Below are 64,778 nucleotides of genomic sequence, written 5' to 3' on the forward strand. Positions count from 1 at the left end.
CACCCCAGACCAGGGTTGTACCTCCCCCATCAGACCAGCATCCCCAAGTCTCATGCCTCCCTCAGTGGTGACGGTAGAGGGTGGTATCGGGGACCACGGGCTGCCCAGAGAAGAGAGATGAAGGAGGTTGCTAGGTCCCCGACCACCTCGGGCTCAACTGGTCCCCTGAGGAATCTCTGTGCCCAGGACAGTTATAAATAGTTCCCGACTCGGGGCAGGAGGCCTCGGCTGGACCGGTCAGGGAGGGGAGGTGTCCCGGGGAGGTGACTCTGGAGAAGGGTCTGTGGGCAGGGAAGGCTGAGAGGGGGCAGCTGGCAGCTGTTTTGCAGCTGATGAGGGGAAGCCCCCCGCCTTGCAGGCTGGGGTGAAAACGCCTCCTCCTGCTTCTCCAGGGCTCAGCGGGGCTGTCCCCGAGCAGTCTTCAGCCCTGACCTGGGGCTCTGAGACACCCTGGGGACAGAGGAGAGGGCTCAAGCTTTGGGTCAGACCCACCTGAATCTAACTCCTGGACCCACTCTTACACGATTCGACCTTTCTGAGGCCAGCTTCGCTCATCTGGAAAACAGAGAGAGTAACCCCTACCCTGGGGGTCCTTGAGATCAGCAGGCAACATTTGTGAAACTCCTGGCAAACACACAGCTGGCCCGAAATCCACCGTGGTTTTTTCCCTCGGCTGGCCACAGGTAACTCCAGGTGACAGTGGGGCCAAGACACAGCAAACAACGGATGCGGGTCCGGCCTGTCCCTCATCCCATGTCCAGCTGCAGGTTCTCCAGGAGGTGGCTGGGACAAAGCAGAGTGGCAGGGCGGGGAGAGAGCTGGCGGGCCTTGGGAGGGACGGCCTCGGTGGCCGAGGGAGAAGACGGGCCCCCTCCAGCAGGAACCGGAATCCCTGGCACCTTGGGGCTTTCTCATGAGTCCGTTCTCTCCCCAGACTCTGGCCAAGTGCCTGGTCAAGGCCTCCCTACACAGGGCAACGCCAGCGTTGACCCAGACATGGTCGTCCCTCCTGGAGCCCTGGGACCCAAGGAGAAGTCAAAGCCCACGGTGCAGCGGGGCAGAACTGGGCAGTGGAGTGTCTGAAAGTCACGCCTGGGAACAAGGGACCCAATACCAGCCCAGGACGGATGAGGGCAGGGCAGGCCATTCCCAGCCTCTGGGGAGAGGCTGGGCCTGTCGGCGATGGGAGGCCCAAAGTTTGGGTGCAAGGCCCCGAGTAGCATATCATGTTGGCCAGAGCCTCTAGGCCTAGGGGACACAGCATGGGGCTCAGGAGTCGTGTGCACAGACGGGCAAGGAGCTACCTGACAATCGGAGGATGGCTGGAATTACCCAAAACTGCAATGAAAAAGGAAAGATCACAGGGGACACAGAAAGGGAGGTGTTACTCTTGCTCTGCCTCATCTTCTGTCCCCCGAGACCGGGAGACAAAGGACTGGGTCTAAATCCTGACTGTGCCATAGACCAGCCGTAAGGCATTGCACAAGATAATGTGTCTGAGCCTCAGTTTTCTCATCTATAAAATGGGAGTGATGATAAAACTAAGGGCCATTGGCTGAGTCAGGAAAGGACCCGGCACTGGGAAATGGTAACTGTGGTCCCCGGCACTGTAACATTCATCATTTCCAGGCCCCTCTGAGAAGAACCCAGAGGCCCCAGCTCAGGGTGGGCGGTCCAAACCAGAGGCCATAAGTTCCAGGCCCGGAGCCCCTGCTAGACAGGGGCAGGGGTCCTCAGCCCTCAGCACCACCCGAGTGGGGACAAAGAAGGGACAGAGACCCAGCTAGAGCCGGCATGTTTCCAGCCCTGGTCCACTCCTGATCTAAGTGCTGAGACCTCTCCCCACCGGGGCACCCGGCCAAGCCCCTCCAAGACGGGATCAGATCCGAGGACAGCTCAGCCAGGCCAGGGACAGAGCTCGCTCCCTGTTTAGTCCTTAAAAGTCCACCAGACTGAGCTCCTCTCCCGCAGCGGAGGGGGCCGGCATGGGCAGGGGCTGCATTCCTCGCATGCCATGGAGGGGGAGGCAGCGGAGGTCTCCCCAGAAAGCGCCTAGCTTCAGGCCAGATCCTGGGAAGAGGCCACAGCACCAGGACCGGGAGCAGCCCGGCTGCTTGCTGCCCGGCAGCTTGGGGCTCCACTGAACATGGCTGGCAAAGCCAGCCCCAGCGTAGGGGGAGGGGGGGAAATGGGGGGAGAGGGTGCAGTTAGGATAGGACTTAATAAGAGGGAGGGGGACAGGGAGGGGAAGGGGGTCAGACAGAGGAGAAGGGACTTAGTGATGGGGGAGGAGGTTCACGTGGGGTGTGCTCAGCAAGAGACCCAGGCCCTCCCTCCCTCCCTCCCTCCACATCACCCTAGTCTTGTCTGGCTCTGCCACACAGCTGTCACTGGGCCACCCACTCTAGGCCGTACCTCTGTCCTCCTGCCTGCCTGGCCCTGACCACCGTGCCGTGTCCCTCTCCATCTGGGCCCTCAATGAAGTCCAGGACAGAACAGCCCAAGGTCTGGGCCCTCTCCGGACACCTCTGCAAAGGCCTGGGGAGTCCAGGCAGGGAAGAATTCAGGCTCCAGGCCCTGCTTAAGCTCTGAGGCCATAGTGCAGAGGCACAGGGACCCCTCCCTGGCATTGCTCTGTGGTTGGAGGGGACATGGGCTGAGAACCAGGTCACCACACACACGGAGACCCGAGCTACTGTGGGTCAGCTCCAGGAGTGAGCTAGCCCATGGAGCAGTGGTTGGCTCTCTCTGGCAGCCCAAGGAAGCCTGCCTGGAGGAGGAGGAATGACCCTCAAGCTGGGCTTGAAGGAGGAGGAAGCCAGGTAAAGAGGCCCGGCCGTGGGGCGTGGAGGGGCTGTGCAAGGGCAGGTATGTGGCAGGTGTGGCAGGGAGAAGGGCAAGTTGGGGCTGCAGAAGTGGACGGGCGCTGCCACGCACAGCCTGGCAAGTGCTGCCATGTGGGTAGGATTTCATCTTAGAAGTCGGGGGGCCATACAGAGGTATATAGTCAGGGCCTTCCTGGGAGAGGGTCCTCTGAGGAGCAGAAGAAAGAAGAGGGGGCCCCTGGGAGCTATTCACCATAGGGTTACCCCTCTGCCTCCTTAGGCCGAGGGGACTGGACTCTGCGCCCCTCCCACAGTCCATCCATGGAGGATGCCCTGTAAAAGGGAGGATGGGTGGTTCACGCACTCATCCTCAGGCTCTGTCCAAGATCAAGGGTGAGACGGGCTCCCAGGGCCCAAGTCCTATAAACCCAGAGGGGCTGTGGGTCACGGGGGGGGTGAGGGTGTCATAGCTGAACCCCTTCCTCCCCTACCCTTCTCACCACACACACACACACACACACACACCCGCCAGGAAGGCAAGTTGCCCTGGAAATACTCCTTAGATACAAACACTTCTTCAGGAGCTACCCTGAGGGGGACAGGGGGAAGGAGCAGGCCAGCTGGGAAGAGGCCAGGAGGTGGGGGGCATGGAGAGACCCCCCTCCTGGTCACCAAGTAGCCCTGGTCCCTGGGGCAGGCGGGGCCAGGGCTGATGCTGCCTTTCCCACAGCCCAGAGGGAAAGCTAGAGGTGGCAGGAAGATTGACAGCAGAGGTAGGAGAGCCCTGGACCAGGGTCCCAAGGCCTGCATTCTACACCCAGCTCTGCTGCTGGCTCTGGACCTCGGTTTCCCTGATCTGTAAAATGGAAGGGTTGTCCTGACGGCTCCTTTGACCCTGGTTTTCCAGCTCCCATATTCTCCGCTGCTGTCAGGGCCTTCCCCAGGGGGAGAGGGGTCCAGAGGCCCTTCCGGTCCAGCCCCTTGCAGAAGCCCCTCTCTGCCACCCGCTGCCCTACTGGGTGTAACGTGAGGAAGAGCAGCTTGTTGGGTACATGGGGGTGCCACCAGGGGGCCAGCGCTGGAGAAACAGCCTGGAAGGACAGGGTGGGGAGGAATTTGGAAATTTTTAGAACCTTGACAGCTGGAGCCCCGTGAGTCAGCAGGGCAGATGGAAGTGATTAGGCGCTGGCGGGAGGTCTAGTGGGGCGGAGACAGGAACCAAGCGTGAGGGCTCGGAGCTCAGACCCCAGCGGGCAGCCTCCTCCCAGCTACACGGTCGCCATGGGCCCGGGGCTGCTGTAAGTGCCTGGAGGCAAGGCTGTGTAGCAGGTTCATGTGCTGGGGACCAGGAGGCCAGAGGCAGGACCCCCAGGGAAGAGAGGGGACCCCAGGACGGGAGAGAGGCGTGGGACACAGGGTTGGGGGGCCTTCTGCTATTAGCTCCATAATACTTGCTGTCCAGAGGAGGGAAGTTTCTTGGTACCTGCCCCTTTTAGCCTCTCCCCACTCCCAGAAGGTCCTAGGTAATGCAAACCCCCCAGTGGTAATGCAACCCCCCCCCACATCCAATCATATACTCCCCCCTTGGAAGGCTACTCTTGTGTCCCTCAAATCATATCTCATCTCTGGGCAAGGGGAAAGCAGAGAATAAGACATTTTCCAAAGAATTCCATTTTAAACCATTGATCGAGCCCCTCCTGGGCCAGACCTGTGCTGGGTTCTGGGGATTCTGAGAAAACTCACAGAGTCCCTGCCCTTAAGAAATGTCCGGGGCTTCCCTGGTGGCGCAGTGGTTGAGAATCCGCCTGCCGATGCAGGGAACACGGGTTCGTGCCCCGGTCCGGGAAGATCCCACATGCCGCGGAGCGGCTGGGCCCGTGAGCCATGGCCGCTGAGCCTGCGCGTCCGGAGCCTGTGCTCCGCAACGGGAGAGGCCACAACGGTGGGAGGCCCGCGTACCACAAAAAAAAAAAAAAAAAAAGAAATGTCCGGTCAAGCAGGGGAGACCCGTGGCCATGGAGATGCAGCAGAGTGCCTGAGAACAGTCCAGCAGGGCTTGCGTGGCAGCACGCGGGACAGGGAGGCTGTGAGCTGGGGGCCACAGAGGGCCAGGCCTGGTCCTGGAGAGATGCTGAGTATGAGGGAAACCAGGAGGAGCCGGGGGCGGGGGGACTCCATCCCACTGGTTCAGGCCCTGAGATTAATGAGCAAATAGGCCCCTGGTCTCCATGGAGCAGCAGGGTGGGGGCCAAATTGGAGCAGGCAGAGGGGTGAGGACAAGGAGAGGAAGTGGAGGTGACCAGAGCCCAGCTGCGGGGGTGGGAGAGGGACATGACTGGCACAGGGGAGTCCTGATCGGGTGGTGCTGGGAAGGTGGGGAACACCCAGGCAGAGGCCCTCTCAGGATGCAGGGCTCAGAGCCCTGCGTGGCAGCTAGAGCCACGTTGGGACTGTCCCTTCCCCCTCTCCAGGCCTGTGGTCTCATGAATCCAAAGGGGGCAAAGAATGCTGGCTCCTGCAGGCCGCTGCCTCCTGGAGACCCAGCAGCGACTCCTCAAATCATCACAGCACTCAAACCTGAGCACGAGGGCTTCCCTGGTGGTACAGTGGTTAGGAATCCGCCTGCCAGTGCGGGGACACAGGTTCGAGCCCTGGTCCGGGAAGATCCCACATGCCTCAGAGCCACTAAGCCCGTGAGCCACAACTACTGAGCCTGCGCTCTAGAGCCCGCGAGCCATAACTACGGAGCCCGTGCACCACAACTACTGAAGCCCACGTGCCTAGAGCCCGTGCTCCACAACAAGAGAAGCCGCCACAGTGAGAAGCCCGCGCACTGCAACGAAGAGTAGCCCCCGCTCGCCACAGCTAGAGAAAGCCTGCGTGCAGCAACGAAGACCGAACACAGCCAAAAATAAGTAAATAATTTTATTTATTTTTTAAAAAAAAAGAAAGAAAGAACTGAGCATGACTGTGGCTCAGTGAACTCAGCCTTTTCCAAAGCGTCTCGTGACTTCATTGTTCAGCAAATATTGGCCGATGGCCGCTCTCTTCCAGGTCCATGCCAGGCTCTGTGGTATGGAAGAAAACCAAGCTTGGTCCTGGCTGAGGGAGAGGGACAGACGGAGTGTCCCGGTTGCCATGGCTGCCATCTGAGAGGAGGGATTCCCTCCACCTGGGAGGTGGGGATGCCGTGTTAAAGAGGCAAGTCTGGCATAAGGGGCGGGAGTTTGCCAGGCAGGCCTGGGTACAGAGCTGTCAAGGGCATGGAGCTGGGGAGGGGGAGGCAGTCAGGGGGTCCACAGGGGGCACCACAGAGGGCGTCAGGCAGGCCTGAGGAGAGGGCAGAGGTGGGCAAGGTCAGAACGTCAGCACCCAGGCTTTGTCCCTGGAGGTCATGGGGGGTTATCAAAGGTTTGAAGGAGGGACGATCAATGTTGTAGAAAGATCATTCTGATGGTCTATGCGCAGGCCAGGATAAAGGCCAAATTTGGTGGCCATGAATAAGAGGGACACAAGGGGAGCTTAGTAGGTGATATCTGTAGGATTTGGTAACAGCATGTAGGGAATCGAGGCGGGGGAGGAAGATGTGTCTAGGAAGTCAGGAGGACGGACCTGCCTCAGGCAGAGATGGGGACAGCAGAGGAACAGCTGATCTGATAGCATCGCTGAGCCTCCCTTGAATGTTGACAGCTTTGCGGCATCTGGGACAACTCAGTAGAGAAGACCCACAAGGGCTATCAGCACAGAGCTGGCAATGAAGGATGAAGGGTCTTAAATAGAAGGCCAAAGAGCTCAAAATTCTCTCATGGATAAGATGGGGAGCCACCAGAGGTTTTAAGCAGGGAAGTGACAGCATCAGATTTAGAAGAATCATTTGGGCAGTGGGGAGGACGCTGGTGTGGGCAAAGAGAGATCAGAGGCAGGGAGACCTAGGATGAGGATGAAATGTCCCCCTAGAGGCCAGGGCCCCAGCAGTGGGTCCTAGAGCAGGCACTGGGAAGCCACTGACCTAGGCTTAAGAGTCGCAGGTTGATCTCACTTTTTACATAAGTTCTTTTTCTTTTTTTAATATTTTTTTATTTATTTGGCTGTGCCGGGTCTTAGTTGCAGCATGTGGGATCTTCATGGCCACGTGCAGGATCTTCGTTGTGGCATGAGGGATCTTTAGTCGTGGCACGTGAACTCTTAGCTGTGGCATGTGGGATCTAGTTCCCTGATCAGAGATCGAACCCAGGCCCCCTGCATTGGGAACACAGAGTCTTAGCCACTGGACCACCAGGGAAGTCCCCATAAGTTCTTGACAAGTTGGGTGGTAAATGATGCTTAGGCTGATGCTTTATATCAAATCCTATTTTAAATGACTCAATTCAAAAATGAAATTAGAAAAACAATTTCATTTACAATAGCACAAAAGAGAATAAAATGCTTAAATATATTTAACAGAAGAAGAACAAGCCTTGTACACCCAAAACTACACAACATCATGGAAAGAAATTAAATATCGAAATAAATAAGCAGACATCCCACGTCTATGGATTAGAAGACTTAACATTGTTAAGATGACAATGTTTCCAAAAATAGACTCAGTGCAATCCCTATCAAAATCCCAATGGTGTTTTTTGCAGAAATGGAAAAACTCATCTTAAATTCAAATGGAAATGCAATGAGTCTCAAATAGTCAAAATAATCTTGAAAAAGAAGAACGAAGTCAGAGGACTCACAATTCCTGATTTCAAAACTGACTACAAAGCTATAGTAATCGAGACCTTGTAGTCCTGCCATAAAGATAGACATAGAGACCAGTAGAATAGAATTGAGAAATAAACCATTATGTTTACAGTTAATTGACTTTTTTTTTATTTATTTATTTATTTATTTATTTGGCTTTGCCGGGTCTTAGTCACAGCACATGGGATCTTCGTTGTCTCGTGCAAGATCATTGTTGTGGCATGTGGGATCTAGTTGCCTGCCCAGGGGTCAAACCCAACCCCCTGCACTGGGAGTGTGGAGTCTTAGCCACTGGACCACCAGGGAAGTCCCTACAGTTAATTGATTTTTGACATGGGTGCCAAGACCATTCAATGAGGAAAGAATAGTCTTTTCAACAAATGGTGCTGGAACAACTGGGTAGCCACAGCAAAAGAATAAAGTTGGAGCCCCTACCTCACACCATATACAAAGATTAACTCAAAATAGATTGAAGACCTAAATGTAAAAGCTAAAACTATCAGACTCTTAGAAGAAAACATAGAGATAAATCTTCATAACCTTGCATTTGGCGATGGTTTCTTGGATATGAAACGAAAAGCACAAGGAAAAAAATAGATAAATTGGATTTCATCATAATTAATAACTTTTGTGCTTCAACGAATACTATCAAGAAAGTGAAAAGACAACTCATAGAATGGGAGAAAATATTTGCAAACCATATTTCAAATGACAAGAGAATATGTTGTATAAAAGACTCCTCCCTGGTGGGGGTGTGGAGGGGGAAAACCCTTCTCCAAAGGTAAGAAGTGCAGGCAACCTGCCCCGCCCTTCAGGGAGTGAGTTTGCCCAGTGGGGATCTGCTCGCCTAGACAGTTAGAGAAATGAGAATTAGGGGAGGGTGGGAAGAAGCAGGGACCCCTGCCCTCAGGGCAGCCACAGTCCTCTGGGGACTTGCTCACAAATTCCCCGAATTCCCCCAAATTAATTTTAGAACAGTCCTCGAAACCCGAGGAGGCCAGGGGACGGCCCGGCGCCAGTGCGGGCAGCTTTCAGGAAAGGGACAGCGTGAGGGAGAGGCGGTCTGGCGTGGCCTCCTCCCCGAGCCAGTCCTCGTCCATGGGAAGGTCACGAGAGGCACTAACCGAGGCCAAGCCCTGCGCAGGGCGCGGGTCCAGGCAACAGGCCAGAAGGTCCCGGGCCCGAGGCCTCGGTTCCCACTGACATCAGTGCAAGGTGTCAGGGGGCCTGAATCATTGGCGCCGGGGCCAGCGCCGCCCCCCAGCCCCCCGGGGAGGTAGAGCATAGCAGAGGTATGAGGCAGCCGGGCTAGGCAAGCGGCCCCCGGCTGGGCTGGACGCGGTGACTGTTTTATAGAATTAGTGAGTGAGACCCGCCGCAGGAGGAGGTGGAGATGTCATCGTCCTGGATTCCAACAGGCTGCCTCTCCACCCCCCGCCCCTTCTGATTCACAAAATTCATTCCAACAGCGAAGAGAGAGAGGAGCCTATCGGCAGGGCCAGGGGCGTCATAAACGCGGGGAATATTAATAGCTCCAGCCAGCCTGCCGGGGGGCTAGGGGGCCTGCCAGAGGCGCTGACTTATTTAGTCTCCTCGTTAACGATGTGGAAAGAAGAGCGTTTACCCGAGCCTGGGGCGGGTGCTGACCTACATCAGGGCAGGGACTGCCTGAGCTGAGGACAGACCACAGGGTCCCTCCAGGGATCTGGGCCCCCAGAGAGGATTCCCTTTTGTACTGCCAGGATGCCCAGGCCCCACGACCCAGCCAGGTGTGAGCTCCGTACACCAGGAGTGTCCCGTAGCTAGGCGAGGATGAATCAATCTCCTTCCTGACCTGGGGGCTCAGGAATGACTCGTGTGTGTGTGTGTGCGGGTGTGTGCGCACACACGCGCACCCATTTGCACATTGCTGACAACAGGATTAGCCGCACCATCCCTCTCTCCAGCCGGGTGGGCCCAAGTCGGGGTACGGAGCCTTCAGCCACCCAGGGGCAAGTGCTGTCCAGGAGAGGATGGGCTCTTTCCTGAACCAACCCCCTGACCTCCCTAGCCCTTCCCCCCAACCTCTTCCTGCAATGAATCAAGTCTAGGGATCCTAAAAACTAGGAACTCAAAAAGACGCCATGCACGTGCAAACGCACGCACACGCACACACACACACACGTGTCTTTTCACTCTGTGCACAGACCGTCCGTCTAAGGAGACCAGCCATCCGAGCAGTTAGCCCACTCTGCCCCTCCCAAGTCCCTTAGGTCCTGAGAACGTCGTTTCAAACAGACCCCCAGTACCAGGGGGTCACGGGCAAAGGAGTTTGTGAACAAGAGCAGCAGGAAAGGGTCTGTAGAGAGCCCGTTCAAGGCATGCCCGGGGCCCACGGCAGATGGCCTGGGAGAACTGCTCCCCACACCTTCCAGGAAGCCCCCCAGCTCCCAGCTGCATGGCTGCTGGCTGCCAGCGCCGGGACAGACACAGACGGAGTGGGATTGGCAGCAGCTGGGGCTGGGAGCCTGCCGAGTCCCAAGCTGCAATGAGGGGGAAACCTGTCCAGCAATGAGATCAAGGAGATGGCACCAGTGTCCCCCCAGGGAGCCTGGCTCCGCGTCCCAGGACATTCCAAACTCTGCGAACAAAACATGGGGTGGGAGGCCAGCCAGGCTGGGCCAGTGCCAGGTGCCCCCCCCCATTCCCTCCCATCAGTGTTGGGGGGGGCGCTGCCCAGCAGTGGGACCAGCTGGGAACAGAGCATGCACTGCCGGGAATGCTGCCCGCACAAGTCGCCTGGGGACGCAGCGTCCAGTCACCTGCCACGTTCCCTCGGCAGGGTGCCACGCGGGGATCATCCTCCCAGTCTCTCTGAGCCGGGCCCCGGGGGGAGCGCTGTGGGCCGCGGAGCCGGCGCGTCCACCTGCACGGTGCCGTTCAACTCAGCAAACACCTTCAAAGCCACGGTCGCGCTTAATTACCCTTGGAGGAAGCCAAGCCTGGCAGGTTTCCCCGTTTCTTCGGAAATGAAGGCCCAGAGAGGAATTTGCTTGAGACCACACAGTTACTGAGAGGGTGATGCAGATTCTCACCCAGGACTGCTGACTCCCACTCCGAGTTCTTCCAATTACACTTTGTCCTGACAGCAGGAAGCCGCCAGGACCCTGGGCTCTGCGTGCCTGACCAACCCCTAGTTCCAAAGCAGAGCCTCAGAAATCAGCCAGTTCAATGCCTTCGTTCTATAAAAAAGGTACGTTGGGGTTTAAAAAAAAAAAGACAAGGGCTTGCCCATGGTCAGAGGGCAACAGAGGTGAAGGTGAGATTCTGATGAGAATGCTCACGGGTACCGCGCCAGGCGGCTGTTGCCAAGGCATCCGGTCAGCTGCCTGTGTCCGTGGCTTGGAAGGTTGGGGGGGTCGGGGGAAGGCCTCCTGGAAGAGGTGTTTTCCCCAACAGTCCAGTCTTCTGTGAAGCCCATTCAGGGGAGCCCAGGTAGAGACAACAATAGATCGACAAAAGGAAAATTGCAAAGCTGAATCAGAGGGTGAGCTATACCGCCCGTGTGACCTTGGGATGGTCACTTCCCCTCTCCAGGTCTCATGAATACAAGGGGGCAAAGGATGCCGGCTCCTGCCAGATGACACAGTGACTCGGCAGCTCAGACACTCATGGCACAGAGTTCTGAGGACAAGCCCAGGGCTCCCAGATACCGACCACACTTAGGGGCCCTCAAGTTCTAGTGGGGCACCTGGGGAGGCAGGGCTGCAGGTTATCCCTGCCTTAGCTGAGACATGAGGCCTGAGGAGGGACCAGGTAAAGCCTCAGAGATATGAACAGTCCAGGCAGGAGCCAGAGGAGCAATGAACGGACAGGGAATAGAAACTATGGGTGTGGGTGGCTGACGTCAGCAGCTTGGACCATATTCCATAAATGACAGGAAACCAAGGGGATTAAGTAAGGCAAGGTCATGGCCAGGTTGACCATGGTGTGGGGGACCCTGGCCCACAGGAGTCATCGTACAGCCTGGCAGTGGCCATGAGGCTACAGCAGAAATCGAGAGGCTTGGAGCAAGAATCAGAGATGGAGGATTTTTCCTCTCCACATGCATCCTGGACTGTGGGCCCCCTGATGTCAAGGGAGGGGCTCTAGTGCCCAGGGCAGGCATCAGGAAGCAGGACTGGCCTGATGACCATGTGCTGCCTGGAGGGGCCACCCCTGGGCTGGACCAGGTCATTCTGACCGAGGGCACGGTGGCCATCTGGCTCCCTGGGCTCCTCCCAGCAGCCCCTGCTCGCGGCACAGGATGGTTCCCAGAAATCGGTGGTTCAGATGTCCGCATCGAAGCCGGGCAAAGCATGAGCAAAGGGCAGACTCGAGGAGGAATTTATCCATCCTGAGCCAGCAAAGGCTCACTGAGCACCTTCTGTGTCCAGGCTCAGGGCTGGTGTGGCGGGGGTCTCAGCGGGGAGGGGCACCCAGAGATCCATGAACAAGGTAGCCCCCAGGGGGACTGGGCAACGGGCCTCATCATGGGGAGGGCCCAGAAGATCAGGGCCTTAGCCGTGGAGAGGAGCTGGGAGGAAGGAGATGGGGCAGGAGGGTCGGGGACAGGAGCTGCTAGGGACAGCGGGAGAACGTGGGATGCTGGGGTCTGCAGGTGAGCTGGAACAGGGGAGAGGGGTCGGGGGGACCTCAGAGAGGGGAAGGGGCTCCCCAGTCCAGCCCAACTCTGGTCTAGGACCAGGATCCTGGAGCCCACCTTCCCCCAAGCTACGCATCTTGCCAGGTTTTGGTGGAGACACAGAAGCAGGGTTATGGGCCATTTTCACCTTTTAAAAACCACAGACATCCACGCTGGGCACCGGAGTCAAATTTCTGGGAGAGGGGCTTCCCTGGTGGCTCAGTGGTTGAGAGTCCGCCTGCCGATGCGGGGGACGCGGGTTCGTGCCCCGGTCTGCCCCGCAACGGGAGAGGCCACGGCAGTGAGAGGCCCGCGTACCGCAACAAAAAAAAAAAAAAAAAAAAAAAATTTCTGGGAGAGACAGAGGCCCTGTGGATGCTTCGCCTGACGTCAGTTTGGGCTTCTCTCTGTGTCTGCGGCTTTGACAGGAGGAGGCCAGGTTAGGGGGCCGGGCTAAGAGAGCAAGAGAAGGATCAGAGGCCAAGCGCGGCCCCGGTCTCCTGAGCTGCCCTCCTGCGTGCAGAGGGCTTGTTGGGGTGTTCTGGGGCCCTGCTGATGAGCAGGGCAGGTGTCACTTTCTGGGCAGGTGTCAGGGCATCTGGAGTCCAGCGCCAGGATTGGGACCTCTTACCGACCCCAGTCCTGAGCCCTAACCTTTAAGCCACGTTTGTCACATGGGAGGCTCCACACCAGAGAAGGAGTCCCTTTGCTTACGGAGGTGGCACCATCGGCCACTAAGGGGCAATAGATGCCTCCTTGGCTACAGACCTTCCCCCGGTGGGCTCCCAGGAAGGTCTGTCCTGCCTGCCCCTCCTCCCTCCCCTGCCCAAGGCAGCCCCTCCCTCCAGGCCAGAGCTCTAGAAGCGGCCGCCACCCGCCGTCCCCCTTGCAATCCTCTTGCAGATCCACGTTTCTGCAGGGCAGCCCAGCTCGCCAGCACTGAGCTTCTGCGACAGGGAAACTGAGGCCCAGAGAGGGCCAAGGGACTGTGTGGTACCCGCTGTGTCCCTGGGCCCAGCCCAGGCATCAGGACACATTTTGCTGAAGAAAGAGCTGAAGCGGACACCCTCTCCAGCCGCCAAGCCCAGCCCCAGGCCTTATTCTGCCTCTGGCCCTGTTACGAGGCTTCAGGAGTCAGGGAACAGCTTGAGGGGTGGGGGGGGCGCGGTCACACGCGGTCCAGTCCACACCCTGAGGACCTAGTCTGATGCCAGTCCAAGCCTTGACCCCAAACCCGGAGTGCCCAACACCCGCGCTAGGCGAAGCCCCACCATGAGCCCAGACTGAGCCTGACACCAAACTGAACCCCAACTCCACTCTCAGACTGAACTCCAACCTGAAATATAGGCTGACACCTGAGCCCAGCCCAGGCTGAACTCTGACGTTAATCCCAATCCCAAATTAAACCTTGAACCTGACCCCAAGACAGAGACCCGGCCCGGCATACACAGCTCAGAAGACTCCAGGGGGACCAGGACATGAGCCCCCAACCTCTCTGCTGCCAGGCTGGACAGCAGGTCCCTCTGAATGTCGGGGCCATGCAGGTATGGGGAAGAGAGAGGCAGTACAGGCTTTCAGGAATGGTGGCCTGACCCAGGGGGAGGTCTTGTTCCAGAAGGGACCATTCCTCTGTGGCATTGAGCCTTCCTCCAAGGGGGGCAGATCCATGCCCAGCGCCAACTGGACCAGGGCCACACTCTACAGCGGGGGCTGTGCATGGGGCCCGCAATGTCTGGTCCTCACCTAACAGCAGGAAACACAAGGTTGGGCAGGAAGCGGTCCAAGTTCCCAGGGCTGGCTGGATACTACGGAACCCCTTCCTCCTCCCGGGTGCCCTCTGGTCTCTGAATGAGGGTCCAGGGCCCCAGGGAGGCCTGCCTGAGCCCCCGTCCGCATCGCCGCGGCCCCTGGCCTCTCTTCTAGCCTCACTGTGAGAACGTGTGCTTGCAGCCGCCGGGAAAAGATCAGCACGAAGGAATGTGCTGTCCAGGGTCCAGCGGACAGGATGGGCCTGCCAGAGAGAGAGTGAGCGAGGAGAGGTCGGGGAGATGGGAGCCGGGAAAGAAAACAGAGATGTGCCAGGCAGCAGGCCAGGCAGCACTGGCCCAGCCATTGTTCCCAGACCTACGGGTCAGGTGCATTGGGCCTGAGGCCGAATCCCAGCCTCCGCTCTGCATGGCCCCAGACTTCCTAGGCCTGCCTGCCTCCCTCCTGCCCCAGACCTTGACCTCCAGGGCTGGTCCAGCCAAGGAATCAGACAGACTTGTCCTCGGCATCCCCAACCAGCCTTCTGGGTCTCTGTCTGTCTTTCGGCTCGTCTCCCCTCTCCCTGCTCAGGTCCAGGTCCTTCCACAGCCTCACTCCATCCAGACCTCTCGTGTGAAAGCTTCTGGTTTCAATGGCCTGGTAAGATAGTCCATAGGTGGGCTTTTATTACTGATAATAGCTTTTATTTATTTATTTATTTATTTATTTAATTTTTTTTTTTTTTTTTGCGGCACACGGGCCTCTCACTGTCGCGGCCTCTCCCGCCGCGGAGCACAGGCTCCGGACGCGCAGGCTCAGCGGCCATGGCTCACGGGCCCAGCCGCTCCGCGGCACGTGGGATCCTCCCGGACTGGGGCGCGAACCCGCGTCCCCTGCATCGGCAGGCGGACTCCCAACCGCTGCGCCACCAGGGAAGCCCACTGATAATAGCTTTGACCTCTCCCCTCTTTGTGGTCCCCAGACTCGTAGCAGCAACATCACCTGGAAACTTGTTAGAAATGCAAATGATCGGCCCCGCCACAGACCTACTAAATCGATGGTCTGCGTTTTAATAAGCCCCGCAGGGCCCTATGCTGCCCATTCAAGTTTGAGCACCACTGACTTAGAGTGTGATCTTGCTTGAGTCCACAAACGCTGATAGAAATAATAAGTAATTGAATGAATGAACAAGTGAGTGAATGAGTTTCAAGAGGTCTGGGCTTATCCCCAGGCTCGAATTGAATGGTTCCTTCTTGGCTGGCTGGCGTCCAAGAAAGCTGCAGACCGGAAGAGTTGTGGGCTGAACATCTGGACTCCCTCTGAGGAGGCATAGACTCTCGGACAACATCACCTGCAGAAAGCCCATCCAGCGGGCCTGGGGCCCAGGCAGATGCAAGGAGGAGCCAGAGTGGATGGGAGGAAGGGGGTCCAGCAGGTCAGTGGCGTTTAGTGTCAGGAATCTGGGACCTGGGAACCAAGCAGGAGGGCACAGGTGGGGACATCCAGTAGCAGGCAAGAATGTCCCCAGCACACGGCTGGGGTTCAGGACTCTGATGCTGGGGAAGAATTGATGAGAGAGGCCCTGGGAGCAAAGTTGAGCCTCTGTTATTAGAGCCAGGACATAAGATTGGACAATGAACTTGGCTCCTTCAGAAATGTCCTAGCTGAGGTCAGGCCTGTCCCCGGAGTTTGGGGCAGAACTGAGCCTGCCAGTGCGGTCCAGGGACTCCAGCTGTCAGGAGGGGACAGGGAGCTACATGGTAAGAACCCAGCATGTCCTGAGTCCTGGTAACTCACCCCAAAATCCGGTCTTGGAATCAGATCTCTCCCGAAGCTGGGATCGCCCTTTCCAGAACTTCACACCAACTTGATGAGTGAAGTCCAACTTCCCAACTGCCTGGATCTTGCCCAATCTTGTTCACAGATGACCGAATCATGACTCATCTTTTCAAAATAAATTAGAGAGACGAGCAAGGTCTGTTCTTACCTCCTTGTTCTGTCCACCTGCCAGCTCTTCTCCATTCAGTGTCAAGGAAGAGAAGGCAAATCCTGTGGCCGGATCTCCACACTTGCTTGATACCGGAGAACCTCCATTGGCCAACTCCCTCCGATGTCGAAAGGATAATTTCCCACTCGACATGATAAAAGAAGCATCTTTATCCACAGTCACCATCTCTGCTGGGTGACTGGACATTTCAAGTCCAAGAATTCCTGAGGTGTCCTCAAAACCTGCATGGCCCAAAGTATGTCCCACTTTTCCTAGGAAAGATTTCGGGAGGAAAAATGGCACCAGTATCAAATAAGTGTGGGAAACACTGCACATCGGGGCTCCTTCTTAGTAGAGCAAAGTAGACACTTGAAGGCTCTGAGAAGTCCCGCAAGAGAGAAGCCTGTCTGACTTTGTCAGATCCAGTGTTTCCCCAGCTTATTGGGTCCAGAATCTTTTTTTCTCTCCCAAAACAACATTCCATGAAGCATCACTTGGGAAACACACTCAAAATGCAAAGTGGCATTGCCCACTGCCATCTTGACACAGAGGAGCTTCTTTCTGGAATTCCAGGGAGGAAAAGCAGAAGTCAGGGGAGCATCTTGTTAAAAGGCCCCAAGACGGAGAGAGGAGGGACCTTGGAGATCCACAGGGGCGGGTGGTCTGGGCACTGTGACCCTACGGCAGCAGAGGTCTCTGGGCTCTCCCGTCCCAGCTACTGGCTGAGCCACAGCTTCCCTATCCGTAACTCAGGCATTTTTTGAGACCTAAATAACATACTGCATGGACATCCCTCTCTCAACCTCATGGAGGCCCCATCTTCTTGGCCACCTACCCTGGAAAAGGTGTCAAAGAGCAGAAGCCTCAGAGGAGGGGCAAGCTTAGCCGAGAGGGGAGGTCGGCTATCCGCTGAGTCAGAAGAGAAAACCATGGCTGGTCTGGAAAACCCAGCCTGCAAGGAAATGACAGCATCTCCAGGCATCCCCTGGGGCAGGTATAGCCTCATCCTTTGGCTGGACTTGAATCAAGATCAATCCACCTGCCTCCCCAGCCCTGCCCAGCTGAGCCCCCTATTCTGTCTCCTCCCCATTCCTCTGCATCCCCCTGGGCCTGACATGACCTCCCAAGCCCCACATGTGTGCTTTGAGGCTCCTGTCTCTTAGGGATGGAGGGGAGAAAAATCTTGTTGCTGTTCCCTCCCTCCTGCCTAGACTTTTGGCTGCCTTCTGAAGCCGGACAATACAGGGAAATGTTTGCACCCAAACAACTCCGCTGCTTCGGGAACTGCCTGACCCTGCCCAGGAAAGCAAAATCCTGCAGCTCCACCCTGCTGCCCCCCTCCCTCTGGGGACCAGAAACCAAAGCTAATGGGGCGGCCCAGCAGAGAGGTCACGAGAGCAAGGGGGGGTCACAGGCATCCCCGATGTGGTGAGAGGAGAGTTCAGGGGTCATCTGTCTCTAGGGACTGGAGCTTTCCTTCTTGCCCAAATCAGAAAGGGAGCTTTGTCCCTGACTGCAGAATATACAAAAGCCAGATTGTCAATATTTATCTGGAGAGCCGCCGCTCTGGATAAATCTGGCCTGAAGATAATGCAAATAGCACTTGGAGGTCACTTGAGAAATGTATTAATTCATTCAACAAGCATTTGCCGCACTTGGGTTCTAGGCCAAACCCCATGCCAGGCATTGAGGATCCAGAGTGGGTCACCCCCCACCCTGCCCCCCACGGTCTAGGGGGAGAGAGAGGCACCCAACATGGGATAACATGGCAGTCGGGGGCCTGCTCTGTCCCAGTTGAAGCTCCTCCTGAGAAAAGCCGTTCTGGTGTCGGCTAAAATAAGGGCTTGAGGGATCAGTGCACATGCGGGTGGGGAGGGCTGGGGGAGCCCATCACCAGATGCGCCCTCGGCCATGGCCACCCGGCTCAGTAAGCCACGGGGGGGGTCAGTGCAGTTTGTAAAAGCAGAGGTCTCCGTCCCCACGTCTGATAAAGACTAAATGCCCTGGCAGAAACGCTTCCCATCCGGTCTGATTCTCCCCTCACCAACCCCAGCACAGCCCCGAGGTGCGGAACACCAGGTACAAGCCGACAAACGTGAAAAGCAACAAGGAGATAAAGCAGATGGAAATCGCCTGTGCTGTTGGTGCGGACACACCCGCACGTGACACTGCCACGTGGTGACCTCCAGGCTTCGGGGCTCAGCAGGTTCCTGTTTCCAGCGCTGGCTGGGGGTGTGGGGAGGCTGTCAGTGACCCCAGGCTCCCAACCCGACCACAGTGGGGCTCGCACAGCAGCCTGCCTTTGAGGAAGCCCGGGCTGGATGGAAGGAGGCGGGAAGATGGAGGGGCCAGCCGCCTGCCGGCGCGGGGCGGGCAGCTCAGTTCAAGACAGCCAGCCTGCCTGTCACAGCCCCTTAAGCCCACCTCCCCCTTGTGCCAGAGACTGTGTGTTTTTGTCTTTCTTGGGAGGGGGGAGGGGTGCAGCTCTGAGCCTTGAGTGATGAGTTAAGTGACAATGAATTTGCACCACATGGAGCCGGGGCTTAAGGGGTAAGTGCTTTGGTGAAACACAGCTGGGATTTCAACAGCCCCCATCCCCCAGACAGTACAAAAATAGTCTGGGCCAGGCCGTCTCTGACCCACAGGACTGGCCCAATCTCACTGCCCCCTGTCCTGGAGAGAGGCTTGGAGTGGCCTCTTTCCCTGAATCTGGATTTCATAATCTCTCCTTGTTGTTTTGGTCGTCTGTTTGTTGACTGGCCTGGTTTGTCTGGGAGGATTCACTCCCTGACCAGCTCCCTGCTGCTTGGCCCTGAAGAGGGGGAGTTGGGGAGGCAGGAAGACCTCCACCCCCCCCACCCCCACCCTCTCACTGTTGGTGACAAGGCCCACCAGGCTGGAGACCGGAAAGACTGCCACGGTCACAGCTCGGGGACTGGTCAGGGAGCCCTGTGGCCTTAGAAGTGTGTGTGTGTGTCTGGGGGCCCTGGACACAAGGGCGAGAGGTGAGCTTCACCCCAGCAAGAGCTGGAAGGCCACATCAACATCTCAAGTCCAACCCCATTCCTCGGAGGGGAAAACTGAGGCCAGAAGCAGGCAGTAAGTGATCCAAGGCACCAGAACCTGTTAACAGCACAACCAGGGCTCACCCCAAGCACCTGGCACCAAGGAGGCCTCCAGAGTGTTGGTGGATTGAGAGCATGGTCCAAGCCCTTCCTCCCAATCCTCAGCTCAGAGGGAGGAAACAGAGGGGAAGCTGGGCCCCCGGGCAGATGGAGAAGGAGGGCAGGCCCCCACCACCCTGAGCGCCTGTTCACCATCATCTCCTTCCCCCCAGACGTGAATGGTGAGAGCTGCCCCTGAGGGCCCCTCCCGGGCTGGGAAGGAGCAGGGCCCAGAGGACAGAGGCTCCTAGAGGGAGAGAGATGCACCTGAGGTGAGGCCAGGGGCTGCTGGGATGGGAAGCAAGACAGGGACACCCCCAGGTGAGGGGCTGGAGACAGAGCCCTCAGCCATGGCGTCCCTCAGGCCAACTGACGAGAGCTGCTGACCCGACAGTCCAGAGTCACAGATGGAAACCTGGGCTCAGCCCGGACACCTAGACCAGGGCTGGACCCTGCCATCCTGGGGGTCAAGGTGATGGCCCTGAGTGAGCGAGGCTGCAGGGTCACAGCATTCAAAGGCCACTCTGAGGACCAGTCTCCTATCCTGAACACTCAGGTCACTGACCAGATCACCGAGGCTAAGAGAGACCTGGTCCTGGGGACCAGGATGGACACAGAGCAGGTGGTCCAGGCGCTGGGACCTTGGCAAGCAGCGGAAGAAGGGCCCTGGGTTCGGAGTGACCTGTGCTCTCCCCCCAGTTAATAACATAATGGATGTCAAAGGACAGCACCCCAGGGTTTGGGGAAGGGACGAGGGGCCAGGAGGGGCCACTGGAAGCCCACCTGGTGAGCCTGTGGGGAAAGCTGGGCCAGCTGGGGGGGGGCGGTCAAGCGAGGGCCTTCTGTGCAGCCCGAGTCAGGGGCCCTGAGCCCACCTCCCCTTCTCCCAACATTCTCAGCCTGCCCGGGGGCAGAGGAGATGCTGTCAAGGCTGAACCAGCAGCTTCCTCCTCTTGTCAAACTCAGCAGTGCAGAGGCAAGTTAATCTGGGTCTTTCCAGGGATCTCCTCCACTTCCTCAGGCTAGGGGTCCCCCAGAGAAAGCCAAGACCCCTAAGACCACAGGATGGGACCCATGTGGGTCCTTGTTGCCTTGGTCTCCCCATTCAGGGTTGGGCCAGAGCACCTCAAACGCACACAGGAAGCACGGTCTGGGCACCCTGACCCCCGCCACTGCCCCCTGCCCCATGGACTCAGGGACCCAGCCTGTCCAGAACCCCCTGGCAGCCTGGCTTCCCTCCTCGCTCACTTCCAGAGGGTTTCCGCTCCCTTTCTCTCCCATTGTTTTCCTCCTTGGCCCCCGGCCAGCCCCTAAAGGCCAGGCTGAGCCTGGTTGAAGCCAGCCCAGCTAGGGAACGGGGGGCATCGGGCTGGGGCTCTGGGAAGCCTGGCCCAGCCCCAGGAGTCTGGGGAATGGGGGTAGGTTTCTTCCCAGCCCTCTTGGCAGGGGTGGGCATTAGGGGCTCAGTGAGGGGTGGGGCGGTCAGACAGCCCTGGACTTGAATCACTTAGCTGTGTGGAGAAGTGATTTACCTTCTCTGAGCCTCAGTTTCTTCATCTGTAAAATGGGGGTGATAAGAACACCTTCCTGCCACAGTTGTGGGGATTAAGTGAGATATTCCATTGTGGCCAAGTCCTCACGGTGGTGACTGGAACAAAGGAAGTACCCAGTGAGGATGGCTGCTTTGTTCGTGCCTAAGACGGGCAAGAGCTCTGGGTGAGAGACGTTATTAGAAGGTACCAGTGGGGACTTCCCTGGAGGTCCAGTGATTAGGACTCTGCGCTTTCACTGTCGGGCCCGGGTTCAATCCCTGGTCGGGGAACCAAGACCCGGCAAGCTGCGCAGCACAGCCAAAAGAAAAAAGAAGAAGGTACCAGTGGAACAAGGAAGGTCCGTCTGTCCACAGATGAGGCCCATGGCCCCAGAATGCCCTCTCTTCCTTCTGTCTGCTTAGTTCCTCTGGCAGGTCAGATGGCAGCAGAGGTGAAAAGAGGGAAGCCCCCTACACACGTTCACATCCATGGAGACCGCCAGCCCCAGCCCTGGAAGCTCTGAGTGAACCTCTCGAAACTGCCCCCACCTCAGGAGCAGGTGTCCCCCCAGGACACTGGCCACAGAGCAGGTGGGCTCAGGGCTGACCCTCACAGCCCTAGCAGCCCCAGGTTCTTGCCTTCCAGGAGAGCCTGGGGAACCGGCTCCAAGTCTGGCAAAGCCTGCCTCTGACTTCGGAAGGCTTGACAAGGCAGGGGACCACCCTTGGACGCCCGACACCTCATCTGAAGGCCTGGGGGACAGGACAGGATGACCCCCGTAACTGAGCTGGTCTGCTTCCCCTCCTGGGCTGGGCATGGCAGCATCCCTTCTCAGGGCCTCAGAGCCCTCCGCGCCCCACGCCCCAACGCCATCCGTCTCTACGTCTGCTCTCTGTCTTCCGCACCCACCCCACTTGCAGAGTGGCAGGGAGGAGAAGTGGTTAAGGGCACCGATTTGGAGGCAGACCACCCGGTTTGAATCTCAGCCCTGCCACCCAAGGGCTGAGCGGACCTTAAGCCTCAGGCTCCCGTCTGTAAAATGGATTAATGATAACAACGGTACCCTGTTCCAGGGAGGCTGGAATGACTTAATACAAGTAAAGGCCTCAGAACTGTATCTGGCCCCCGGTGAATACTCAGTAAATGTTTGCCCTCGTTATTTTTTATTTGTGTCTCCGTCTCGCATGTTTGTTGACTCAGATTTTCCATGAGTTAAGGAGGTGCAGAAGAAGGCATGAAGCTCTGTGGTCTAAACTGCGTGTTGCTCCCAGGGCCTCCAGGCTGGAGGCTACGGCAATAAAGGATTCCTTTCAGCTGGGGCCAGTGACGCTCCAATAAAGCTTGACCACAGGATGCAGAACCGGCCGGCTGTGTGCTCACATCCCAGGCCTCGGAGGCTGGGCCAGCACCAGAGCGGAGGCCATTCTGGGCGGGGAGGGAGCAAAGCCCTCAGCCCCAGGCCACAGGCTGGCAACACTTCTCTGCGTTTTCCCCGTCCCTCTCTCCTCTGCTCTCCCCGCCAACCCTCCATGCCAAATATCTGGCTTCCACCCAATGGTAGTTTTTGCCTCCTGTCGTAGAAGGCAAGGAGTCTCAGAATTCTAGATGCTTGGAATTACAGGGCTGGAATATAGTGATAGAAAGCTATCTAACACAGCTTTGGGCTCTTTGTGAGAATAGCCTCTGCCATCTTCCTGACGGTAAGCAGCCCTGCCGGCTTGGATCCCCGTGTGACAAGGAGCTCACTACCACAATCACTTGAGAATCCCACGTTCTTTCACTCCTTAGGGTCCCATGTCCCCCATAGCGGAAGAACCAGTCCAGGCCACCGCTGGCCAGTGCCCGTGGCATGAAAGTTTCCTCCAACCCAGACCTGCCTTCTTCCCCCGGGAGGCCCCATGCTGTGTCTCTGCCCCGGGAGCCCCTTGCCCCGACGTGGTCTGTCCCACATACCAGCCCCAGTTCCCTCAGGCCACCTGCTTTTCCAGGCTCTCTTCGCTGAGTCTGGGGCCTCTGGAAACATGTAACCCCATCCTGCCAAGCACATGTATTGGCAGAGAAGGGGGTAGAAAGGAAGGGACAGGTGGGCACGTCATGTGAGGTGCGCTCCGTGACAGGGACCCAGTGAAGTCCCACTGTCAGCCCATGGGTGGTTCACCCTGCAGCACCCTAGGCACCCCAGGAGGCGGGGGGGCAGGCAGGAAATCCTGGAGGCCCTACAGGCTCTTTCAAGCAATGCCACGTGGCTGCCGGTTGAGTTGGTGCAGAGTGGCAGCTGTCACCACTCCCATCAGGGGACATGTGTCTACATTATGTCAAAACTCAGCTATTCCCAAGGCAGCCCCCGGGAGAAGCCCTATGAGCTGTGACATCAGAAGGGAAGACAGAGCCCTCTACACGCGGGAACCCCACCTCAGGGCAGGGCGCTCCAGGCAGCACCAGCTCCACTCCCTCTGGGCGTGGGGTGAGGCGCGATGGCCCCAGGGCTCCGGCCTCCAGATGTGCAGCCAGCATTCCGCTGTGGAGACAGAGCAGAGCAGCGGCCAGGGGCCAGATGGGCTGCGTTAACCTGGGAGCAGGCTCTTCGGGGCCCAAACGCTCCACGTTTAGCCGCTAGCCGGCTTTGGGCTCCGGATGTGGGCCTGGGGTGGGGCCGGGACGCAGCTCCAGACGTGTGCCGGTCGGAGCAGGAGGGCTCTGGGGCTCAGCGGCAGCACCCAGGCCCGGGGCCCCGGGGCTTTGAGACCTGGCCCAAAGGGCCTCCCTCCTCACACCCTCTCCAGCACCCCGAACCCTAGCCCACAGGCCTCGGGGCCGAGAGGGATTCAGGATTCACAAAAACTTTGACCCAGGAGCCGCCGCGCCCGGAGGCCCCCGCCACATTACATGAGCAGGGACCTGCCCAGGGTTATGCAAGTCCTGCCTGGGGACAGGCAGGACCCCAATGGGAACAAAGGGTCTGAAGTCCCTCAGACTACGGGCAGCTTGTTGGGGGGGGTGCAGTTTCCAGGGCTGGAGGCCTGCCTCTCCCCACCCCTACCCAGACGCTCTCCGCCACAGACTTAGGCGACCTAGGACTTAGCTGGGGCAGCAGTGGGAGGAGACGCTGCCCTGACCGTTGAGTCAGCGTCCCTGGGGTGCGGGGACACAGTCCAGCCCCAGGAGCATCTCAGAGGTTGCAGCCTTGCTCTGGAGGCCCCGCCCCTCGGCCTCCTCCTCCTCCAAACAGAGCTGCTCCACCGGGGAGTGGAGGGGCAGGGGCCCAGCTAGGCAAAAGACCCCAGGCCACTGCCCCCCACCGCCCCCGACCCCAGGCACTCTGCCACCAAGCTGAAAAGGGGTGCTTCTGGGGACTGCCCTAGCGGCCCAGTGGTTAAGACTCCCTGCTTCCACTGCAGGGGGCGCGGGTTCGATCCCTGGTCCGGGAACTAAGGATCCTGCATGCCACGTGGCAGTGGCCAAAAAAAAAAAAAAATAAAACACAAAAACACAAAAGAAGTGAGCGCCACTGTATGCACGCCACGTGCAAACTCCTTACCTGTCACGTAGGTTCCCCACAGCTCCTGTGTGGGTGCGGCATCCCCATCTCAGAGATGGGAGCTCCCCGAGGAGCCCGGGCTGGGCCAGGCAGGGCTGGAGGAGCACGAGGGACCAGCCCCTGGCCCGGACTTGGGGCTCTGCAGGCTGGGGGATCAACACAGTGTCTGAGGAAAGCCTTCCTAAGGGAGCCCCGAGGGGGTACCGTCCCTGGGCCTGGCCCTCCTCTCCCCACATAGCGCATCCGTCCTTATGATGGGACAGCCTAGAGGAGCCCAGAAGCCCCTGCGGCAGCCCCTCCTCAATGTCCGGAGCCGCCTTCCAGCAGACCCTAGCAGTGCGGCTGAGAGGGCAAGGCTGGAGGCCAAGGGCAGGCCCTCAGAAAGCCCCTCATCCTCTTCAAGCTTCAGTGCCCACGTCTGCACAGTGGCCCCAGCTCTGGACTCTTGAACCAAGAGGGCGTGGCGGCCACAGTGGGCAGAGGTTGGAGGTCAGGCCCACCTGCCCGCAGCAAATGCTGGGAATCCCAGCCTAGAGGAGGCCTCTGGGCCCGACGGAGGAGAGGGGTGGGCAGGCCCAGCCGCCCCGAGGCGAGATGCACTAATAGGTTATGTCAGGCGAGTGCTCTGGAGAGGGGGCCTCGCCTCTCAGCTCTGGCAGCCCCACCTGGGGCCCGCGCCCAAGAGCTGGGGCCTGGAGAGAGATGCTGGCTTGATTCTGCGTGCAGCGTGAGAGCCGAGGAGGGGGCTGCCGGGCCCTGAGTGGAGAAGCCTCATTTAGCCATGGTAGCCCAGAAGGCAAGACACGGATGAGCCCCACCCCCTGTCAGGCCGCTCTTGGGTGGTAAACACAGACACACCCTCCGTGGGCTGCAGGGTCTGTCCAAGCCTACATGTAGCTCTGCTTGGTGGGGAACAGAGCCCTGGGAAGACCCCCGAGCCTCAGGAGGGTCCTCTCACATCCGCTCCCTTCCTCCTCTGCCCAGAGCCCCACCCCAGGACTCCAGGATCCCATCCCCTGACTTCTCATCCCATACTCTCGCTGCTCTGCCTGGGGTCTGCCCAGTACTCCCCCATCCTCCGAGATGCACCTTGACACCACTGGCCCTCCTGGGGTTCGGATGGGGTCAGGAGCTGGAGGACAGGGACAGACCTGAAATGAGCCCCGCTCCGAGGGCTGTGGGCTCAGGGGGTGACTAGGATCCCAAGGAAGTAGATGGGTGCTCAGTGCAAGGGGTGGGGGTGTCGGGGTCAATGAAAGGCCAGGGACTTAGGCCTGGGGCTGAGGAGGAGGTCCCTCACAATCGTGGCTGGGCGTCCAGGGCCCTGTGTGTCTTGGCCGAGCGGGACCCCTGGGCCGCCAGGTATGTAACAATTCCAGCCATTTCCTGCCCTATTAATGAGAAAGGGGCTGATATAAATACACGCTCAGCATAAATAAATACAGGCCAGGCCTGGGACTGCATAGCAGACAGATTGCGTGGAGCTGCTGGCCAGCCCTGCAGCCAGTCCCCCCACCCTGCCCGCACCTCCCCCCCGCCGTCCCCCACTTGTTTTCCTCCATCAGGCCAGGGCCCCTCCACACTCTCAGGCCTGAGACAGATGGACTGATCACCCGCCCTCTCGACCTCAGAACAAGGTCCCCGTAGCCCCTGGCAAGGCCGCATGCCCGGGAGAGGGAGCTGCGGCTCCCAGCGTCTCCCACACCAGGCCTGGCACGGTTCATGCACAGGCCCAGCACAGCGCAGTGAGGCCCAAGGCTATGGTTGTACCTGTTCCCAGGTGGGGAAACTGAGGCTCCTGTGTGGTTAAGGACTTGCCCAAGGTCACACAGACAGGAGGTGGTGGGTCCAGGATTCAAACCTGAGGCTGTCTGACCCCAAGAGGCCTCTGATCTTCCCACTGCCTGTGAGGAAAAGCCAAGGGCAGATTCACACCTTCCTCCCTTCTTCCCAAGCCCTGGCCCCGTGACGCCAGGGCCCCTGGAAGGTCCGGGAGGACTTATGCTCAGGGCCTGGAAGGGTAAGCTTCATGCAGCCAGATCTCAGCTCATGTAAGAGCCCAACAGAGCTGCACAGGCCGGCCCCTCCTGTCCAGCTGGCGACCAACTAACTCCCAGCTGGGGCGTCCAGGATATTGAGGTCCCTTGAACGCTGGCCGTCTCATCGGGGATCACCAGGTCACCGACGTCGCACAGACATGGAAACTGAGGCCCAGAGGGGAGGCCTAACGACAGGTACAGTGTGACCGGATCCCTATCAGTACAATATACACGTGCATTGTGTGCACACACGCAGGTTTGCATCTATACTGTGACTGGAAAGATATTCCACACCCAGTTCACCCTGTTTCTCAGAAGTTTAGAACCAGAGAAAAGGAAACAGTTTTACCTTAACATCTCTGTACTTCAGGTAATTAAAACAACAACAACAACTTTTTTTAGTAGAAGGCAAAAATAACCCCCCTCCCCTCCCCGGCCATGACCCTCCACCCCCGTCCGCTGCCAAGGGCTACACGAGCCTCATCACTGGTGTCCAGCTCCATCCTGGATCTTGTCCTCTCTCCCCAGGTGGCACAGGTACTTGCCACCTCCCTCCATTCTTGGCCTTTGAGGCCCCTCTCCACCTGCTCCCTGCCTCCCAGCTCCCCCGCCCCCCCACCCCACCCCCAGGCCACAGCCCTGTCAAGCACCATCTTGGGCCCCAGCAGCTCAAAGGCCATTCAGCTTCACAGGCCTGCTCTGGGGCCTCCTTCCCATCCCCCCCAGTCCCCACCTTCAGCAGTGGGCCAATGTCACACACTTCTGCCCTCCCTGCTTTCCCTGTGTGCTGTGGGGGGGTTCTGGAATCCCAGCTGTGTTGACTCCTTCACCAGGACCTTGCCGGGCCTTCCCCAGCAGGTGTTCTGCCTGGTGGGCCAGCTGGGAGCCCTTCAGAGTCTCCCCACAGGGGCAGGCCGGGCCTGCCCCCTCAGACTCAGAGGAAGGGCCTGGAAGTTCACCCCACAGCCACCCTGGGCCATCTGCAGGTTTACGTGAGAGGCAGGGCAGGAATCCAGCCCTAACTTCCCTGGGAACCAGAATGGAGAACGAGAAAGCAGGGCAGAACTCTCTAGAAGGTCTTCCCACACTCACACCGCCGTCAGGCTTGGGAATGAGTAAGCGGTGATCACTAACTCCCAAGAAACCGTCCCCCCCGCCTCCTCTCACAGAATCACTCACCTAAGAGTGCCGTCAGGGGGATCTGACCCACTGCAGCCTGAGCTTGCGTTGGCTACGTCAGCGCCCCTTCAGTGGGACCTGAGCAGCTAGGGCTGAGTGCTGAGATATCGGGTGTTTCCCCCTCCCGGGAGGAGATGGATCTGCGGATGGATTTGTGGGTGAGTGGGTGGATGGATGGGTAGGTGTGTGGGTGGGTGGATGGGTGGATAGATGGATGGATAGATGGATGGATAGATGGATGGATGGATGGATGGATAGATGGATGGATGGATGGATGGATGGATGGGTGGGTGGGAAAATGAGTGGCCAAGTATGTGAGTGGATGCATGGGCTAGTTGCAGACTGGCCCAGGAGTAGCTACTCCTCAAAGGAATTTTCTAAATCTCTGAAATGTGAGGCCCTGGCACCCCCCAGAGGCCAGAGTCTCTAACTACCCATCATCCCTAAAGCCTTGGGCACCAAGTCTTGAGAAGCAGGGACATGGACCTCGATAAAGTTAGGGGTTCTAGGAGATAAAAAAAAACCTAGGGTCCGGTGCTGGCTCTTCCCCTGACTTACTCTGGGACCTTGGGAAGGTTCACCCTTCTGAGGCTCAATTTTCTCATCTGGATGCCTGTGCTGGTAAGTGGTTTAAACAAAATTATGTGCGGAAAGTGTCTGCAAGGGTTACCTGGCACATATCAGGTGCTCACAGGAGGTCATTTCCTTCCCAGAGGCGGCCCTAGGACACGCATGCACCCACACACACGCCCGGGTGCACACGCGCACACATACACACACACCCCCAGCCCAGTACGGAAGAGGGACAGAGAGTGAGACCCTAGGCCAGATCAGACAGGAGAGGCAGATGGGGACACATTTATTCTACAGGAGCTCCAGGCTCTGGCAGAACTGGCCCAGCCTCGGGGGCCGGGGCCTCAGGGAGCGGGGACTCAGACAAGAGCCCCGAGGCCTTCTGGGGCTCAGCCTCCCGGGCCTGGGCCAGCTGGGTTGTGTGCTCAAAGGCAGCCTGCAGCAGGAGGGAGGCGAGGCAGGTGGTCCAGGTGACAAGGTAGGCCAGGTGCCAGGAGGTGAGTGCTGCCATGCTCTCCACACCCCAGTGCAGACACTTCAGCAGCGCCAGTGTCCCCAGCACCACGCGGTTCTCCAGCAGAGCCTGGGGGGGGCAGGTGGATGGGCAGGTGACCACCAGGAGCTCACACGCCGTACTACCTGCTGCCAGCCTCCGTGCCCCCCAGCCCAGGCCCAGTGCCCCGGGCCTGCCCTCCCCAGCCTGTCCCACACCCACCCCACCCACCTTCCTGGGCAGCCGGCCCAGGCTGCAGCAGTGGGCTTTCTGGCACAGCCCCCAGGTCAGCTGTAGCAGCAGCCCGGCAGCCAGGCTGCGCAGACATGACAAGAGCAGGTCTGTCCAGGTGGCCGCAGAGAGGCTCAGCTGCTCCCAGGCACCCAGCCGCTTCGGGGCCAGGCCCGAGGCCCGGGCACAGCCCCGCACGCCTGCCCACACCAGCCTGGGCGCCCGCCGCACCAGCCACACAGGGACTTCTATCAGTGTCAGCCCAGCCTGTAGAACCCGGCCCGCGGGGCAGGCTGAGATCTTGGCGGGTGGGTGGGACCCCTGGGCCTCCTGGGTCAGCCCTGACAGCCAGTGGTTAAAGAGGGTGGTCTTGAGAGGCAGGAAACTGCAGAGGTGGGCCCGGCTCTGGGCCAGCTGCAGGAGGAGGAGGAGCCGGTCATCACCTGTTTCCACTCACTTGGGGCAGGAGCCCTCCCTGTCCCAAGTTTTATTGTGGGGGTGGGGATGCCAGGTCGCCCTGGGCCGGGCCCTCCCCGCTCAATTCCCCCCCCCAAGAATGATCTTTATCTGTCACTTGGAAGGCCTCCATTCTCAGGAGGGAGCTTTAGAGGTGTTTCATATTATATTTGATTTTCTTTCCTTTGGGTTGTTTTTGTTCGTTTGTTTGTTTTGTGTTTTGCATTTTGTTTTTGTAGCACTAGGCGGCTTGCGGGATCTTAGTTCCCTGACCAGGGATCGAACCCAGGCTGATATCAGTGAAAGCGCTGAGTCCTAACCACTGGACCACCGAGGAATTCCCTTTCCTTTGGGTTTCAGTGGTTATTTACAAACCTCCAGACTGAAGGAGGTTGATTTATTACTGTTATCATCATCATTATTATTATGTAAGGAAAGATGATTGCCCTCGGCCCTCTACTCCGGCCGGATTTGAACCCAGGGCATTTCCTTCTCCCAAGCACCTGGGATTCCTTCTTATCAGTCGCCTCTTGGTGTCATGAGGGCAGCTGGGGACAAAGGCAGTGCCATTAAGGGTAGACAGATGTGAGGCACAGGGACAGTGACAGAGTGAATGACTAACCTACTGTGAGGGGTGACGGGGGGTAACCCAAGAAGATGTCCAGATTCCTGTATTCCTGTCCTGGGTGACAAGGTAGATGTGATGTCTCCCATCCACTGGGAGGAAGAGTGGGCCCGGATGGGGAAAGAGGCTGGAAATGAGACTCACTTGAGTCCTGGAGCTGAACAGCCCCTCATCAGAGCCCTAAAGCCTCTAGCCCCGAAGCATCGCCAACCCACCAATCCAGACCCCACGTGTCCCGGTCCAGAGGACCATCTGGAGCCCTAGGGGACAGTGTGGAAGGCAGTCACCCAGGGTTGGCTGTGTGCCCCACTAGGGGCGGGATCAGCAGAGCCAAGGGGGTGGAGCAATGCTGAGAAAGGAAGGAGGTCCAGGGGTCCAGCTAGGAGAGGAATTAAGATGGAAACAGAAAACAGGAGTTGCACCTCCACCCCTCAGCTCGTGAGGTAGAAACCAGGAAGGAGAGAACCCTGTTATATCCCACATGATCCTATAAGATAGGCTACAGGAGAGGAAACAGAGGCTCGAAGTGGTGGAACAATTTGCTCCAAGTCACACAGCTAAAGAGTAGAGTAGCTGAGATTCCAATGCAACCATGTCTGTCTCTCTACTGCCCTGTGTAATCTCCCCTCTCTCTGCCACAGGAGCAGACCCAGGGGACCCTTTTCCGATAACTCAGCCCACTGAGGGGTTGTGCTTTGGAGACGGGACCCCGATGGTCAGCATTTGCATGTTTGAAAAAGACAGGTGGGAAGGGCAATGCTCACCCCGCAGGAGTGACCCGCTACAGAGAAAATTCCAGCACTGTGGCTTGCGGGTGGGGCTTCTGAGAACAGTCGGATTACTCCGGGAGGGAGGCAGCCACCGTGTTTCATCTGCGGGCGGAATCCAGCAGCTCTGAGGTGGCCCCCGCCCCCTGCCCCCCAAACCCCACTCACCAGTGCGGAGAGCTTCACCACCACCGGCAGAGTCCCCAAGAGGCTGGATCTGACCGGAGGGACGGCCTCCATGTCTGTCCCTCCTACCCCTCCTCCAGGTGGGAGAGGCAGGGTGACCTCACAGATACTGCAGGGTGGGGGCCAAGTTACCATGGGGACCCAGCTGCCGCAAAAGGCTCTCCTTTACCTGCCTCCCATCCCATTGCCGCACGGAAACTGGTGTATTTGTCTTCCACATCCTGTCGACTTCCTAACTGGAGACTGCTCCCGGGGACATCAACTCCACGAACCCCCCGTCCACCCAGCACGGGCGGCCCAGGCAGCGTAAGGGCGCTGTGCCTTCCCACGTCCTTCCAAATCCCGAAGGAGCAAAGGCCTGGGATATAGAAATCTTCACCCCCAGGGCCTCAGGTGACAAAATGTTTGGAGGCAGACGGAAGCCCCAGCCACCCAAATCTGAGATCTCCTACCCAACCCTCCCCCCATCCGTCCTTCTTGCATTTTGCTAAAGGCTGGTCCCTAGTCACAGAAGCGGAGAAGAGCGGCTGTGACCTTTACTCTACGATGTCAGTGATGTGTCAGTGGGTCCTGAGATTCAGTTAGAGGAGGGCAGGTGAGAGAAAGTGTGCCCACAAGAGGCCTCAGAGGATCCTGGAGAGGGGCATTCTCAGAGGGAAAGGGGGCACTTGGCTGAGTGAAACCCCTCAGGGCCACAGGCTGCCTGGAGCATCTCAGAGAGGTTTCTGGAGCCATGGATCAGAGTCAAAGGCTTAGAAATCTGGGAGAATCCAGAACCTTGATCACAGCATTTCCTGCATTGTTTTCCTGTCGGGGTCCCAGCAGATGCCCCAAGATGCTGCAAGATGAGGCTCTCACACCTTTCAAAGACGCCCTCTGGTGGCAGGGTCCTGTGAGTGCAGGGCTCTGTGGGCAGAGGACCCCTCTGCCCTGGCACACAGCGTGATTTCAGTCTCACTGCCCTCCTCGGCGAGGACCCTTGTGCAGGATACGACCCGCCCAGCTGTACATGGCAACCTGCCATACTGAGTCCCTGGAAGGTCAAAGACAGCCTTTGCCCAGGGCAAGCCGTGTTCACCCATTTGTTTCCTCCCCACGGGGCAACAGCAGGGGTCCAGAGGGTAGAGCGAGCAGAGTCCCTCCGCTCTGTCCTCTGCCCTTGCCCCTCCCCTACCCACCCTCTATGTCTCCAACACTATGTCCCTGAGGGGTCGCTGAGGCTTCAGAAAGTTCACCTTGAGCTAAGTTTTGAAGGATGGGTAGGAGTTTTCCAGAGAAGAAAGTATGAAGGATGGTCCACGCAGAGGGAACAGCATGATTCCACCAATTCAGTATTACTAGAGCATAAAGTAGGAGGTGGGGAGGAGCGTGAGGTAGGTGGTGAGGTCGGCAAGGACCACATGGGTCATAGAATACTCTATCAAATGATAGGAGCCATCGAAGAGCCAAGGCAACAAGGCACTGGACATCAATGGGGGCTTTACAACGGTCCCTCCAGCTGCATGAGGAGGCTAGACTAGGGAAGAGAAGGGCTCTTGGGGGGAAAGGGGGAGATCTGATAGGAACCCACAACAATAAGCCCTCTAGGCACGAGATGATGGCAGCCAGGACGGGGCCTGAAGTGGACAGATGCCAGAAATGTGTGGAAGGTGGAACTGACAGAGTTAGAAGCTGTCAAGGATGGTGAAAGGTCCAAGATTGCACCCTACTTGCAAGCCACCAGTCAGCCTGCTGGGGTTTCTTGGATGCTGGTAGAAGGCACAAGACTCATGGGTCAGAGAGGATGGACAATGTATTACAGCACTAGCAGAAAACTGGAGTAGAAGTATTTTGCTTTGGCTCTTTGAGTCCCAAATCCCACAGGGTGACATGAAAAGGGGCAGATGGTACCTGTACACTGAGTGGGTGAATTACAGAAGGGAAACCCTGAGCTTAGGGAACCCCAATCTTTTCTGATGGGCAACAAGCAAGCCTGCCCTTTGCTCCTGAGAGAGACATTATCTTTATCATGCTGGACCATGCCTGTGCTTTGAGAAGAAGTTACATATTCCAAGGCATGCTGGAAAAGATCACGCAGAACAAAAAGCAACCAATTCCTCTGCGGAAACACAGGAGACCTGTGGGGAATTGTTTCCCAACAGAAGTTTGAGGAAAGAGAGGTAAAGCAAGGCAGGGGTCAGGGGTTCCTCCTCAGAAGGCTTGGGCAAAGGGTAGATGGAGGTACTGCCCACTAAGGTGGGGGTTGGAGGAGGAGCGGGTTTTGGGAAGAGCCTGATTGCTGGGAGTCAGATGATGGGGGCTGAAACTAGCATTTGCAACTTGTTTTCCATCCTGTCTCTCCTCACCTCTTTGGCTTGCCTCCCACCATGACCCCTGTTAGAAAGAAACAACAGGCCCCAAATGGAGTCACTTGTGCCAAGCCCCTCCAGGACTTAATATTTAACCTAATTGCAATTTCAGCCCCCAGGAGTGGCATTTTAAGCCAATCCATCTGGAATTTCCTGGTCAGCACTAATGAGGTAATCTGCCTAAGACCCCCTGCCTTCCTCTATGGGAAGGTGACCTGGCTCGAAATAATCCACCTTCTTAATTTCCTTGTCCCGCCCTCCTTCTGCCTATAAAAGCCTTCCATTTTGTACAGCTCCTCAGAGCACTTTTCTACTTGCTGGATGGGATACTGACGGTTCATGAATTATTGAATAAAGCCAATTAGATCTTCAAGTGTACTCAGTTGAATTTTGGCTTTTAACAGATTTGGTGGCAGTGGTGGGATCCAAAGTGAATTTCTGATGGCTTTGGGGGACAATGAGAAAGACAAGTGTGGTACCCACACACCTCTTTTTGAGTTCACTGTCTTTCTCACCATTTCTGAGGCCAGGGGAAGTTTCTCATGACTGTGAGCTCTGCTCTCTTTGCGTCAAGCTCCTGGTCTAATTGGCTTTCCAGTTAGTTCCCCATTTGTTTGGAAACCCCAGCCCTTGATTCTGTCCCCAGATTCTATGTTGAGAACTGCTGGTGATTTAGTCTGCAGTTTCCCATTTGTTTGGAATCTTTCTCCAAATTCCACATTGGGAACTGCCGTGGCTACAGTAGTTCCCCATTTGTTTGGAATCAGGCTGCCGTCTTCATTTGCTGAGGTCTGCTGGTTCAGTGCTCTCCCCGAGTCCAAAGTTCCCCAGGAATTGTTGGTGGTTACCAGCTGGAGTTGGACTGGGTCCAACTTGAGCTGGACTGGGTCCAGTAAAGACTATTGCTAACAGGAATCTTAGAAGCCAAAAAGTTGCAAAAATTGGTGGGTCCTGTGCAAACACTGGAGAACATCCAAATCAAATTGGCTGGGAGGAGAAGTAGCTAACATCAAAGTAGACTGTTTCCACTCAGGACACTGGATCAAGATTTTATACTTTAACTAAACATGAAACTCTCTCTTCTTCCTCTCCTTTACCCTGGCATTGGCCTGGAAAGATAATGTCATCACCTATATCTCCCAGGCCATTGCTAGGGGGTGTAAGCTCTGGAATTTAGAACAATTTTTTATTTCAGGCTAGAAGATTCTCACCCCATATGCACTAAAAACCTGAATGACCCCTGGCTTAGGAGTAAATCCAATGGGCGTATGATCAGAAACCTCTCCTTAACTCTTGAAACGTTGCTGATTCTGTTGCAAAGACACTAGCTACCCAGCAAAGATCCTTAAACTCTCTGGCCAAAGTTGTTCTTTCTAACAGGATTATCTTTTAGCTGAGCTGTTCTGTGGCCAACACCACCTGCTGTACATAAAATGAACACTTCTGGGGAAGCTGAAACTCAATTACATAAGATCACTGAGCAAACGATTTGGCTCCTTCAATGGGGTCTTTCTTTGATTAATTTGATTTTGATTGGTTTGGGTCTTGGAGACCCATGGCTCCCAAGTGCACTCGTAACATTGGGAATTATCCCGCTTATAGTTATAATAATACCCCTGGTGCATTTCATTCTCTCTAAAGCTTTAAATGCATATTTACAGCTGCTAATCACCAAGCAAATCTCCCTAAGACTGGACCTCAAAAAAGGAATGAAGAGAATGATTGACTAAAAAATTGTGAGTCTGGAGTTGTGCAAACTGTGAATACTACACAGATTCAGCAACAAAGCAGCATCACCAAAAACTGAGAACTACAGAGCAGTAGGTGAGCGGTACTAACGCTTAAAATTTTGATCACATCTCTCAGTTATATTGAGAGTTTGATCAAAGGGGGGGAGTTGTTAGAAAGAAACAACAGGCCCAAAATGGAGTCACTTGTGCTAAGCCCCACCAAGACTTAATACCTAACCTAATTGCAATTTCAGCCTCTCTCAGGAGTGGTGTTTTAAACCAATTAGTCTGGAATTACCTGGTCAACACCAGTGAGGTAATCTGCCTAAGACCCCCTGCCTTCCCCTAAGGGAAGATGACCCTGCCTAAATTAATCCACTGTCTTTACTTTCTTGCCCCGCCCTCCTTCTGCCTGTAAAAGCCTTCCATTTTGTACAGCTCTTCAGAGCACCTTTCTACTTGCTAGGTGGGATGCTGCCCTACTCATGAATTTTTGAATAAGGCCAATTAGATCTTCAATTTACTTAGCTGACTTTTGATTTTTTAACACTTGGCATCACCATACCCAGAATTCCACTGTCACTAAGGCTGAGTTGATCATCCTTTACATCATCTTGACCAAACTCCCTGGACCATGTGGTCCAGGCAGGAGCTGGAGACCTCATTCTGCCCCACTGCCCCCAGGGCTGCCCCTCAAGGTACCTCTCAAGCTCCTTTAGGATGCCAGGCCCGGGTCTCAGTCTCAGCTCCAATCAACTGTCCCCCACCCTCACCAGGGCCCTCATCTTGGTCCCCAAGCTAGATTATAGCAAGGCTTCTCTGCGGCTCTCAGACCACAGGAGGGAGGAACACAGAGGGCTGGAAATCTAGTAACAGAGGTCAGAGATCGCCCCTGGAGTGTAAAACCAACACAGGACCTCCTCCTAACCTAGCTCAGGGAAGGGCAGTCCCAGCCATGCCGTCCCACGGGCCAGACACCCCAGAGTCAGAGTCACCCCATCACCTTCCCTCCTGACCTTCATGTCAAGCCACCTCTGAAGGCCGGGACCATGAATCTTGTTCACTACTGTGCCCTATGCCTAGAACAGCGCAGGGTGCATAACAGGAACTCCATAAATATTTGTTGAATTAATAAATGAATGAATGAGTAATGGCCTCGGAGATCCCCACCTGCCAGGCTGGAATGAAAGCAGCAGAAGCTGCTGCAGAAGGAGCCCCCCCGCTTGGATCCTTCAGTAGGGAGCCCTCCCCTCCTTTCTCTTTCCTACTCAACACTTACGTTCAAGGCCATCCATGTACTATCGTGCTATGTGGCGTCGGCCAATACCTCCACTCCCTGATGGGATGGACCTGATGGGATAACCGAATTATCAGTGGCCGCTGCCTTGCCTAACGCCAGGGGGCGCCATTCCCCAGTCCCTGCCTGTCTCCGCGGAGATTTTCCTCCCCGGCCCAGGACCGAGGCCGAGAGAGGCAGGAAGCCCGCCTTCGACTTCCTCGCAGTCCCAGGGGCTCTCAGGTGCGCTCCCTGCAGGTGCAGGACGGCGGCGCGACCGCACGGGGGCAGCAAACACCAGGGGCGCAGGGGCCCGCCGACCCCGAGCGCGCTGCGCACATTGATGCAAAGTTTTCCGTCGCTGATTTTGTCCCTTCTCAGCCTGCGACAACAACCTTGCGTCATTCCGAGTAGCTCGCCCGGTGCAGGTCCCGTCCTGCCTGGGTTGCTGGTGGCGAAACCACCGAGAAATGTTCAGGACATTCTCCTTTCTTTCTCGTTCCAATATTAAAACTTCACTTTATTTCAAATCTTCCATTATTTTTCCCCAGAAGTACGTAAAAATGATAAAATATGCCTTCAAACGTATTGGAACTTGTTTTTTTTTTCTTTCTAAAGATGGCTTGATTGAAACCACTTAAATGCAAACAAAAAAAATGATCATTTAAAAACGGATGAAAGCTCGAGCACTTGTCCTGATTTAAGGGAAAAGGTTTCAGAGTCAGACAGACTTGGAATTGAACTGACCTCTGCCGCTTAATCACAAGTCTATGCTCCCGCCCCAAATTTCTTTATCTGTAAAACTGGGATATAGTTTATATAGAGAATCTGCCAGGTGAGGTCATGGGGAGGAGTCGATGAAATAGTGTCTGTAAAGTGCGTTGTGCAGTACCTGGCCGCACGCCAGTGCTGGGGGGTTGGTGGGTGAGAGAAGCCAGCGTCAGTAGATGAGAAGGAACGCAAGAATTTTTTAAAAACAAAATAAGCTACAAATTGGACAAAATTGCTTTCAAATATGTGCAAATTTCTAAAAAGAAATCACCCCCAGGGGCACGCATTTTGTTAATTCGTAAACCAATATGTGGAAATATTCATTGCAACCAAACCACTTTCAAGCAATTCACCTGGAGCCCAAGACTAGATGGTGAAATTCCAAAAAAAAATCCCGACCATAGAAAAAAGGGTCATTGTTACCTTAAAAGTAATTCAAAAAGTTTTTTTACACAAAAATGAATGAAAATGCTTTTAAAAGTGTTCTTTAAAAGGATACAAAGTTGCCAAAACATCCCATTGTTTCAAAAACATTCACCGCCTCCAAAAAACAAAGTTTGGATAAAGGGGGAAAAACATGTCAACAACTGCAACAGATTGCAAAGTCACACCTGCGTGGTACAAAAATCAACATGTGAAAAACATCCATGGCAAATAATTTTCACCAAGTCATTTACTGATCAGTTTGTTCAGAACCAATGTGTTTCATGCATTTGTTTTCTGCCAGCTCATTTAGACCTCCCTCTGGGATCTTCCACACACCCACACCCACACCCATCCTCAGCTACTCCTCTCCCTGCTTGTTCCTTGTGTCCTAAAGAAAATGTTCCTCCATCCATCAAAGGACATTTAGGGTGTTTCCATATCTTGGCTACTGTGAATAATGCTGCAGTGAACATGGGAGTGCCAATATCTCTTCAAGATACTGATTTCAATTCCTTTAAATATATACCCAGAAGTGGGCTTGCTGGATCCTAAGGTAGTTCTATTTGTAATTTTTTGAGGAACTGCCATCCTGTTTTCCATAATGACTGTACTAATTTACAATCCCACACGTGAGATGTAACAATATGCATGCAGCTGGAGGACATTAGGCTCAGTGGAATAAGCAAAACACAGAATGAGGAATACCGCATGACCTCAGTTATATGTGGAATCTAAAAAAAAGCTGAACTCTTAGAAACAGAAAGTAGTACGGTGGTGGTCAGAGGCTCAGGAAATGGGGTGATATTGATCAAAGGGTACAAAGTTTCAGTTATACAGGATGAATAAGGTATAAAGATCTAATGTACAGCATGGAGATGACAGCTGACAGTGCTGCATTGTATACTTGAAATATGCTAAGAGGATAGGTTTTATTAAATCTTCTCAACACACACACACGGTAACTATGTAGAGGTGACAGAAATGTTGTTTAACTGGTCTGTGGAGATCATTTCACAATGTATATGTGTATCAAAACGTCAAGTTGTACACATTAAATGTATACAACTTGGGGAGTTCCCTGGTGGTCTAGTGGTTAGGATTGGGCGCTTTCACTGCCGTGGCTGGGGTTCAATCCCTGGTTGGGGAACTGAGATCCCCCAAGCCGCAAGGTACAGCCCGAAAAAATGTATACAGTTTTTATTAAAAGAAAAAAAAAGTTTCCTCAATGCCCCTTCACTTGACCATTTAAATGATATTGTTGAAAGAAGTCATGCAGTCACCAGCCACTGGCCATACAGCTTCAGCCCCTGCCTCCCCACTTCCATGGCCACTGCCCTGGCCCAAGTCACTGGTAAACTCCTTGTTGCTGAATCTGGTGTAGAGACAGCAGGAGCAAAGCCAAAAGGTAGTGACAGCCTGGAAGAAATGTATGCAACCCATGAAACAGTCCAAGGACCAGTAGCCAGAATACACGGAATATCTAAGGAACACCTACAAATCGATAAGATAAAATCAAATGACTCAGTAGAACACATAGGTAAAGGCACTTCACAGAAGGGAAAAACCAAAGAGCCAATGAACGAGGGAAATGCAAATTAAAACCATAATTAGATACTATCTCATACCCGTTTGAAAAAACAAAAAAAGTCTGACGCTTCACCGTGCGTGTGTATGAGTTCATGGGCTACCAGAGCATCAGACACTGCCCATCCCCTGACCCAGCACTTCTTACCGTGGGTGGCTCTCAGACTTGGTTTTCAGACTTTGAGAGCCACCCACGGTAAGGAGTGTGCTGTACAAAGCTGCCCACTCCTCAGACATGTGAAACCGAAACATGAAGTTAACAAAACAGTAATTACCCTTATTACGTGCAATGTGCGCATTTATTTTCTACCCATTTTATTTCACAACTGATTGAATTGTTTTCACTACCCCCTAATGGGTTGCAAACCCCAGTCTGAAAAGCACTCCTTCCAGAAGCATCCACCTGTGAATGAAAAAACATGTGCGAGACTACGTGTGGTAGCATTTTTCCATCAGTTGGGAAATGAATAAATAAACTGGGTGTATCTGTCTCAGGGATGACTAAGCAGTGGTTAAAATGAATGCGATCTGTGTGCATCAGTGTGGACAGATCTCAAAAACACGGTGTTACGTGAAAAGGGAAAGTTACAGAGTAAGAGCTGTGAAATGATAGCATTTGTATAATTTTTTCAAGCCCATTAAGCAATATTATATGTTGTTCTGAACACCTATATAGTGCAAATCTTTTTTAAAATACAAGACCTAGAAGGTCCCTGCCCATTTGTGATGGTAGCTGGTTCCCTGGAGCAGCAGATAGAGGAGGGAGAAAGTCAGAGAGAATGTCAGCTTCACCTGTCATGCTTAAAAAACAGCAGTGCAAAGGCCCTGAGATCACCGTGGCATGTTCCAGGATCAGCAGAGGCCAGGATGCCAGATTTGAGGAGGAGAGAGGTTAAGGATGAGGTTGGTAAGGAATTGGATTTTAGGTTTTAAGCAGGAGGGTAAACTCACCAAACTTATACTGTAAAGACATCATTCTGGTTGGGCATGTTTTATTAACAACTGAAATTGAGTGATAAACAAACACGTCAGGTTATTGTACTAATCTCTTCTTTTGTGTGTGTTTGAAATTTCCCATAAGAAGTTTAAAAAAATAATAATATGATCTCTGGCTGCTGTGAGGGAAATGGACTGGGTGTGGGGACAATGGGGGAGGCAGGGAGGCCAGTTTGGGGGCCACCACAGGGGTCTGGGCGAGAGGGGAAGGTGCGTGGAACCAGAGTGGCAGGGGTGGAGTGGAGCAGCCACGGGATTTGCCCAGGGACAGAACGAGGGATGGGAGAAGATTAGTTTGGGCTGAGCCTCTGGATGCCTAGTGGTTCAGAGGACTGCGGAGACGGGAGGGATTTGGGAGTGGCCTCTGAGGGGAGAGTTCAGGCGAACAAGTCCAGAGTTCAGGGAAGAATCAGGGCTAGTCACCCACTTGGGAATCACTGGCATATAAATAGCATTTAAAACCACGGGACTGGATGAGATCACCTAGGAAGTGGGTGTCGATGAAGAAGGAGGACCCAGGACTGAGCCCGGGGGGGCCGCCTTTGGGTACAGGTGGAGGAGAGGAAGGGAGAAGGAGGCAGCAAAGGAGATGAGAAGGAGCAGCTCCTGGGGCCGGAGGAAGCTCGACAGAAGGGAAGTTGCTCTCTCCTCATCCCCCAAAACGCCGCAGCCTATTAACCCCATGGCAGCCCCTGGCACTGCTCAGGACTCCAGCTTTTGCCTAAATAATTGCAACAGGCTCTCCCCTTGCGGTCCACCGGCTCCACTCTCACCATCTTTGTAAAATGCAGATCTGACGCTGTAACTCCCCGTAGCTCATTCAGGGTAAGAAACCAAGTCCACAGCCTGGTGACCGCACTCCCTGGGGCCTGGGGCCTGCCCAAGGCAGCAGCTACACCTGCAGACGCTCCCCCCCCTCTGCACACGTCTGCACACACCGAGGAGCAGGCACTGCTGCTTGTACCAACAGCCATTCGCCTCTCCCTCCTTCCTGGAGACCATGCTCACCTCCCACACCTGAGCCTGGAAGTACCAGACCTCGCTTTCCCAGCCTCTGGGGCTTCTGGGAAAATATCCTCCACCCCCACAGGAAAAGAGAGAGACCAGGAGACAAGGCCAACCCTAGCGTGCCTTGGGGCTTTGTCTGTGAGGACACATGATCGCCTGAGCTGCTGTCACCATCTTCTGACCAGAAGGGGCCAACAGAGCAAACGTGCAGCATGGCAAACAAGAGAACAGAGTTTGGGTCCTTAGTGAAAGCAGTAGGCTCAGCCTTGGCTCTGGTGACTGCCGGACTTCCTGTAAGAGGAAACAGCAAACCCCTACTGTTAACACCGCCTCGGGTGGGTTTGGGTTTCTGACACTGGAATTCAGAAACATCCCAACTGACCCCCATATACTCACACGTGCGCACACCCCACCCTCGCACGCCCGATGCCCTGAAAGTCGTGCCTCCCGCCAGAACTCATGCCCGTTGGCGTTGCCAGGTCTTGCCCTGTCATGCCCTCGCCGTTGTCCGCTCCTTCTGGCCACAGGATGACTCTGGCCTCTCCTCCACCACCGGCAACCCTTGGCCTTTGTACGTCTGAGATCCGACCATAGCTTTGAAACATGAACAGCTGCTCTGACTGAGGCAGGAGATAGACGGGCCCCAGGCTGAGCAGCTAGAGTTTGGAGCAGATCCTCCAAAATAGCAGCAGCGAGAGGAGAGCTGGGCCCCGCCCAGATAAAAGACAGAGACCACGTACTTCTCATTCTCGAGGCCAAGGAGACCTTCCCGACTACACGTGCACAGAAAGGCTCCTCAGAGGTCAAAAGGGAGGGGGCGCCACCTCATAATTAAGTGATGTCAACCTACCCATAAACCTCTCCGCTGGACTCCATCTTGGCTAAGAGATGTGTGTGCACACAGGGGAGGACCCTGAGATATACCAAATATGGACTCAGAACCAGGCAAAGCAAGATGATTGGCCAAAGGAAACCCAGAAAAAATGCCCCGTGAGAGTCATTCAAATTGCCACGAGTGTGTGGCTTGCTCTCTGAGCCCACCCGTGTGTCTATCCACATGTACCCTATTTCCTCCTAATAAACACTTTACTTGTTTCACTACTTTCCATCTCTATGTGGAAATTCATCTCTACGCAGCTGACGGGCCAGGGTCTTGTCACTGGCCCCTGGTCCCTGGTGGTCTAGTGGCTTGGATTCAGCTTTCTCACTGCTGTGGCCAGACCTCAATCTCTGGCCAGGAACCGAAACCCTGCTTCAAGCCGCTGCAGGCCGAGGCCACCCGAGATCATTACGACCCCTTCCTCACCCCAAAACTATTTTCTGTTACCTGACCCTTTCCCCCGTTTTGACAGCTGCGGAACCCAGTGTTATCCACTGCCCGGAGGGAAGATGATTTTTTGCAAAAGTTACAGAAACTTGAGAAGACTGACTTAGAGAAGATAGAAATGTGATAGGTCAGAGAAAGGCCTCTCACCCCGAGGCTGGAACAGCTTCCTGGGCTCTGGAGGGGAAGGAATGTAGTGGGCTGTGGAGAGAGAAGTCTGTGGGGCCTGGGGTCCACGCCTGGGGGGAGCAAAGTGGTGTCCAGAGGCCACCAGCACCCCTACCAGTGTCTTACATGGCAAGTCTCATGCTCCAGCAGGAGCCTTAGCTACAGGTGTCCACACACCTTGCACGCCCTGGTCGGTGAGCAGGACACCACTGAGGGCCTACGAGGACAGATCGGATAGGCAGGTCCCCCTGGGACCCTCCCCCCAACCAGGGCCTCTCCTGGGACAACCAAAGCCACCCTCAGATGGTCCAACAGGACTGCCTTTACTGGGGCATCCACCTTACTTGAAGGGTCACTCCCCACAGTGACATTCCTCTGTCACTGTCACATCATAGCACCCATCCACCCCCACCCCAGACAAAGCAGTGGTCCCGGATGTGGAGGGTGTGGGTGACCAGAGCCTGGACAGGAGAAGACACCCCAGCCTCACCTCCTCCACTAGAACAGGGTGGAGTGGGGGCTACTTCTGATTCATCTCTATGACTGCCTCCAGTGCCCTGTGCAGGACCTGGCAAACAGAAGGTGCACAGTGAATATTTATTGACCTGAATGGAACATGAGCCTGCAGAGATGGGGCCCAGACGTCAGCTGGTGGAGCTAGCCCCCATCTCCAGCCCCCCTTCCCACTCACCTTCCAGAGATGATTCAGGGGTGGCCATGTGACCCAGTCTGGCCAAGAAGATGATGCAGAAGTCATGGGGAGGGGCTTCCAATAAAGCTTTTGTTTATTGGAATAAACAGAGTAAGCTCAGCTGGCCTAGCTTTTTACCCTTTCTCCTTTGTCCTACTGGGAGGTGTAGCAGCTGTGACAAGGTGACAGACATGAGGACAAAGGTCTCCATGCAATAGGTGGCAGAAGAGGAAAGAGGATAAGAGCCTAGGTCCCTGATGGCATAACTGAGCCCCAGACCACGCTGCCCAGTCTCAGCTTCCTGTCTGAGACCTGTAAATCCCTCTCTGTTTAAGCCACAGCTATACAGGTGCTCTGTTATTTGCAGCTGAACACAACGGGTTCACAGCATGTTCTTGGTACAGCTTTAGACTAAGATAGACTGGGGTTTGGATCTCGGCTGGTGTCAGGGTGTTATCGAACCAAACTTGGGTTTGCTCGCCCATGTGGAGCAAAACCAATTTACTGACAAGGGGTTGTGGTCAAGGAAAGTACAGCGTGTATGGCAGAGCCCAGCAAGGAGAATGGGTGGCTTGTGCTCAGACGACCTGAACTTCCCTACGGTCCTCAGGGAAGGGTTTTTAAAGGCAGCACTTGGGGTGAGGGCTGCAGAATGCATGATTTTCTTCTGGTTGGTCGGTTGGTAGTGAGGTAACAGGATGGTGTTCCAGGAACATCATCAACATTCCGGTTCTGACCAACTGGTTTGGAATCTACTGATTATACTCAGCATGTAGTCACCATCCTCCACCCTGGTGAGGGCCTTAGTTTCTGCAGAACAACACCAAGTCATGTGTCAGACGGTTATGTCAATGTATCCCTTGAAGAGGAACTAGGACTCTGTTTTATCACTGAATTATTGTCATTATTTTCTCACTTAACTGCTTTTTCTTTGTTTCAGCATTCGCTCACTTCCCTAATAAGTAATGCTTGTGCCTGCTCTTTGGAACTCAGGGAAGGCCTAAGAGACAAAAGCCGTTTTCTATAAACAGGAAATGGGCAACACAGAGAGGCTTATGTACTCAGGAGGGTTTCATTCTCCCCTTTTCTTGGATACTCCTCAATCCTGAGGGGAACAGGTGCAGGACAAGAAAGAGAATAACGTTTTGGATAGAGGTTAATCACAAACTTGGTGGGAGAGCTCGGTTTCAGGGGGATTCGGTTTCAGGGGAGGAAGAAATTTTCCTCTACCCTTCTAGGTTCTCCTGGCTGACCTAAGAATTAAACTGACATGAGACAGATTAACAGGAGAAAACCAAACAAAATGTAATAACATGTATGCATGGAAGAGACCCAGGAAAACTGATTAACTTGCCAAAATGACAGAAACACTCACCTTAAATATCATCGTCAGCTAAAGACAAAGGAGGATGTTAGGGTGGGGGGTTGGAATTTCAGAAAGGAGGAAGGCAGTTGACACGAATAGAAAAGTAAATGTTTGGTAAACAAATGTTCTCTGAACCAAGCAGAGACAATGGGATACAGAGTGGACTCTGATATCTAGACCCTCCTAGAATTTCCTCCCACCACACCTAGCCCACGTTCTTTGCAGATACTTCTGGTGATAGCTCTGTTCCAGGAACAGCCCCTCTATCTAAATGATTTAGGCACTCAGGGGGAAGGTCCAAGTTTCTTTCTGAGTCAATGAAACTGGGCACCTCGGATTGGAACTTGAACCCACGTGCTGGGACTCAAACCCAGCCTAAACCCAGATTGGAACTTGAACCCATGGGCTGGGGCTCTAACCCAGCCAGAACCCGCTGTCTTTTAATTGAGAGCACACACCTGGTTTCAGGACTTAATAAAGCTCAGGTTCTTGATGTCTCATCACAGAAAGAATTCAGTGAGAGACAAAGTGATAGGTAAGAAGTGGATTTATTTAGAGAGAAACACATTCCATAGCCAGAGTGTGGGCCATCTCAGAAGGCAAGAGCCCCGAAATATGGGGTGCTTAGTTTTTATGGGATGGGTAATTTCACAGGCTAATTAGTGGGAGGATTATTCCAACTATTTTGGAGAAGGGGAGGAGGCTTCCAGGAATTGGGCCCCACTCACTTTTGGCCTTTTATGGTTGGCCTCAGAACTGTCATGGTGCCTGTGGATGTGTCATTTAGCATATGCTAATGAATTACAATGAGTATATAGTGAGGCTCAAGTTCTACGGTAGTCGAATCTTCTGCCATCTTGAACCTAGTTGCTTCTAACCAGTTTGTGTCATATCCTCAATGGCTATGTCATTCTTTTAAAGGTTGTGCCCTGCTCGCTTCCCTCCTGTTTCATTAAGGGAAAGACAAATACCATATACCACTTATATGTGGAATCTAAAATATGACACCAATAAACTTATCTACAAAACAGAAACAGACTCACAGTCATAGAGAACAGACTTGTGGTTGCCAAGGGGGAGGGGGGGAGGGGAGAAATGGGTTGGGAGTTTGGGATTTGCAGATGTAAACTATTATGTATAGAATGGATAAACAACAAGCTCCTTGGAGCCCATTCCATAGAGGATCTTATAGGAGGTGTTTATGGTCCAGGTCTGTAAATGGAGCACTTCACCACCACCCACAGTCTATAGCACAGGGAACTATATTCAATATCCTGTGATAAACCATAATGGAAAAGAATCTGAAAAAGAATATATATGTGTGTGTGTGTGTGTGTGTGTGTGTGTCTGTGTCTGTGTGTGTGTATACACATATAACTGAATCACTTTGCTGTACAGCAGAAATTAACACAACATTGTAAATAAACTCTACTTCAACAAAATAGATTTTTTTTTAAAGCTTCTCTCTGAGTCTTTTTGGCCGTCATCATTTCCAGCTCAACATAATCTACATGCCAAAGAGACATTTTGGGGTGGCAAGTTTTGCTCCCCTACACAGATAACAGCTGAAATCTGGGTCTCCCCCACTCCCTCTACTCCCCCAAAACTGCTCTTGCCAAGGTCATTAAGGGAAATGACAATAGCTATTGTAATAGACAAATCCTAAAATCTCAGTAGCCTAACACTATGAAAGTTTATTTTTGTCCATGTTACAGTGCCATGCAGGTTGGTGGAGAGGGCACGGCTCCACACTCCTCCATCTACAGACCCACTCTCCTCTGGGTGCTTGGAGCCCACCCCACAGAGGGTCTTATAGGAGGCGTTTATGGTCCAGGTCTGTAAATGGAGCACTTCACCACCACCCATAGTCTATTGGCCTGAATTCGGCCACTCGGCCACACCTACAGGTAAGGGAAGCTGGGATGTGTAGTCTAACTCAGGGAGAAGAGGCAAACTTGGTGGCTAGTGTGCACTATCAAGGTCTATCTCAGCCACCAAAGGTCTCCATGTCCCTACATCCAGTGCTCAATTCTTCAGCCTCATTTTACACCACCTACCAGCACATTGGGCAATGTTGGCCATCCCCCATCTTTTTGTTTTGCAGATTTTTTTTTTTTTTTTTTTTTTGACAACACCGTGGGGCATGTGGGATCTTAGTTCGTTGACCAGGGATCGAACCTGTGCTCCCTGCACTGGGAGAGCCGAGTCTTAACCACTGGACCACCAGGAAAGCCCTTTTTCTTTTTTTTTTTTCCCCCATCTTTTTGAAACACTCTGTTCTTGGCATCCTTACTTTCTCGGGGTTTTCTTCAACACTGCTAGACGCTCCTCTTGTCACCTGAAAACTGGGTTCGCCTCTTGGTGGGTGTTGAGACAAAAGACACAACCAAGCCAAAGATAGGAAGAAGGAAGGACTCATTACCTGCAGCAAGTAAGGAGGACACCCGGGATCTTTCCCAAAGCAGCATCTCCCTGAACGGCAAAATTGGGGAAGTTTTAAGCTAACGGTATATGCATATTCATGAAGGGGCCTGAGCAGAGGAGAATTCAGCCTAGAATTGGGGCAAAGGCCCAGAGTCCAAGCTTTAGTCGACTGAAGTCAGAAGGCTCCACATCGTCATTGTCCTCCACTTGGGTGGGGGCCTTAGTTCCCCCAGAACTCAAAGATATATTATTAAGTCTATCCTTTGAGGATGAACTAGGAGTCTGCTTTATCACGGCACTATTGTCTGACTGCCTTTTCTCTGTTCCTGCATTCCTTTGCTCCTTTAAGATCACTGGTTACCGAGACCTGTTCAAGGGCAAGCCTTGTGGCCAGGCTTAGATCACAAAATGGCTTCTCTTCTGTCCAGAAAACCATTCCTGGTTCTCTTTCTCTGGGGACCCCCTCACCGATCTGCTTACACTCTGCCACACTGAAGTGTTGGAGGTCCTCAAGCTGGATCCTGAGGCCTCTCCCCTCCCCTTTCTCTTCCCTGAGCAATCTCACCAGTGCCAGATGCTTCAATCACCACAGGTTGTACTCACTCATGACCTTGAATCTGTCTCCAGCCTGGCTTCTCTCCTGAGCTCAAGACTCTGGCATCAAGAAGACATCTTCGAGTACACATCTCAAAGTCGACATTCCCAAACTGTTAGTATCCTCTTTACCCCAAACCTACTCCTCTTCCTGGGTTCCCCCGGACATGAACCTCCTGCCTGGCTAACTGCAACAGTCTCCCAAACTGCCTGCCCACACTTCGATCCCCTACAAGGGTTGTCTAGGCTAGTGCTTCTGAAAATTCAGCTGCATAGAAATCACCCGGAGAGTTTGTTAAAAAGCAGATCCCTGGGCCCTACGACCACCCCATCCCCCCACAATCAGATTCAGATTCGATAGGCCTGGGATAAGACTCAAGAATTTGCATTTCTAACAAATTTGCATTTCCCCTAAGGTCCTCCCCTGGAGCAACCCAAGCTAATGATGCTGCTGTCGCAGGTGCTGCAAGTCTGTGGACCATACTTTGAGTAGCAAGGCTCCCTGCGCTGTCCAACTCGGAGGCCACTGGCCACAGACGGCTGTTTAAATTATTTAAATAAATTTTAAAGTTCATTCCTCAGGGCTGAGACAGGAAGGAAGGGGGCAGGGCACAACCATTAAATCCCCACCCCTTCTCCAAGATAGTTAGAATATTCCCCCCACTCATTAGCGTATGAAATTATCCAGCCCATAAAAACTAACCTCCCCATATTTCAGGACAACCCGTCACTTTCTGAGATGGCCCACACTCTGTCTATGGAGTATGTATCACTCTCAATAAATCTTTTTACCTATCACTTTGCCTCTTGCTGAATTCCTTCCGCAACAACAGGTAAAGAACCTGAGCTTCATTAAGAAGCTGAGACCAGGTATGTGATTTCACCAGGGAGACTGTGGGTTCAAGTCCCCTCCTAAGCCAGACAGTGTGGGTTCAAGTCCCATCTGAAGTGCGACTGGCTTCAAGTCCCAACCTATAGTGTTTGTTTTCAGCAGCACTAGGCACATTTCAAGTGCTCAACAGCCACTTGAACAGCGTGTATTTATAAAACATTTCCATCACCAAAGAAAGTTCTACTGGACAGCCTTGCATGGATCTTGGTGACTGTTCTAAAAATGAAGGCTGATCCTAGGTCCCTCTTTGGCCCGCAAGAATTCCGAGGCTCCTACTGCCTAAAAGCTCATGCTCTGGAGAAGCATAAAGGTCGTCAGGAGTCGGGAGGGCACAGAGAACATTACTCAACCCAGGTACCTTCCAAACTTTTCAACAAGATTCTGGGATCTTCCCGGACTGAAGGCGGGCCAAGAACTTTGAGCTCATTGGCTGGTGGTGGAGGTGGGGGCGAGTTGCCAGCGCTTTCCTCTGATTGGTCATTTTCTCTTAGCAGAAAACCAATCACCGAGGGAGGTGGGGGCGTGGCCAGGCTCGCCTACAGGCCCTTCCGCGAGTTCCAGCGCCCACCCACCCCGCTGGCGGGTCAGATTGGTGGTGAGTTCTGAACCCCTACCGCCTGAGGGGCCCTTCCGCCCTGGAATCCCGCTCGTGGTGGCCGACAAGGAGGTGGGGCAGGTCCTCCCTCCCGCCGCGGGGAACACCCCTTCCAGCAGCCCTGAGCCCCCAGGTGTCCAGCCTCGCCCTCCCTGCGCTCAGTGTTCCCACCCCCACCCCCAGTGAAATGGGATTGCATTGTGCCGGTGGCCGGGAGAGGCCCCCTCCTGACAGCCTCCTCTGCTGGGCATGATGGGTGGGAGGGAGGTGAGACTGAGGTGGCCTCAGGACACGGAAGCCGTGTCCCACAGGAGGATGGCTCTGGAAGAGGGCCGGAGCCTGCCCGAGGTGCGGGCGCGAGTGGGGGCTTCGCATGGCATCACCGACCTGGCCCACAAGCTTCACTTCTATGACCAATGGGCTCCGGACTATGACCAGGTAAACCGGCCGGGTCCTCACCTCTGCTTCCATCCGCTCGCCCGGCCTCAGTTTTCGTGTCTGTAAAGCCGGAATAGTGAGCCTTGCATCATCCCAGGGCAAGGAATGTGAGAGGGAAGTAAGACCTGGGTGCAGCCCTGCAGTCCTGTCTCTCCGGGGACTGGCTCCTCTTCAGCGCATCCACAGTGGCCCTGCCCTCTCATCAGCCCCATCTTCCAGATTGGCAGACCCTAGAGATCAGGGGCCAAGAAGTCCCCACCCTGGGACTGCAGTCCAGGCAGAGGTGCCACTGAGGGGTCACTATGAACTAAGCAGAGAGCCATGCCAAGGCCCACAGAAAAGACCCCAGCAGTGAGCTGAGGGCTACTCTCCAGTCCCCGCCCCTTGACAGAGGAAAGCACCTCATACCTGGTTCTCCCCTCACTGTAGTCCCAGCAGGCCCTGGGCCCCCAACACACACAGCTTGGCCGGGCTGACTCCTAGATCACCCCAAAGGAGGTCCCCCAAACACTGGGGCATGGGGTGGCAGTTGGTGCAGCACTCTGTCCCCAGGACGTGGCCACCCTGCAGTACCGCGCTCCCCAGCTCGCAGTGGACTGCCTCACCCGAGCCCTTCCAGGTCCACCCCACGCTGCCCTGATCCTGGACGTGGCCTGTGGTACTGGCCTAGTGGCTGCAGAGGTGAGACCACCCTACATCCCCTGCCCTCCCTTCAGCCCCCACTTGCTCAAAATTCCTACTTCCCCAGGCCCCAGACCCCCGCCTCCCTGCTCAGACTCACTGGCTCCAAACACTTGGGCTACATCCACTGCGGGGACCACTGTCCTCCCCGAGGTGCAGGGACCTAACTGGGAGGCGGCGGGTATGAACTGTGACTGGGTCCCCCCACCCCAGCTGCAGGCTCGGGGCTTCCTCCAGCTGCATGGGGTGGATGGGAGCCCAGGGATGCTGGAACAGGCCCGGGCCCGTGGCCTCTACCAGCGCCTCAGCCTCTGCACCCTGGGTCAGGAGCCTCTACCCAGCTCTGAAGGTACTCCCCCTCCCCTTCAGCACCCCAAGGCACACCCTCTGACCAAGCCCACCTGACGGAGCCCCTTTCTTTTGCCAAGACTCCATCCCCCTTGCCTAGCCCTCTACAAGCCCCCTCCCACACTGAGTCCTATTCTCTTTTCGAGCCCCCCAATCCCTCACTGAGACGCTTTCTCTGAAACTTCCGTGCCGTGATCTGACCTCAGTCCAGGACTGGGCCACATCTGCCATATCCCCCACGGGATCTGGGTCCCACAGACCCCAGTGGCAGGCCTGGTCCCTCCCCAGGCCCCATCACGCACACCATCCCCCAGGGTGATCTGAGGCCACACTGAAGGCAAACCACCGCACCATATCCGCACCTCCACACAGGGACCTTCGACGCGGTGCTGACGGTGGGCGCCCTCAGTGACGGCCAGGTGCCCTGCAGTGCCGTACCTGAGCTCCTGCGAGTTACCAAGCCAGGTGAGAAGCAGCCCATCCAACCACACGCAGGCACCTTTCCCTTCTCCACACCCACAGACACAAGCCTCAGAAAGCCTCAGGCCAAGCGAGAGTAGGGTCACACAGCCTAGCATCCTGGCCACAGCTGCCGGCCCAGGCTCGGCCTCAGCTGCCACCATCAACAGACCCAGGCAGACAGGCAGGGCAGGCAGGTTGCCACCTTGCCTCTGATCCACTGGGAAACCGGAAACAGTTCCACTCTCCTCTCCAGCCTCTATTTCCTCATCAATAAGCAGAGTGGCACAGTCCCTTCCCCGTAGGATTGCAGTGAGTTTTGGGTCAAGTAGTATCTGTAAGGCCTGTGTTTCAGTCCTGGCACATAGCAGGGTCTCCGTTTAGTTCCCTCATCTTCCAGCTTCCCCACTAACTTAGGGGGAGTCTCTTTCTCCTTCGTGACCTCAGTTTCCTCATCTGTGAAATGGGGCTGCTCAGGTGAGATGACAGACGTGAGTGCTTTTCTATAAACTCCACAAGTGGGGCTGATGTGCAGGTGAGGGTTGTGTTTACTGTGCTGCTACTGTGTGCCTTGCCCCATGCTTGCTTCTGCCCTGGGGAGAAGGTACACACCCAACCCACATGCCCCGGAAAAGGGCCAGGGGAAAAAGACCAAGCCCGAGGTGGGCCCACAGGGCTGTGGGTGCTCAATGCTCTGAGAATTCAGAGAAGAGAGGCATTTGGGACAGCTGGGACGGGGAGCGAGGGGCAGTCCACGCAGGAACACAGCCTAAGCGGAGTCCCAGGTAGAAAGGAGAGTGGTGGAGCGTGCGGATCATGAGGCTCAGACCTGGCTGCGGGACAGGATCTGGAAGCCCCGAAGGTGCCCCATCACAGCAAGATTGCATCTGCTTCCTGCCCCTTCACGCCTGCTGGGCTCAGCAGGGGCTTTGGCTAAGTCAAGGCAGGTCTAGGCAGGCCTCATCCTCAGGGAACCACAGAGGCTGACAGGTGCAGGGACATTGGTGGCATCAGAGAGAGAGGTAGTGATCAGGCTCAGGAGGACAGGAAACTCCCATCACCTGAACCAGTAAGGACCAGACCTCCTCGCCCAGCCTGTGCTTGCCAGTCCCCTCAGCCGGCCAGACGGCCTGCCCACGTGTCACAGTCTCCCTTGCTTCAGAGCCTTTCCTCTCACGAAGCCCCTCTCCGCCAGTAGCACCCTGCTTCTCCTTACCTCCTCCTCCAGGAGGCCTTCCAGACTCCTGTCTCTCCAGAGTATATCTGAGCGCCACTGGGCATACGCTAGGTACCTGGAGAGGACCTGGAGTGACAAGGTCATTCATTCATTCAGCCAGTGCTCACGGAGCGCGCTGGCCTTCCTGCGAGACAGGGCAACCATCCCTGCAAGCTGGGAGACTGAGGCTCCAAGAGGTGAGGGGAGTTGCCCGAGGTCCAAAACCCACGAGCATTCAGACACAGCCGTATCCTCCAGCAGAGGGGCTGGGTGAACAGTGAGAAGGGAGCCCCCTGTGTCAAGGGGAGGCAGCCGAAAGTTCCCTGCATAAAGGACACACTCGGGCCTTGAAAGGTGTGTAGGAGGCCGGTAAGCTGAGGAAGCAGAGGGTATTCCTGGGGGAGGGATCAGTGAGCACCAGGGACTTGGAGATGGGAAAGGCTGGCCCGGGGACAAAGCTGGGAGAACTTCCTCTCTTGAGGATGTGAGCGGGAAGGGGATAACCTTCCTGTCCCTGGCTCCCGCCCCGCCCCCACTCACCTGCTCCTTCCCCACCCCTCCCCAGGTGGGCTGCTGTGTCTGACCACCAGGACCAACCCATCCAACCTGCGTTACAAAGAGGCGCTGGAGGCCACCCTGGCCAGGCTGGAGCAGGCCAGGGCTTGGGAACGCCTGGGGGCCTGGCCGGTGGACCAGTGGGAACTGGCCACCTCCGAGCTCGAGGTGGGGCCTGGCGCCTCTGACAGCGACGGCTTCATCTCCGGCATCGTCTATCTGTACCGAAAGCAGGAGGCAGCCCAGGCTGAGGGAGTGAGGCCCAGTGCCTAGCCCCCAGCTGGGCTCCGAGCCTCCATGAGGCCTCGGCCGGGCGCATCGTTGGGCCTCCTCTGCTTTGCCTGTAAAACGAGGCCGCTGCACCAACCCTGCCCCTCAGGAGAGCTATGCCTATTAAATGAGTCCCAGAAGCGTCAGCAGAGCTCTGGCTCGGCGGTTTTCTCACCCCTGCAAAGAGTGACATCTGTCCCTATGGAGGACAGAAGAGAAGAAACAGGACAGGGAGGGACCCCATCCCTGGCTGTCCCTGTGCCAGGCACGATAGGGCCACGGATGTGACTCTGACCCCTCCCGGGGCGGAGGGCCTTCTCCCTCTAACTCACAGACCAGGAGCCCGTGCCCACGCGTCTGGGCCTTGGCCAAACACTTTCACGTGTCCAGGATTCGGTTTCCTCATCTCTAAAGAGATCGGAATGCGGGGCTGAGGAGCTCAGGGCGTAGCGCGGAGGCTGCCCCAGAGCTGGGCAGGTGCAGAGGCCTGGGTGACTGTCAGCACCAGGTGGGGATGTGAACAGGGCTGATGATAACGCCTCCAAACAGGAGCCAGGGGAAGGCTTCGTGGAGGAGGAGGCGCGGAGCTGAGCCTTCGGGACCAGCAGAAGTCAGAAGGGTGCCGAAAGGAAAAGGGACATTCCAGCCTGAGCAAAGGCTGGGAGAAGGGACCTGGCGGGTGAGCAGACCAGCCTGGAGGCCCGGACAGAGCTGGAACAAAAGGAGGGGAGGGCAGGTGGCCCATCCCCCAGGACTAGCTGTTCTCATCTGGCCTCCCTCCTAGAGTCCCCAGCACTTCCCTAAGGCCCTGGGCTTTACGCTCTGACAAACGGAGGGCTTGAGCAAGGTGACTCCAAAGCTTGGGGCCAGTTTCGATGTCTCACAATTCCCCAAAACCAGTTTTGTAAGTCTTCTGGTCCTGGCCACCACCTGCCCCTCACCACCCCCCAGCCCAGGCTTCCAACCCTGCCCTCCCCTCCACCTCCACAGCTGAAATCAGAAACGATACAGTCTTCCTGTGCACAGGTCCCATTTATTGTAGAAAATAATAGCAATTACCGTGACAAATAGTTTAAATTACAAAACAGAAACCACGTAGCAGGCGGGAGAAAGCCCCAGGACTTCCTGGGGTTAGGGCCAGAGAAAGAGCATTCCCCCCTGCCTCTCCAGGCTCTCCAATGACCTTGGCAGGGGCGAGGATCCAGAGGTGGCCAGTCTCAAGGGGCCCGGGGTCCTTCTTCGGAGCCCGCAGGGCAGGGGCTGGAAGGGGTGTGGACAGCCCGGGCCACCTGTAGCCCCCTCCCCCGCCACTACCCAAACCAGTTTGTAGCACCTCCGCCCCTCCCCTCTAAACCTGTCCGTCCACTCTCTGCTCGGCAACTATGCTCCAAGGGCAGGTGGGTGAGCAAGGCAGCCATTCTCGTGGCCACAGGTTTCCATGGGCAAAGGCACGGCCCAAGAGCTCGCTGACCCACCCAGAGGATGCTGGCAGACGGAGCGGGGAGGATCAAAGAAGGGGACGGTGATCAACACGAGCATGGTCCCATGGTCCGCTGAACGCCGCTCAGAGGCAGAGCCCAAGCAAAGTCAGGGCTGAGCTGTCCGGGCCAGCAGGAGCCAGCCCCCTGTATCCGAGGAGGGTGGTACAGGAGTCTCTTTCCATCTGTCCTTGCTAGTGTTGGAGGTGACCTTGAGAAAACGTCCGAGAGGGCCAGAGGGGGCTGAGGGCTGCTGGCCAACGGCCTGGCTCAGTCCCTGCTTGGCAGGGCCATCCTGGGGTCACAGTAAGCTCATTCCAGGGAGAAACAAAGCCGAAAGGAAAAGAGTCAACGGTAGCGCCTCACACGTAGTTGCTGGCTGGGGCGGAGCGGGCGGCAGAGTACTTGGCGGAGTAGGGCTTGTCGGTACGGGGCGGGCAGTTGCAGCAAAGCAAGGCCCCACCGAGCATCAGCAGGCCAGAGGCGGCCCAGCCAATGTAGAGCGAGGCACCCATCTCCCGCTTCTGGCCCGAGGCCACCAGTGGGTTATAGAAGTCGCGGATGATATTGTGGGCCGTCCAGGACACGGGCACCATCACCAGCAAGCCGGCCAGCAGGAACACCACGCCGGCCACGATCATGGTCTTGGCCTTGGCGCTCTCATCCTCCACGCAGTTGGTGCACTTGCCGCCCACCACCGAGAGCAGCACACCAAGCACGGCCAAGACGATGCAGACGACGATGAGGGCGCGGGCCGCCTGCAGGTCCTGCGGCAGCGCCAGCAGCGAGTCGTACACCTTGCACTGAATCTGGCCCGTGCTCTGCACCACGCAGTTCATCCACAGGCCCTCCCAGATGGTCTGGGACGTGACGATGTTGCTGCCGATGAAGGCCGTCACGCGCCACATGGGCAGCGCGCAGCTCAGGATGGCGCCCAGCCAGCCCAGCACGGCCAGCGCGATACCCATCACCTGCAGCCCCATGGAAGCCATAGCTTAGCGTCTGCTGGGGTCTAGGACCTGGAAGGCTGTGGGGATCCGGCCCTGGAGGCTGTAGGAGTCCAAGTGCCGAGAATGAACACTCAGCGTTCGCAGGGAGGCCTTTCACAGCAAGTCCAGAGGCAAAGCCAGTTGGAGCAGCTCCGAGTGTCTCTCCTGAGAGCCAGAGGCACAAACCCAGCGAGCGTAGGAGTGTAACAGAACCAGCTCCTTCCTGCCAACAGCTGCTGCAAGCTCTCCGGCTAAAGACTGGAGCAGATATATGGCTCCGTGGGAGGGGCGGGGGCCCGAGGGAGGGGTTTCAGTCCCTGGAGCCGCCCCCTGACCAGTTTCTCTAGATTCCTGAGCCTGCCAACAAAGGAACTTTCAGGCCCCAGCCCTTGGCCCCTGAGTCACCACGCTGGAGAGCCAGTCTCAGAGGAAACTGCCCTTTCCCCCTGCCCCCAGGCCCGTGCTGAGGTCATCCGGGAGACCGACACTGAGTCACAGCCTGCAAACACCTGGACATACCTGGGGGGCCGGAGCGGGGAGCCGGGCCCAGCCGGGCTTGGGGCCTGAAGACCAGGGTCCCCACACCCCAGGGCTCCCTCATTCCAGGCTTGGGTGGTTGGACGGAAGGTGGCAACCTTCAGGGAGAGGGTCTGAGGCTAGAGTCCTGGGAACGTCAAAGAGCAGCCCCACCATGATTACTGTTGCCAGAGTCCTCATCGGCTGCATCACTGGCCTGATAATTACTATTAAGAGTCTCGCCATCCATGTATCCACCTTACCCGCGTCTGGACATTGGCCTCATGTGGTCCAGTTTTAAGGACCAAGGAGCTGGGGGGCCTGGACTCCTGGGTCCATCACGTGCCCTCCCCATCTCTCACCACCATCACCTGGCTTCCCAGCCCTGCCAGAGGAGGGGTCTCGGAGGTGATGCCCTTTTGGCCAAAGAGAGAAGGAAGCCTGCCCCCCACCTCAGAAGTTTCAGCCAGTTTCTGCTGGGGCTAAGCCGGCTTGGCCAGAATTAGGTCGGGGAGGTCACCAAGAGAAAGCCATGGGCCAGACCCTGGGGACATCAGTCCAGCAAACAGGTGCTTACTTAGTGAAGATACATAGAACGGTCCTCCGATAAAGCCAGAACGGGAGCAAAGTCCCATGAGACTTGCAAGGGGAGGAAAAACTCAGCCGGGGTGTCGGGGGTGGTGCCTGGGAGGGGGCCTGACAGGGAGGGGGAGTTGCCTGGCATAACTCCAGCGGGTACTGAATTCTTGGGTTGCGCTGCAGGGGGCCCTGATGACAGAAATCACCATGGACGGGGCCCTCTGGAGTCGGGCAAGGCAGCAGGACCAGGTGAAGGAGAACTTCAGGGAGAGGGAACAGCCAGCGAGGGCCAAGGTGCCCAAGGTGGGGAAATGCAGCTAGTTCTGGGAACCAGAACAGATTCAGAGGAATCCAGTCTGACCAGAGATGGGGTAGTGGGGGAGGGGCCGGAGGAAAAGAACCAGAAATCTCTGCCTCAGGCATCTCGGAACCCTGGGCTGTGCACAGAGGCTGTGAGACCAGCAAGGGCATTGGATGCCAGGCTGAGAAAGGGGTCTCTGGAAACAGGATGGAGGTGAAAGCCAGGCAGAGGGTGAGGATCCGGAAGGGGCTGATTCAGGGCAGGGGGCTTTGGGAACCTAAAGGAAGGAGTCATTGTGGTGGGGAGAGAGAATGGCCAGGCTCATCCTGGCGGGATCAAGGGAACCCCACCCCCTTTCTTCCCCACGTGCTGGGGAGCTCATCCCAGGGGCAGGGCTCCAATGAGTCCCTGAGCCCCCAGCGTTGTCCAGCCCCGTGCCTGGTGCCCTGGGGCAGCTGGGTGTCTAATCTTACCCTGACAGTGGTCCCTGGGCTTCCCGAGAAAGAGAGCTATCCTGCGTGCGTGATTTGGGTAGAAGCCTTCCGTGAGCCATTGAAAGCGTGCTGACAGCCTGTGGAACCATAGGGCTGGCAGGGATAATCTAGCGCGATGGGGAAACCGAGGTCCTTGTACTGTGGTTGACTGTAAACACTTCGGTCTCCCCTACGAGGCTGGGGGCTCCTGAAGAGTGGATGTTCGGCCTCAGAGCTCAGCGCAGGGGTTGACACATACTAGGTGCTCAGCAAGGCAGGAGGCATTATCCTGGTTCCCAGCTGCCCTCCCCCACTCCCCCTCAGCCCCAGGCACACATACCAACACAAACAGCAATAGTTTCTGCCAGGACCGCGCCTCCCTGGCCGTTCTCCTTACCAGGCTTTGAGGAACAGCACGCAAACAGGCCTGTGGACTGAGCAACGGAGATACTACCCTTCCAGAGGGACGAAGAGCGCTTCCCTGCGGTGACCTCATCACCGCCTGCCTATCAGTGAGCAGGGCAAGGACTCTTACTGCCTTGGCACAGATGGGTGAACTGAGGCCCAGGGAGGGCCGGGTGGGGCTTGCCCAGAATGGGGTGGGCTGCTCATTCCAGCCCTTCAGTAAGGTTTCTGCCTACAGAAGTGAATTGGCCGGACGGCCAGACCCTCACTCACCCCCTACACGCCCCGCCCCCCAACTTCCTGCTCTTGTTCTGGGACACAGCTGACTGGCACTTGGAGAAGCAGGAGTGGGGGAGGGGGAGCACACAGGCCCTAGAACTTTCCACCTGTGGCCCAACCGAAGTGACTAAGAAGCTGTCCTTCCCTGCCCAGCTCAGCCAAGCACTTCAGAGGCAGGGAGGGGCTGAAAGCTAGGGGGAGGACAGGTGCAGGAGGGCCCAAGGCAAAGGGCAGGCCCAGGGCAGGGGAGGTCTTCCGGGAGCTCAGGCGGAGCTCGAGGTGCTCAGGTGTGAAAGAGAAACAGGAGCCAGTCCTGGGGGAGCCGTGAGCCCTCTGCACATGAGTGGAGCTGGAGAAATATTTGCTGAGGCTTCGTTTACGCCAGAAGACACTGGCTGGGTCCCACGCACCTGCTGCAGGAAAAACACCGGCAGAGCCGGAACAATTTTCCTACACCCACTCTGGCTCCCTGGGCCTGGTCCTCCCAACAGCTTAGACAACCTTTCACTGTGACACTTTACTAATGTGTCTGCCATTCATTACTTTTGCTTTTGGGTCTGAGAGGGCAGGGTTAGCACTTATTTCTTTTCCTTTCTCCCAACATACACTGTCTAATTTTACGCCAATAGAATTGTATCTTACACGCTGGTTTTTATCAAGGACAGCGCTCTCCCCAGCCACATCAGGTCACCCATCTCTGCCCATAACCCTCTCGCCAGCCCTGTGACCTCGGGGAAGCCAGGTCCATCTCTGGGCCTCAACTTCTCTCTGTAAATTGAAGACATTAGCACCTTTCCCCGACCTAAGACAGATGTGAAATAAGATGAGGATGTGAAAATGCTTTGCGAGCTGAAAAGCTTGGGACCGTGAGGAAGAAAGAGCCAAGTTCATGTCACGAAGCATCAGGCCCTCAGCTCTGGTTCTACTCGCACCGGAGGGGAGCTAGGACTTCTCAGACCCTGGTCCCCAGGGCCCCAGGGGCTCAGCCAAGTCTTTGATCACAACACACACATACACACACACACAGCCTTGTGCCCAGCCCCCTGCATGTCCCTGGGAAAGTGGCAGAGAAAGTCTCCCATCCAACCCTGAGGCGCCCTGCTGCCATCTGAGCCTTCTTTTTCCTTCTCTGGTCTGTGCGGGTCCACCAGACCCCTGCCGAGGCGGCCAGAGGAATTTCTGAGGGCTGAGCGGACCTGGGTCCCGGGACCCTTCACTCGTCTCCGCTGGGACTGGGAACTCTAAGGCCAGGTGTCAACTTAAAATTTTTCTTCCCCACCAAACATACGTTTTGATCTGTATAAAACCAAATGGCTTTTCTGAAGAAAAAAAAAAAAAAGAAGCCTCACTCTCAGCTCAGAAATCAGTCTAGCTGGAAGTTGGTTCAAAACGATTTATTTTTGCAGGAGTTCACTAACTTCTCTGCCCACAGACACAAGTTAAGATCCTGTTCTTTTTTTTTTTTTTGCGGTACGCGGGCCTCTCACTGCTGTGGCCTCTCCTGTTGCGGAGCACAGGCTCCGGACGCGCAGGCTCAGCGACCGTGGCTCACGGGCCCAGCCGCTCCACGGCCTGTGGGATCTTCCCGGACCGGGGCACGAACCCGCGTCCCCCGCATCGGCAGGCGGACTCTCAACCACTGAGCCACCAGGGAAGCCCAATCCTGTTCTTTTTTAACCAGAGTCAATGTCATAAAGTTAAAAATTTGTTTAAATTTTAGTAAATAATCTGCAATGGGGTGTTATAATTCTCTGTGAGTGTAAAGATTGTGTCTCTGAGTCACTTCAGAGCCATCGCCCTGGATGGTCCCAGAAGGAGGATCTCCTGGATGCTTCCAGCAAACAGGCGGTCACTTCCAAACCCCCGGCCGGTATGCGCTGGCCGCCTCCTGACGGCTCTGGCAACAATGGCGATTTCACTAGGGCAGGCCCAGCCCTGGCTGGGAGGGCTGGGCCCCAGGCTGGGACTTTCAGAATCTGGGGCAGAATGTGGTGGCCTTTTTATGGCTCTCATCTGAGATGACCCCAGCCCTCCCTGGGTTGAGTCCCAGCTCTGTCACTACCAATTCTGTAACACTGGGCAATAGAATTAAACTCTCTCAACCAATTTCCTCATCCGGGGAAGGAGGACAACAACATCTCCCTCTGAGGCACTGGGAGGCTCCGTGAAAACACGGAGTCAAGGCCCACTCAGTCCACTGAGATTCTTCTCGCCGCCTTGACAGGGGTCCGGCGGGCCCAGCCCAGGCCCTAGAAAGCCACGGGCCCTGGGCTCAGAAGTGGAGGCCAGGCCCTGGGCTGAGTGGGTAGCCCCCAGCCCGTAGCCTGGCAGCCCACACCGGTGGCCACCCTCCCCACTTGGCCCAGGAGGGGGTAATGACAGGCCTGGTTCCCCACATACACGGAGGGAGAAGGTGGGGTGGGGTGGCATCTCCAAGGAAGAGAAGCAAGGCCACGCTGCTGGCTGCAGCCCCACGGCCCAGGCACTTCTGGGAACGGGGTGGAGGGATGGCGGGGATGGAGCTGGGTTCAGAGAGAGGGAGGAGCTGAGCTGGGGGGGTGGGTGCGTGTGCTCTTAATGGGCTTGGTTAGAGAGAGGGGCTCGGGGGGGGGGAAGGGCTCTGTGAAGGGGGGGAGACTTAAAGACAGGATGGGACTGAGTGAGTTTTTAATTACTTTCCATAAAATTAGTGCTTCTGAGTCCAGCTTCTGCCTGGCAGTTTCAAAGAGCCCATATGTATGCAAGACTGGAGCCATCCTCACCGTCCCACCCTGCTGTCCACCATTCACAAGCCACTCCCCTGCTTCTCAGAGGGGTCCATCCCAGGGACGGGAGAACTCCTTCCCACACCCCCATCCCTCCCTCCTGCTCCCCCTACCTCACTTCAGAGCAGCCCCTGTCTCTTGATTGTAAGATACATCCATTTTCCAGAGGCAGAGGAAGAAGGGGACTTAAAGGCCAGGGGATCCCCGAGGACCTTCTCATCTTTTGGAGGGATCACTCCTGCCCAGCCCACACCCCCCAGCCGGGGAAGCCTCCTTCCACCAGCCCTCTCCTCCCACTGGTCAGCAGGAGTTGGGCCAGACAGCAGGCTAGGTGCCTTAGTATTATGAGACACCATTTTTTCTCACTACGAAACCATGCAGGGCACCATCCGTCCCATTCTAGAGATGAGAAAACAGCCTCGGAGAACTGATGTGACATTCCAGGGCCACGAGAATCATGAGAACAGTGGGAATTGGGCCGGTGCCTGCCCTCGAGACCCCCTGATCTAAACAGACAACTCCCTAGACCAGAGAAGGCAGCTCTGTGTGGGCTCTGGAGGAAAGGGCAGCAGCACCCTGGGCCCAAGGCGGGCTTCCTGGAGGAGGGAGAGGGAAGGAGAGCTGTGAAAGGTGAGTAAAAGCTTAGAAGCCTATGGAAAGGAGAGAGTTCTCTAAAAAGGAGAGCGGCAAGGGGCAGAGACTAGGGGCCTTTAGGGGGCCTTGCGGGGTCTGGAGCTGGGCAAGTGGTGGAGCTGGGCTAGAAGGCAAGTTGGGCACATGAGGAAAAGCCTCAAGTACCCAGCTCGAGAGCCGGGGTGCCCAGGGGAGACATGGACAGGCTTTGAGCAAGGGTAGGCCCAGCCAGCTGTTACTTGGGCCTTCGTGGTAGGTTAATTGGATGGGGAGAGCCAGGAGGGCTGCCCTGCTCTGGGGTGGATGGAGCCTTGGGATGTTAGGGGGACATCTTGACCCAGGACCAGCTAGACCCCCAGAGCAGCCTGCTTCCCCCGGGCCAAGACAGACCTTGTCTCCAGTGGGTAGAGCTAGGGGCTGGAGTCATCCCTACTTGCTTCCAGCCCACCCCCCCAGGGCAGACCCCAGGGGATCCTGGAACCCAGCACCTTTTCCCTCCCAGCAGCCTGGGCAGGTTACATCTGATGACAACAGCTTACAGAGAAGCTGTCTCTACTTCCATGACATACCAAGAGGGAGAGAGAAACTAGCAGGCCAACCAGGGGACTCCCAGGTAGGCAGCCAGTGAGTCAGCACTGACAGACCAGGGACAAAACCGAAAGTCTAGGGATGGTAAGTGGCATCTCACCCCAGCCCCAGGTGTCTCAGAGATCATATTACCCTTCCCTCCGGGCCTGGCCCTCAGCTGCCTCCAGCCTTTCTCCTACGGGAGTGCTTCCAGGCATGGATGGGGTAGACACCACCCACAGATCCTGACCCCTGGCCTTCTTGGGGCCCAGTTCAACCGCCAGGTCTTTGTCCTACCGCCCGGTGCACCCACTGACCCAGCCCTCATTTTTTTTTTTTTTTTTTTTTAAATTTATTTATTTATTTTTTTATTTTTTTTAACCTCTTTATTGGAGTATAACTGTTTTACAATAGTGTGTTAGTTTCTCCTTTACAACAAAGTGAATCAGTTATACATATACATGTGTTCCCATATCTCTTCCCTCTTGCGTCTCCCTCCCTCCCACCCTCCCTATCCCACCCCTCTCATGGTCACAAAGCACAGAGGTGATCTCCCTGCCAGCCCTCATTTTTTGCTGGCTCCCAGCTCTAGATCAGTCTAGCCCTGAGGAAGGGTAGAGCCGGCGCTGACCTGCCCGCACGGACTGGGGAGCAGGAGGTGGGGGCCAGCTGGGAGCAGCCACATCTGTGGTGAGTGTCAACTTTTTTTCTTTTTCAATGTTCTTTTTATAGCAGGGCTTAACCTACATGATTTGAATTTTTTTTTTTTTTTTTTTTTTTTTTTGACAAGGGCCTGAGAGCTCACCCACAGCCCTTGGTCACACCCTCCATACAATCCCTGCTTCTCTCCAGTGAGGCTGGGGGACTGCAGGTGCCCAGGGGGCTGGCCAGGCGCCAATGGCTTGGTGTCACTGCCCCTCAGCATCACTCCACAGCTGTTCGGCCCCACATCGGCATGAAGCTGCCACCACACACCTGGGCATGAACCAAGGGTCCTGCGTGTTTCTTTACTTTCTTTTAATCCACTTCATTCCAGTTCTTGGCCACCTCAGCGGGCTGGCAGGGCTCTCAGCCTCAGAACTTCCTGCAGCTCCGTCTCTGACCAGGGATATTCGACATCCCAGGACATCAGGAAATCCTTCCTTGAACCATCAGCCATTGCCAAGCCCTGGGTGCCGTGGAAACCTCCAGGCTCCGGTCTGCGTGGCCCCCTCAGGGTCTGGGGCTCAGTGGCCCCCCAGCAACACCGAGGAATCAGAAATCACTGGCCTCGGGACTTCCCTGGCGGTCCAGTGGTTAAGACTCCGCGCTTCCACTGCAGGGGGGCGCGGGTTCGATCTCTGGTCGGGGAACTAAGATCCCACAGGCCACGTGGCGCGGACAGAAAAAGAAAGAAATCACTGTCCAGGAAGCATATAGTTATCAACTAAAAGGTATCACCTTTCATTCCTGTGAATAGTGCCTGGCGCATAGTAGGAGCACATAGTAGGAACCTTCCCACACGCCACACCCTCTCAAGTCACCTACCCCCCCACATCATTGCTTTCCAATAGAGGAATCTCTCTGCTATCCCTTCCTCCTGTCCCCACTCCAGAACACCAAACCCCAGCTCTTCTTGACCTTGGCCTTTACCTCAAAGTCAAGCCCAGGGAGAGCTTCTGCCTCAGCCTTGGCTCTCTTTCCACCCCATCCCAGTCCCAAGCCTGACCAGTTGCTGCTGGGAACGGGGGAGGGGAGAGAGCAGAGGCAAACTGATACGGCAATAACCCCCGCCCCCACGCCCCGCCGACACACACACCAGCCACGGTTTCCTCAGCTTCCTTGCTGGCCTCCCACTGGCCTCACCCTCCACACGCACTCACCCCCAAGCCCAACTCACCCACAGAAGTCTTCCCCAGGCGTCACCACCCCTACCCACCCCGTACTAAAGTCGGCCGTAATCTGGCCCAGCCTTCCTCTCCTGCTTCATATCCTGAATCATATCCATACACACTGGGCTTCCCTGCGGATGGGGAGATGGATCCCCCATCCCATGTAATTCTGTGACCCGGGCCTCCCTTTGGGATGAATCTGGTACAAAACAGCCGTCCTGGCTTTTTCCCTTCTTTGTACTCTGGACAGTCTGGGGCACTCAGGCCTAGTTATCTTGGAAGACAAGGGCAGTGACATTAATAATAATAGCTACCTGAAAGTTCATAGCAGCACAATTCCAACAGTCAAAAGGGAAACAACCCAAGTGGCCATCAGAGGATGAACTAATCAACTATGTGAGCTATATTCATACACTGGAATTATTTTTCAGCCATAAAAAGGAATGAAGTGCTGATCCGTGCTACAACATGGGTGAACCTTGAAAACATGCTAAATGCAAGTGTCAGACAAAAAGGTCACAGACCGTATGATTCTGTTTACATGAAATGTCTAGAACAGGTAAATCTATAGAGACAGAAAGTAGATAAGTGGCTTAGGGCTGGAGGGGACGTGGCATAGGGTGGTAGAGGGTACAGGGTTTCTCTTTGGTGTGATGAAAATGTTCTAAAATTGGCTGTGATGATGGCTGCATACTCTGAATAGACTAAAAAACACTTTGTTATACACTTTAAATGGGTGAATTGCATGGTATGTGAATTCTAGCTCAACAGAGCTGCTTTGAAAAGAATAATAATTAGCACTTGTCAAATGCCTATCAGGTGCCAGGCAGGCCCCACACAGCCTCTGTTACCCCTCAGGACCTTGTGATGGATAGTAGGAGTGGATTTCTGCCCCCAAAGAAACCGCATTCATGTGAGGTGGTTTTCTTTTTTAATTAATTAATTAATTAATTTTTAAAATTAGCGTATAATTGCTTTACAATGTTGTGTTAGTTTCTGCTGTAGAACAAAGTGAATCAGCTCTATGTAC

General features: G+C 55.6%; 3 protein-coding genes and 1 long non-coding RNA gene across 4 annotated transcripts; 1 reads left to right on the plus strand and 3 right to left on the minus strand.

Moving 5' to 3' along the window:
* Positions 1–12,032: 12,032 nt before the first annotated feature.
* Positions 12,033–16,763, minus strand: LOC129392800 (uncharacterized). The gene is made up of 3 exons (XR_008619435.1): positions 15,760–16,763; positions 14,892–15,429; positions 12,033–12,410 (listed from the first exon to the last, which is right to left on the minus strand). It is a non-coding gene; the product is annotated as an uncharacterized lncRNA (long non-coding RNA).
* An 11,482-nt stretch (positions 16,764–28,245) lies between these two features.
* Positions 28,246–30,867, minus strand: TMEM270 (transmembrane protein 270). The gene is made up of 3 exons (XM_024127542.2): positions 30,715–30,867; positions 28,699–29,112; positions 28,246–28,557 (listed from the first exon to the last, which is right to left on the minus strand). The coding sequence occupies exons 1-3, from the start codon at positions 30,865–30,867 to the stop codon at positions 28,261–28,263; spliced, it is 864 nt and encodes a 287-aa protein (XP_023983310.2). The 3' UTR covers positions 28,246–28,260.
* Positions 30,868–49,015: 18,148 nt separating this feature from the next.
* On the plus strand, positions 49,016–53,029 carry METTL27 (methyltransferase like 27). The gene is given in 6 exon segments (XM_007099979.4): positions 49,016–49,363; positions 49,916–50,044; positions 50,258–50,393; positions 50,765–50,857; positions 52,633–52,753; positions 52,755–53,029. Coding segments are annotated over 6 exon segments (795 nt in total). The 5' UTR covers positions 49,016–49,174; the 3' UTR covers positions 52,882–53,029.
* Positions 53,030–53,905: 876 nt separating this feature from the next.
* CLDN4 (claudin 4) lies at positions 53,906–55,609 on the minus strand. Its single transcript, XM_007099978.3, has one exon. It carries the CDS (start codon positions 55,360–55,362, stop codon positions 54,733–54,735), a length of 630 nt encoding a protein of 209 aa, XP_007100040.1. The 5' UTR covers positions 55,363–55,609; the 3' UTR covers positions 53,906–54,732.
* Between the last annotated feature and the right edge of the window lie 9,169 nt (positions 55,610–64,778).

The sequence above is a fragment of the Physeter macrocephalus genome, chromosome 14 (assembly GCF_002837175.3).
Source record: "Physeter macrocephalus isolate SW-GA chromosome 14, ASM283717v5, whole genome shotgun sequence".
NCBI classification, from domain to species: Eukaryota; Metazoa; Chordata; class Mammalia; order Artiodactyla; family Physeteridae; genus Physeter; species Physeter macrocephalus.

What these genes read in the sequence shown, in the direction of transcription:
- CLDN4 (XM_007099978.3), bottom strand. Translation starts at nt 55,362, where the DNA reads ATGGCTTCCATGGGGCTGCAGGTGATGGGTATCGCGCTGGCCGTGCTG.
- TMEM270 (XM_024127542.2), bottom strand. Translation starts at nt 30,867, where the DNA reads ATGGTAACTTGGCCCCCACCCTGCAGTATCTGTGAGGTCACCCTGCCT. An exon ending in TGGTGAAGCTCTCCGCACTG is followed by an intron (nt 29,113 to 30,714) that starts GTGAGTGGGGTT and finishes CTCCTCCTGCAG; the next exon opens with CTGGCCCAGAGCCGGGCCCA. An exon ending in TGGGCCGGCTGCCCAGGAAG is followed by an intron (nt 28,558 to 28,698) that starts GTGGGTGGGGTG and finishes TGCCCCCCCCAG; the next exon opens with GCTCTGCTGGAGAACCGCGT.